We start from the raw sequence: 72,089 nt of genomic DNA on the forward strand, positions 1-72,089 counted from the left end.
CGAGGCTTGACTTTGTTGAGGGCTGGACTGGATACTTGGCTGATCTCTCCGAGAACCTACCCCAAAAATTCGAACCTCATGGATAAAATGAGTCGTTTTAAAATCCGAAGAGACAAAGAGTCTCGGAGGCTACGAATGACCCCATGAGACCTTCTAGAACCCCCCATAAAAGGTTGGCTCCATAGAGCCCCCTACGTCGAACCTATGAACCTGGGTTTCTTGAAATATTATGTTATATATGTTTTTTGTTGCTATGATTTTTTATTTTTTTTCTTTTTGTGTGTTTGCATGCATCATCTCTCATTTGCATCCTCATCATGTTTTATCCACAAAAAAATAGTAAATAAAAAAATATGTAATATAAATGTAAAAATATATTCTATTTGGTGAATGTGTAGGAAGGATGAGTACCAAGAAGACCATTGTTCATTTTTCCGTTTCCACTCCGGATATCAAGAAGCTGAAAATAATCAAGGAAAAATTACCATCAAGTGCTTTGGATAGGTTTGTAATCCGCTATGGGAACATTTTGGACTTGCTAAGGGTGAGAGTACAAGAAGAAGCAATTACCGCTTTGGTTCAATTTTATGACCCTCCGTTTAGGTGCTTCACTTTTCAGGACTTTCAGTTGGCTCCAACTTTGGAAGAGATAGATGCTACGTTGGGGTTCTCAAAAATTAAAAAAGAATTCTATACTGGTGTGGGTAAAGAAGTTGACTTTTCAGATTTGGCAAAAGCTTTGGGGTTATCTGTTACGGAATTGAAGACTAATTACAAAACTGATGGGGATGTGCAGGGGATCAAAAGATCTTACTTAGAAAATCAAGCTTTAATGTATGCTCAAAAGAAACAATGGGACATTTGTGGACATTTACTAGCTCTTTTGATTTTTGGAGTTGTTTTATTGCCAAAAAATGTTGATTATGTTGATCCCGCCGCTATTCATGCTTTCTCCTCCTTTAAGGTTTATGGAAAAGATCCTACGCCAACTATCCTCGCTAATATTTACTATGCTATTCATATGAAGTATGAAAAGAAGAAAGGAATGCTATTTTGTTGTGTCCACTGGCTATATTCTTGGTTGACTTCTCATCTCTACAAATCTAGTTGCTTTATCAAAGAGCTTGCTAGGAACGAGTGGTCTCAAAAGCTAAGGGCTCTTAAAGCGGATTCTATCCTATGGTATGCAAAGAAATTAAAATCTGATAGGATCATTTACAAATGTGGAGATTTCGACAATGTGCCATTAATGGGGACTCTTGGTTGTATTAAGTATAACCCCGTTTTAGCATTGCGTCAATTAGGACATTCTATGGATAGTGAACCTTCCGAACAACAAATAGAAGAATTGATCTTGCATGATAATGGGAAAGGTGCACCAAGAACATTGAAAAGAGTAATTCAAGCTTGGAGTCAGGTTCAAAGAAAATATTTTGGGCCAAAGAATGCAATTGCAAAAGCACCTTACACCGCATGGGTTCAAGAAAGAGTTGGGAAGATTTTGCTTCCTTTTGTTGTGGATCCCGCATACAAGCCTGATTCTCCTGATCTTGTTCCTCTATCCATCGAAGAGATAGAAGGGATCAAGGCTGCCCTAGAGGCGTCCCGAAAAGAAAAAGAGAAGTTAGAACTTGATTTGCATCAACTTACCAACGAAAGGAGCCAACTACGCTTCGACCTTAAGGATAAGAACCAAGAACTTCAAGCAATGAAGGAAGAGAATGATAGACAAAGGAGTAAAAGGAAGCGTGCAACTGAAGGGTATTTAAGTGCTAATTTTAATTTAGAGGCTCATGATGAGAGGTTGGAGCAAGCTAATGCGGAAATTGCAAGGTGGAGAAGGCGTTATGAGAAGGCTTCCCATGACAAAGCGGAATCCGAGAAAAATCTAGAAGCTGTAGTCTTTGAATTAACTGATAGAACTAAGGATCAAGAAGAGGAAATAAGGAACCTCAAATATGATCTTCAAGAAGCTCGCAATTCTGAACAACAAGAGCGCGCAAGGAGACTAGTCACGGAAGAAGCACTTTTACAGCGCACCAGTGAGTATAATAGAGCATATCAAGCCATGGTATCACTTCGGGAAGTGTTCATGAGAGAAAAAGAGATACACGAGGCAGCCTTGAACGAAAGAGACTATTGGAAAAGACCTACACAATTGTTTCTACGGCAAGTGAGCATGTGAGCATGGTTCCTAAGATGCTTGAAGACTATGAGAAATGTCGCGATGATTATGATAAGCTAGTCTTCTTGTGTAATGATTTAATTCAAGATATTCCAAAGAGTTTGGCAAAAGAAGAATCATCTCCTATCATCCTTCCCGAAGTAGTCAAAGAGTTCATGAAGCTTTGTAGAGATATGGTGGACAAGTTCCAAGAAGACATCCAAAGGCGTTCTTAGCTTTATGTTATTTCCTTGTTGCTTTTATTTCAAGTACTTTTAATTTAATTTATTTTGAGTATTTTAATTTCAGTTTCCCTTTCCTTTTTGTAAACCAACAATGAAGTGGTACTTCTTTTCAATTAATAAAGTGTGTTTATTTTCGCATTTACTTATTGTTCCTATAATATTCACCAAATAAATATATGCAAAAAAAAAAAAGAAAAAAGAAGAAAAAGAATAAAAAAAAGAATGTATATTTACTATAATAATGTGGATAAGACATGAACATAGCATAAGCATAGCATGCATATCATGCACATCATATTTATCTCTTCAAAAACATAAGAAAAACTATCTTCATCTCCAGTCACACCATTGCAACTCAACCGCTGATTCAGATAGGATCTCAAAAGAAAAAGGCAATGGAACAATTGGAACAGAATCAAGCCGCCCTTCGCGAGGAAATGACCCAGTTGAAAGGCACTGTGGAGGAACTCAAGGGAGGAATGACCCAAATGCTGAGCTTCATGAAAGATCTTAAGGACAAGCAAGATAAGGCTAAGGAGGTTCAGGATCAGTATGAGGAGATACCTCAGGATGGCAACCCATTGTTAGGGTATGTTCGAGGCCATGACCCTCACAAAACCAATGCTCATGCATCTAAAAGGGTCACTACGACCCATGAAGAGGGAGAGGCTTCTCGAGAAGGGTTTATTCCTACTGCTCAGAAAGAAGGGACGTCTCGCACAGTTCGCATTCCTGTCAGTAACCCCCTTAGGGATGAAGACTACTTGGACTTGCAATATGGGGACAATGAGGATACAAATCAGGTCCCTCAACCCAAGCTGACTCCCCCTAACTCTGGGGATGACTCTAAAGATAGCGGACAAATCAAGGCGCTGGAGGAAAGGTTAAAGGCTGTGGAGGGATATGATGCCTTCGATGTGGATACCTTCGAGATGAGTTTAGTCCCAGATCTGACTATTCCACACAAGTTCAAAGTTCCTAACTTTGAAAAATACAAGGGGCTCACATGTCCAAGGAATCACCTGCGCATGTATGTGCGGAAAATGGCTGCTTATGCTCATGATCAAAAACTAATGATTCATTTCTTCCAAGATAGTTTGAGTGGAGCATCGGTCGACTGGTACATGCAGTTAGAAAAGTCTCATATCCGAAGCTGGACCGACCTTGCTAACACATTCCTGAAGCAATATAAGTACAATTTGGACATGGCGCCCAATCGGATGCAACTCCAAAATTTGTCACAAAAGAAAGAGGAATCATTCAAAGAGTATGCACAGAGGTGGAGGGAAATGGCTTCCCGAGTTCAACCCCCCCTGTTGGAGAAAGAGCTGGTAGACATGTTCATGGCTACACTACAAGGGCCATATTACGATAAGATGGTTGGAAGCGTGTCATCAGGATTTTCAGACTTGGTAGTCATCGGTGAAAGGATTGAGAACGGAATCAAGAATGGGAAGATACAAGGGGCATCGTCTGGATCCTATCAGGCAAAGAGGCCTACCCCCAACTTCACAAAGAAGAAGGAAGGAGAGGCTAATGCGGTAGGGCATCAGGAGAACAGACCTCCCATGTCATATCCACCACAACAAAACCGGTTTCAGGGAGGACAGAGGAGATTCGATCCGCTACCTACTTCCAAGAAAGAAATTCTAAAATATTTAATAAATGAGTCCTTGGTAGAGGTTAGGCCACTCCCACCTCTTCCTTCAGGCAAGATCACACCCAACTACAAACCGAATGAAAGGTGTGAATTTCACGCCAATTCTCCTGGACATACCTTGGAGAAATGTTGGGCTTTTAGACACATAGTTCAAGATCCGATTGAGTCAGGGGCAATCGCCTTTGACAAACCCAATGTGAAAACAAATCCGATGCCACACCATGAAGGCGCAGTCAATGCAATAGAAGTTGTCAATGAGCAAGAGTTGGTTCAACAACGGAACTCCCCCATAGATGCACTTAAGAGGTATCTTCTTATAAAGGGGTTTATCCTAGAACATAACGAAGCTTTCAAAGACACCTTGCAAAGGCTCATGGATCAAGGATTGATCCAACTGGAGGAACACCCTGAGGAGGAATATGTGGCGATGGTGGAAAGAAACGAACCTTTAATGATACCTGCACAAGGGGCAAGGAAACCATTGATTATCCCATGCTCTAGACCACCAGTGATGATACCTACGCAAGAGCGTACCAAGATCATCCCAATCAGAGGACCATATCCTTTGGACAAGATGAAAGCGGTACCATGGGAATATGAGACCGATACTAATACTGCAGTATCAAGCATCGTTGGACCTGGAGGCATGACCCGTAGTGGGCGTATATTCAAAACTGCGCAAGTACAACCAACGTCTAGTGAAAACTTGACGCAATCTGGAGAACAAGTTGTCATGAGACCAAGTGACGAGGCTGAACCTAAAGATAAAGAAACTTCTAATAAGGATGTTGAGGAGTTTCTCGCTCTGATTAAGAAGAGTGATTATAGAGTGGTAGATCAGCTGCAACAGACACCATCTAAGATATCGCTCTTATCACTATTGATACACTCTGAGAAACATCGAGATGCTCTGATGAAGATCCTAAACGCTGCCCATGTAACTAAGGACATCATAGTCAATCAATTTGACGGAATGGTGGCCAATCTAACTGCTGGGGCATGCCTAGGTTTCAGTGACAATGAGCTACCCCTACAAGGAAAGTCACACAACAAAGCCTTGCATATCTCCATGCAATGTGGGAAAGCTCATCTAGCTAGAGTTTTGATCGACACAGGGTCATCTTTAAATGTAATGCCAAAAGCAACACTTGACAAGATAGCCTTAGAAGGACTGGTAGTCAGACCAAGTCGCCTGGTGGTAAAAGCTTTCGATGGATCACAAAGTCCGGTGTTGGGAGAAGTGGATCTGCCCGTTGTAATCGGTCCTCATACCTTCTGCATCAATTTCCAAGTGATGGAAATTGAGCCAGCTTATACCTGCCTACTAGGACGCCCTTGGATCCACGCAGCTGGGGCAGTCACCTCCACCCTCCATCAGAAATTAAAGTTTGTGAATGGGAACTCCATAGTGACTATCAATGGAGAAGAGGATATATTTGTCAGCAATCTAAACTCATACAGATATATTGAGGCTGGAGACGAAGCATTGGGTACCGCATTTCAAGCTCTAGAAATTGCGACCGCTGTCACACTACCAGTGGAGAAGATAAGAAGGGCGGTGACATCATAGAAGGATCTACAAGACACAGATACTAAAGGATGGGGCAAGCTACCAGAGGTGTCAGAGAAGAAAGACCGCTCAGGGTTAGGATACCAACCCACCAAGGTCACAAGCATTAAGAAAGAGGAACGACCATTTCCCCCAATAATGCAAACTTTTGTGACTGGCGGGTATGAACATGTAGCTATGGCGTCCAACCAGGATTCTCGAGAAGGGACGTCCAATTTCATTCGAGAAATCAGGCCAGGAGAACAGCTTCAGAATTTGACAAGCCTGGAGATACCGGAGATAGTTTTCATTTCAAAGTAATTTGCTTTTGTGTGTTTTATTTCCCTTTTTAATAAAGAAAAACAATAACGCTCATGCCTCGCCCGAAGCATAGAGCTAGTTTGTAAGGGCCCCATTTACTTTCAAGTTCGAAGTTTATTAATAAAATTGTCTTTGCATTTTGGTATTGAAAACATTGTCTTTTCTCGCATTTATTCCTTTTCCATTTCTGAAAATGACAAATAAATTTCTTGCACAAACAAAGCACGTTCACATCTGCATACTAAAAGAAAACAAAACATAAAACATGTGCAGATCACCTTCTGACACCACCGATAATAATACTGCTGAGACTCTATACAAACTCGAGGCTCTCGCTAATCAGGCTGAAGAAGGGGATGAGGAAGACGATGAACTTCCGGAAGAGTTGTCAAGGTTAGTGGATAAGGAATCCGAGAGCATGCTCCCTCCACAAGAAGCCATTGAAATCATAAACCTGGGAACGGATGAAGAACCCAAGAACATTAAGATTGGGGCAACGCTAGGTAAGGACGTAAAAGCAACGCTAATCAAGCTCCTCCACGAGTATGCAGAGATTTTTGCTTGGTCATACCGTGACATGCCGGGGTTGGATACAGACATCGTGGTACACAAGTTACCTCTCAAAGAAGGATGTGCGCCGGTCAGGCAAAAGCGCAGAAGGGTTCGACCAGATATGGATAGTAAGATTAGGGAAGAGGTGCTCAAACAGTTCGATGCCGGGTTTCTTGTTGTAGTTGACTACCCACCATGGATTGCAAACATAGTGCCAGTTCCTAAGAAAGACGGGAAGGTGCGCATGTGTGTAGACTACAGGGATCTAAATAAAGCAAGTCCAAAAGATGATTTCCCACTACCACATATAGATATCTTGGTGGATAATACAGCACAAGCTTCGGTGTTCTCCTTTATGGATGGGTTCTCCGGATATAATCAAATCAAGATGGCCCCTGAGGATATGGAAAAGACCACCTTCATGACATCTTGGGGCACCTTCTGCTACAAAGTGATGCCTTTTGGATTGAGAAATGCAGGGGCAACATATCAAAGAGCCATGGTCACACTATTCCATGATATGATTCACAAAGAGGTCGAAGTATATGTAGATGATATGATTGCCAAATCCGGCACAGAAGAAGAGCATATTACAAATCTACATAAGTTGTTCGAGCGCTTAAAGAAGTACAAGCTAAGGTTAAACCCGAACAAGTGTACGTTCGGTGTAAGGTCGGGAAAGCTGTTGGGATTCATTGTAAGCCAACGAGGTATAGAGGTTGACCCTGACAAAGTAAAAGCCATACAAGCGATGCCCGTTCTGAAGACAGAAAAAGAGGTGCGAGGTTTCCTGGGCCGATTGAATTACATCTCAAGGTTCATTTCACATCTAACAGCTACATGCGAGCCTATATTCAAACTACTCAGGAAGGATCAACCTATCAAGTGGAACGACGATTGTCAAGTAGCCTTCGAAACTATAAAGAACTACTTACAAGAACCACCGATACTTTTACCTCCCGTACCCGGAAGACCGCTGATCATGTACCTCACAGTACTTGAAAGATCTATGGGGTGTGTACTGGGGCAACAAGATGAAACAGGCAGGAAAGAACACGCTATCTACTACCTCAGTAAGAAATTCACGGATTGCGAATCTCGGTATTCACCATTGGAAAAGACATGTTGTGCCCTAGCATGGGCCTCCAAACGTCTAAGGCAATATATGCTGAATCATTCCACATGGTTAATATCGAGAATGGATCCTTTAAAATACGTGTTCGAAAAACAGGCGCTCACGGGTAGAATTGCAAGGTGGCAAATGTTGTTGTCCGAATACGACATACATTATGTAACTCAAAAAGCAATAAAAGGGAGTGTATTGGCAGAACATCTTGCTCACCAACCCCTCGAGGAATACCAATCTATGAAATTCGACTTCCCCGATGAGGATATTATGCTAGTAAGAGACTATGAAATACCAGGACCCGACGAGGGACCCGAACCGGGTTTGGTATGGAAACTCATGTTCGACGGTGCCTCAAATGCACTAGGACATGGCATAGGGGCAGTATTGACATCTCCCGATGACCGGCACTTACCCTTCACTGCAAGACTATGTTTCGACTGCACCAACAACATTGCAGAATATGAAGCATGCATATTGGGATTAGAAGCCGCAATCGACCTAAGGATCAAACTCCTTGATGTATACGGAGACTCAGCATTGGTAATCCATCAAGTCAACAAAGAATGGGACACTCGAGATGCAAAACTAATCCCATACCGAGACCTTATACTGGAGTTGACGGCTGAATTTGATACTATCACTTTTACTCATATCCCGAGGGAAGAAAATCAAATAGCCGACGCACTAGCAACGCTCTCCTCTATGTTCAAGGTGACCTGGCCAAACCATGAACCACGGATAACTGTTAGACACTTCGACGAACCTGCCTATTGCCTTGCGATTGAGGAGCAGTCCGACAACAAACCATGGTACCACGACATTAAAAAGTACCTGGAAAAACAAGAATACCCGGAGAATGCCTCAACAATTGATAAAAAGACACTGAGGAGACTTGCATCCAAGTTCTTCTTAAGCGGAAGCATCCTATACAAAAGGAACTATGATTCAGTGTTGCTGAGGTGTGTAGATAAAAACGAGGCCAAGGAGATTATCAGGGAGGTACATGAAGGAACCTTCGGAACTCATGCAAACGGACATTCAATGGCTAGAAAAATACTGCGAGCAGGGTATTACTGGTTAACAATGGAGGCCGACTGTTTCCAATATGCAAGGACATGCCACAAGTGCCAGATTTACGCTGACAAGGTACACGTACCTCCAAATCCGTTGAACGTTCTGAGTTCACCATGGCCATTTGCAATGTGGGGAATCGACATGATAGGGATGATAGAACCTAAAGCTTCGAATGGACACCGATTTATATTGGTTGCCATAGACTATTTCACCAAATGGGTCGAAGCTGCCTCTTACACCAACGTGACGAGACAAGTAGTCACTCGGTTTATCAAACATAATATCATATGTCGGTATGGGGTTCCAAGCAGGATTATCACCGATAATGGGTCGAATCTGAACAATAACATGATGAGGGAGCTGTGCGAGGAGTTCAAGATTGAACACCACAATTCTTCACCATACAGGCCTAAAATGAACGGCGCTGTCGAAGCTGCAAACAAAAATATCAAAAAGATGGTGAAAACATACAAGGATTGGCACGAAATGCTTCCCTTCGCCCTACACGGTTACAGAACCTCGGTGCGTACATCTACAGGGGCAACCCCTTTCTCCCTAGTCTACGGTATGGAAGCTGTCCTCCCAATCGAAGTGGAGATCCCGTCACTAAGAGTCATAGCTGACACAAAGTTAGAAGAATCGGAATGGGTAAAAACTCGTTTTGATCAGCTTAATCTCATTGAAGAAAAGCGACTGACAGCTTTGTGTCATGGACAACTCTATCAGAAGAGGATGAAAAAAGCGTTCGATAAGAAGGTCCGACCTCGAACCTACAAAGAAGGTGACATTGTCCTCAAGAAGATACTGTTACCTCGACTCGACGCCCGTGGAAAATGGACACCTAACTACGAAGGTCCATACATTGTAAAAACGGTGTTCTCAGGAGGGGCATTAGTCCTCACTACAATGGATGGGGATGAGCTACCGCACCCAATCAACTCAGACGCGGTCAAGAAGTACTATGCCTAGCAAAAGCAGGATTACCGGACATAAGCCGAAGGCAAACTACGAAGGATAGGGGGTCGTGCAATCATCTACTTCTGAAGTCGAAGGATTATTAGGGCCCTCGATAACAAAAAAAAAGAGCAACGGCAGTATTAATATCATTTCTATTTGTCATTTTCTTTCTTCGCATTTCTGTACACTCGCCAATTCAAGGCAATATCAATAAAATTCCCTTTTTTTGCATACTACGCTTCATTTCTAATTTCAGTACCATTTGCAAAGGATAATTTATTTTTATAAACTTTAACATGGATTTAACATGAGAAACTTGCAAACTTGCAACACAAAAGCAAAAAGACAAAATCTCTGGAAGGCTACACACACCTTGCACTGGTGTTACCCCAGGTTGATCCTTTCACAAAAAAAGGGGGGTCGGCAAGTCATTCGAATACGAACTGAGCCAGAGTTCACAAACAATTCAAAAGAGGTTAAACATAGGCAATGGGTGATAAGGAGATGAGTGATAAGGAGATAAGGTGTCGGGGTTATCATACATACATCATTACATACATTCATCAGTATACATACAACATATGCATACGTAAGCATTCACACATACGCATTATACAAACAACAGGGGCATGTGCATAACGCATAAGCATGATGCATACGCATTTACAAAACAAAATTCTACATAGGTAAATTTCGCGATAACGCTCGCGGATAACCCTATTGGTGGTACAGGTAAATTCTGCGATAACACTCGCAGATAACCCTGGTGACATAGGTAAATTTTGCGACAACACTCGCGGATAACCCTATTGGTGGTACAGGTAAATTCTGCGATAACACTCGCAGATAACCCTGGTAATATAGGTAAATTTCGCAACAACACTCGCGAATAACCCTATTGGTGGTACAGGTAAATTCTGCGATAACACTCGCAGATAACCCTGGTGACACAGGTAAATTCTGCGATGATATTCGCAGATAACCCTGTCGGTGCAGGTGAACTTGCTAGAATTATAGCAAGAAATCCTATTGGGGTCCACAAATTATGGAAACTTACTAGAACTATAGTAAGTGGGGGTTCACAAACTGCGGAGGCTTGCCGACCATAGCAAGCCAATTACACAACCAACAAAAAGTCCTCGCTATGTAAGACTCAGGCCTTAGCAGGACATTTCACTTCACTCATACTCAAACTCAAGGCAAATTTAAGGGTCTTCCAGTATTTAATAACTCTCCGATCTGAACGACGCGAGGTCCATACACTCTTGTCATTCGATCAAAGGTAATTAAATAGGGGCAGCTGTCATACCCCAAAATTTACCTTCCACACTTCTCTCATAACAAGGTTTTAAGAGCAAACTCCAAAACCTTGCTCACTCAAACGATCCAGATAATTCACAGTCAACTGATTCAAACTAGAGGGTCAATTACAATCAAAGCAATGATTCAAACCATGATCACTAGGCAAACATCAAGTGTAGGATGCATAATCATCATTTGATCAAGAATTGATCATGATTCCATTAATAGAAACTCAGAGATGAACAAATGCAAAAAGGTTCAAATTAGGGTTTCTTAGGAGAAAGTCAACCCAACTTTGACTGGGCATAACTTTCACATGGAACATCAAAAATTCCCCACTCAAATCCTATCTTGAAGAAAATTGGATTCTCTACAACTTTGTGTCTCACAAGCCAAGGCTAGAAATGCTTCATTTAGAAGATACAAAGCAAAAGATTACAGGTCATTTCCAAGCATCCTTCAAAAACAGTTTTTTTCCAAAGAGGATATGATCAAGATAAAAGCTTCAAATGAGAAATATGTTCCAAAGTGGCTTATAGAGGACCTCTTGAGGTTTCTAAAAAGTATTAGAACTCCCTCATAGCTTAAAAATTGAAGGAGATATGCTTGATCAAAGTCAGGTGATTTTGAGGGACCAAATGTGAAAAAGGAGGGTTCAAATTGAGGAATTTTGCAAATGGGCCTATGTTTTTTTTATGCAAACTTGGTCCACAAGCCATTAGCATGTCCAAAGTCATTTACCACGAAAATTAGCATTATATTTGAATTAATATGATTTTTATTTCATTTTAATGATTCAATTAAGATTAAAAATCAAATATTTTGTTAAAAATTATATTTGGTTGATTTCCAATCAGCATTAATACCAAAATATAATCCATTTTCGTGACAAAATGGTATGGAAAAGATTGACACAATATTTGGACCAAAATAGTAGCTTGGGATTCAAGAAACAAATCAAATATTCAAATATGGCAAGATTTGATTCAAAGACCAGGGGCATTATTTGTTAACCTAATTTTGTTCTCCTATAAGTACTAAACACGAGCCATAGGATTAGGGGAGGAAAAATTGAGAGAGAGGCACACTAGCGAGAACTCAAAAAAGTCACCAAGAACGTGAATTCGGTTTGGGATAATTCGTGGCTCTCAAGAGATTCTAAAGGTTGCAAAAGATTCCTGGGATTGTTCTGAAGCTGTGAGGATCGTTACTCTACTTCAACACCCCCAGAACTCTCTCCATTCAACTCAGGTATGTCGTTTTAAAAACTCGCTCGATCTGAATGTTTCACGCATTAGCATTAAAATTTGAATGCATATTTGAGTTTTCCTTGTCGTTCTGATCGTTTCTGAATTAATTGTTTGAAGTTTGGTTGCCTTACACATGTTTTGCCATTGATGCCGTTTTGAGCTTTTAGGGTTTCAGTTTAGGGGTTTTAATTAGGAACGAAATTAGAACTAATCAAGGGTATAGTTAGGTTCGTATGGTCTAAACAAGGGTAAAGGAAGGGTCGCGAACAATTTATGCTTGCACAGGTGCTATTCGCTATTTTTCAGGTAAGTTTGCTACGAATGAAATCGTAGCAAAATCGTAGCTAATTTTGCAGGGATTTTAAGATGGTGTTGGGGACGATGATGAGGTGTCTGCGTGCCACTGGGTAGTTTGAATTCGCGCGCCTATTTTTCTTTTGTTTTTCTTGCTTCATACCTTAGGTTACGGACGCGCGTTCTTAACGCATATGCATGCGTGGTGGAGTGGTTAGTGAACACGCTTGGGGAGTGGAGGGTCGCAGGTTCGAGCCCTCCCTCCTTCATTATTTTTCTGAAGAATTTTATTCCAGATCCAGTGCATGCGCCTATGTACAGAACTCCATACGCCTTCATGATCCAGCTTTTAATCCTACCATCCCCTAGATCTAACGCTCTGGAATTGTCACCCATACCATGAACCCTAGTAGCAGCCACGTATAATCACAACCTAATTAACTAATTTATTTAATTAATATAATTGATTTTTAATTGATTCTTTTACAATAAATCATGTATAATAATTATATTTTGTAAATAAAATATATATATGATATTATTATTAAAAATTATCATTTGTTACTCGTGCCGATTAAATCGATTAATCGCTATGGTTAACAATATTTTTTAATTAAAATATAATCAATTTCTATTATTTGGTTAAATGGTTGCAATTATTTTATTAATTGTGATGACTAATCGTCTCTTCCCTTCGACTTAATTTGTTATTCTTTTTAATCGAATCAATCGATTACGAGGGGTAACAATGCATCTAAAAAATTCTATAAAATTATTAAATAATAAAATAATAATAAAACACCTTAATTCATTATTAGTGATAATCGAATCAATCGATTTGAATTGGTAATGATGCAAACCCTTAATCTTTTAACTATGGTGATCAAACCTATTGATCATTGCGGTTAATTGTGCCAAATCAGGGTTGTACGCCCAAACCCTAAAATAATTCTAAAATCCATTCAAAACTATAAAAATCATCAAACTACGATAGGCCATTCAAAAAGCCTCTAAAAAACACATCTCTAATCAAATTCAATTCTAATGGCGTACAACCTTCCCCGAACTACGTAGACTCTGATCCTCCCTAAGGAGGTACGTAGGCACTTGGCAACAAGGCGAGTCCCCCTCTTCAAAATCTCAATCATGTCATTAAAATTCTGTTTGCCACATTTCTTTACAAACCCTGCCATGCAACCCTAATCTTTGAACATTAGCCTTTAGGAAAGGGCTGAGGGTGCCTAACACCTTCCCTCAGCCTGATTATAATAACTTACCCTCAATCTCTTATCTGCGTAGGGTTTCCTATTCGCCCTTCAGAATAGGTGGCGACTCGAAAGCTGAAATTTTTAGGCAGGTTGCTACATGTACCTCCTGTTGTTTATTATGCTAAACCCAAGTTCAATCAGAACTTGAGGAAAACTAACGAAAAAGGACCCAAGAAGTTGTGGGTACCTAAGGAGAAGATAATTTATGTTGCAGATATCCTTGGCAGCAAAGAAGACAAAGAAAAGCATGTCATGGTACCTGGACTCTGGGTGCTCGAGACACATGATGGGAAGAAGGTCTATGTTCCAAAACGTGGTGCTTAAATTTGCTGGAGAAGTTAAGTTTGGAGGAGATCAGAAGGGCAAGATAATTGGCTAAGGAACCATATGTTCTGGTAACTCTCCTTCTATAACTAATGTTCTTCTGGTAGATGGATTAACTCATAACTTGTTGTCCATAAGTCAATTAAGTGACAATGGTTATGACATAATCTTTAATCAAAAGTCTTGCAAGGCTGTAAGTCAGAAGGATGGCTCAATCCTATTTACAGGCAAGAGAAAGAATAACATTTATAAGACTGATCTTCAAGATCTTAAGAATCAGAAGGTAACTTGTCTTATGTCTGTTTCCGAAGAGAAATGGGCCTGGCTCAGAAGATTAGGACATGCTAGTTTGAGAAAGATTTCTCAGATTAACAAACTATATCTGGTCAGAGGACTCCCTAATCTTAAATACAAATCAAATGCTCTTTGCGAAGCATGTCAGAAGGGCAAGTTCTCCAAACCTGCATTCAAGTCTAAGAATGTTGTTTCTTCCTCTAGGCCGCTAGAACTTCTGCACATTGATCTGTTTGGCCCAGTCAAAACAACATCTGTCAGAGGGAAGAAATATGGATTAGTCATCGTAGATGATTATAGCCGCTGGACATGGGAAAAGTTCTTAAAACACAAGGATGAGTCTCATTTAGTGTTCTTTGAATTCTACACTCAGATTCAATCTGAGAAGGAGTGTAAAATCATAAAGGTCAGAAGTGATCATGGTGGTGAATTTGAGAACCGATTCTTTGAGGAGTTCTTCAAAGAAAATGGTATTGCCCATGATTTCTCTTGTCCTAGAACTCCACAGCAAAATGGAGTTGTAGAACGAAAGAATAGGACTCTACAAGAAATGGCCAGAACCATGATCAATGAAACCAATATGGCTAAGCATTTCTGGGCAGAAGCAATAAACACTGCATGCTATATTCAGAATAGAATCTCCATAAGACCTATTCTTAATAAGACTCCTTATGAATTGTGGAAGAACAGAAAGCCCAACATTTCATATTTTCATCCTTTTGGATGTGTTTGTTTCATTCTGAATACTAAAGATCATCTTGGTAAGTTTGATTCTAAGGCACATAAGTGTTTCCTTCTTGGATATTCTAAACGCTCTAAAGGCTACATAGTATACAATACTGAAACATTGGTTGTTGAAGAATCAATCAATATTAGATTTGATGATAAGCTTGGTCTTGAAAAGCCAAAGCAGTTTAAGAATTTTGTAGATTTAGATATTGATATATCAGAAGTTGAAGAACCAAGAAGCAAAGTTTCAGAAGCTGAAGATCTCAGAAGCAAAGGATCAGAAGATCAGGTTGCTGCATCTTTAGAGAATCTCAGAATTTCTGAAGAGCCAACAGTCAGAAGATCTTCTAGACTCACCTCTGCTCATTCAGAAGATGTCATTCTTGGAAAGAAGGATGATCCTATCAGAACAAGAGCATTCCTTAAGAACAATGCAGAATGTCAATTAGTTCTTGTCTCTTTGATCGAGCCAACTTCTGTTGATCAAGCTCTAGAAGATGCAGACTGGATAATTGCCATGCAAGAGGAACTAAATCAGTTTACAAGGAATGATGTATGGGATCTTGTTCCTAGACCAAAAGGATTTAACATCATTGGTACAAAGTGGGTCTTCAGAAACAAGCTAAGCGAAAAGGGAGAAGTGGTAAGAAACAAAGCCAGACTGGTGGCTCAGGGTTATAGTCAGCAAGAAGGTATTGACTATACAGAAACCTTTGCACCAGTGGCCAGGTTAGAATCTATTCGTCTATTAATTTCTTTTGACACTCAAAATAACATCACTCTATATCAGATGGATGTTAAGAGTGCCTTCTTAAATGGTTATATAGATGAAGAAGTCTATGTCCACCAACCTCCTGGTTTTGAGGACATTAAGTCTCCAGAACATGTTTTTAAACTAAAGAAGTCATTATACGGATTAAAGCAAGCTCCTAGAGCTTGGAATGAAAGATTAAGTTCTTTCCTTCTGGATAATGGTTTCACTAGAGGAAAAGTGGATACTACTCTCTTTTGTAAAACCTTTAAAAAGGATATTTTAATTTGTCAAATTTATGTTGATGATATTATCTTTGGAACAACTAATGCTACACTTGGAAAGGAGTTTGCTAAGTCTATGCAGGCCGAGTTTGAAATGAGCATGATGGGAGAACTCAAGTATTTTCTTGGGATCCATATCAATCAAACATCAGAAGGAACTTATGTTCACCAAACCAAGTATGTGAAAGAACTTCTGAAGAAGTTTAATCTTTCTGAAAGCAAAGAAGCAAAGACTCCTATGCATCCAACGTGTATCTTAGGTAAGGATGAGGTAAGTAAGAAGGTAGATCAGAAGTTATACAGAGGTATGATTGGATATCTTCTATATCTTACTGCTTCTAGACCTGATATTTTATTCAGTGTTTGTCTGTGTGCAAGATTCCAATCAGATCCTAGAGAATCTCACTTAACTGCTGTTAAGAGAATTCTGAGGTATCTGAAAGGTACTCTTAATGTTGGTTTAGTCTACAGAAGATCTAAAGAGTACAACTTAGTAGGTTATTGTGATGCTGATTACGCTGGAGATAGAATTGAAAGAAAGAGTACTTCTGGAAGTTGTCAATTCCTTGGAAGTCATCTGATCTCCTGGTATAGCAAGAAGCAAGCTACCATTCCCCTCTCTACAACAGAAGCAGAATATGTTGCTGCTGCTGGATGTAGTACACAGATGCTCTGGATGAAGAGTCAGCTAGAAGATTATCAGATATATGAGAGTAACATTCCTATTCTCTGCGATAATACTTTTGCTATTTGTCTATCTAAGAATCCTATCTTACATTCCAAAGCTAAACATATTGAGATCAAACATCATTTCATTAGGGACTGTGTTCAGAAGGGTGTTCTCTCTTTGAACTTTGTTGATACAGACCATCAATGGGCTGATATCTTTACAAAACTCCTTGCTGAAGATAGGTTTAAGTTCATTCTGAAGAATATCAGTATGGATTTATGCCCAGAATGAGAGGATGAGAAGTTCTGATGTATGGATTAGTTCTGAAATGATCTTGTTCTATTTTCTTATGAGAAGTTCTGATGATGATCAATTAGAAGTTCTGTTTCTGTCATCACCGACGTTTCATTATCTAAGTTGATTCAGAAGTTCTTTTAAAGCAAAACAGCTGTCACCAGCTTTCCAGATGCTGAACACGTGTTCACTCTATTTGGACAAGCATGCGTACAGTTGAGGAGACGCCGCCCTAGGTAACTGTGCAAATTACTTCAAATGTTACATTATCTCTCCTAACATCATTTCTCATTAAATGCAATTTTTTTTCAAACACACATTGCATTTCATTTCAAATCCGTCCCTATAAAAACTCATCCTCATTACAATTTATCTTTTTTACATTCTCTTTCTTCATACATTGTCTCTTCGTTTTCATCTCTCTCTTTTTCCCTCCTTGTTGCATAAACCCTAATTCTAACCGAATCTCAAAGTCTCTTCATGCTTTCATCTTCAAGTCTGGAACTTGAAATGTCTTCTGCACATTGTGTTCATCGCAAGTTTGGTTATTGTCCATTGAAGACCTGTTCTATTCCAGATGGAGAACTGGAAGTTTTAACTAAAACAATGGTGGACTTTGAAAGTCTTCTGGAACATGGTTTCAATGTCAAGGAGACGATGCTGGTTCAAGGATGGTCAAACTATTTTGAGAGACTGATTGGACCAGTTTATCCTCACTTGGTAATGGATTTTTGGAAGCATGCAACCGTTACTCCTACTGCTATCATCTCTTTTGTGTTAGGGCATGAAATTGTTATAACGAAGAAGTTGATAAGGAAACTATATAATCTTGATGATTCAGAAGGAATCACATGCGCTGAACTTGGTAGAGTTCCTTGGGAGAAAGTTGATGAAGAACTATCTGCCTTTAAAGCTTCACCAAATCAAACTACATTGCTGAAGCCATTCTACAGAGTTTGGGCTGAAATTATTTTGGGAACTTTCTATCATAGAAAGAGAGCTATCACTGCCAAGTATGTGAGTCAGGATCACAAGTATGCTCTCTTCTGCATTGGGAAAGGTATTAAAGTCTCTCTCTCTCAACTATTCTATTTCAACATCTAAAAACGAATATTGAAGAATCTAGAGATGAGGAACGCAAGAAGTTTCCTGAGTTCAAGAAGAACACTATTCCTCTTGCTAGAATGATCTCAGATATTCTAGTAGAGAATGATTTGATGAATGCTCTAAGAGATGTTGGCACACCAAAGTTCTTCACTGTCCTTCAAGGACATGTTCTAAATGCGATTGATCTTGAGAGGATGCTTCTGATTCCGGAGGTAACTTCTGCTCCAAGAATAGCTCCAGATATTCTGACCAGAAGATCTCCTGTTGAGAACTTCTCACAGTTGTTCAAAGAAGAGCTACACAAGTCTGTTAAGCGCTACTTGAAGACATGTGTTCTTGCTCAATCTTCTGTTGATCCTACATGGATCAGAGGACGAACTCTTCCATCGTTGGCTGAGTTAAAGAAGAAAGAACAGAAGAAGAAGGAAAAGAGATTAAAAAGAAAAGCTTCAGAAGCAGAATCAAAGGCAGCCAAGAAGCCAAAGCTATCCTATGATCCTGACAAGGTTAATTCCAAAGAGTATCGAGAGAAGCGCATTAGGGATTCTCTCCGTGCCTTGAAAGTTGCTAGTTCTTCTCAGAGTAAGCCTCCTCCTGCTGAACCTCATAACACCTTCACCATACCAAATACTCCCCAACCACCTCCTTCTACACAAGTTCTGAACCCTAATCCACTAAATATCATTTCCCCAACACCCTCTGATATTCCATCTTCCTTCACCTTTACCACAAAATCTACACCTTCTCTATCTCATCCCTTACCTTCCAGAAAATCCAAACCATACTGCCTTCTTTACCCTGACTACAAATTCACCTTCAATCCTCTTGAACCTCCCTCTCACATCTACCTTGAGTTGTTCAAACTTGAATTCACCAGAAGGTTGGAAATCTTGACAGATGCCTTCTATAACAACCTAGATGATGTTTCTACTCGAAACCTTTGGAGAAGCTTTCGACAGGATTTTCAGGTTGCAGCTATGGAAGTCCAGAGAAGATTCGTAGCTGAAGCACCTGGTTCTTCTGGATACTTCCTGGAAGTTGATGATGGCAGATATTATCACCCCATTAGAAGCTGGAGATCTCTTGATGAGAAGATGTATGTAGACGAGCTGGATGGTAACCCTTTGCAGAGAGATTGTGGTTTTCAAGCCTCATTATTCTGTGTTGACTGGAGACTTCCAGTGGTTGTTTGACTTTCTAAGGGAGAACCCTTCTGAGAAGTCCCTAAATATGGTCATTCCAGATGTCATACCCCAAAATTTGCCCATGCTATTTCTCTTGTTCAAATTCAAATCAAGGTACAATGTTCAAAGACACCCTCTCCTAAATAAAGTTCAAAGAATTAGGGTTTTGTTGTTCTGAGAAGAAGTCAATGGATCAAAAGCTCCAAGGCATCCCACATGGTTTATGATACCCCACATTACTTCCATGACAAGTTTCAGATCTCAATTCAAAAGATTGATCACTCAATTGTTCAGAAAGTCAACAGTCGACTGGGTTGACTTAAAAGTCAACTGTGGTCAAAGTACAGTCAAAACTCCTGATTTTTTGTCAACATCCTCATATTGAAGTATCATTCACCATTTGATCAAGAATTGATCATGGTTCATCAAGGAAAGATCAGAAATCAACAATTCCAAAAGTTTCTAAATTAGGGTTTTCATAGGAGAAAGTCAACTGAACTTTGACTAGCCATAACTCCCACATGGAACATCAGAAATTTTCCATCCAAAGCTCATTTTGAAGGAAATTTGATTCTCTACCATTTTGTGTCTCACAAGCCAAGGATTAAAATGCTTCATTTGAGAGATATGGATCAAAACATTATAGGTCCTTTTCAAAAGTCAACAAAAAGTCATCTTTTTCAAAAGGACACACAAAGAGAATGGAAAATTATTTTGACATGAGACCAAAAACACTGGTTAGAGGACTCTTCAAGGTTTCTAAAAAGACCTAGAACTCCTCTATACCTAAAAAATTGAGGGAGTAAGGCCTTGTCAAAGTTGGACAAATTTGAGAGGGAAAATGTGAAACAAAAGGCCTCAAATTGATTTCTTTTGCAAAGGAGCCCAAGTTTTTATGGCCCAATCTTGTTCCCCAAGTCAATAAGAGCCTCCAAACAATACCCCACAATAAGAGCCTCCAAACAATACCCCACAATTAAAAGAAAATGCAAAAGATTTGTTTTGAATTTATTTTCCAATCAATATCAATCTCCTAAATAACATATATTTCATGCAATTTCGTGCAAAATAAGATTGAGAAGAAAAGAGTGGAATTGGCCAAATTTGGAAATATTTATCAATCATATTTTTCAAGATTTGCAATTATGGATTCAATAAGATTTGGTAAGTTTTGGTTGCCCTAATCTCATCATATATAACTGCATATTCGTTCCAGATGGAGGGGGGATTTTTAGACAAGGATTGCAGGCCAGAGAACACGTTCCAAACTCTAACAAATTCAAGAAAAGCTTGAAGTCGGTTTGAGAATTTAAGGGAGAATCGAAAACTTCTGGACATCGAAACAGGTTCCTAGAGTGTTGGTGATTATCTCCCAATCAAAATCGAAGCCCAGTACCCCTGGAAGAGGCATCCACGAACTCACGGCTTGCCCAATATTTCTCAAACTCTCCTTATCGATTTAAGCGATTTAAAATGATTCTGAAGCATATATTCATGTTCATATGGTTGTTTGGATTGTGTTTGCATTGTTAATTACGAGTTTTAGTATAAGAATGATAATTCGCCATTGTTAGGGTTCATGTTTATGATTTTTAGTAGATAATTTCAGACCAAATTGATGGTCCCTTGTGGTCCGCAAGGTTATTGTGAATACAAGATTACACTCAAAGATGTTTTTGATTTATGGCAAACTCAAATGAGCATTCAAACAACAAGGAGGAATTTGATCACTCATGAAAGCACAAGGTGATCCACTATGCATATAAGTCGACTCAACACAAGCTGGACATGAAAAATGCAGAAAATCAGCAGTTAGGTCGACCTACTGTCAATCTAGGTCGACCTAAAATGAAGGAAAATCCATATACCTCTGCTAGGTCGACTCACAGTCCATTTAGGTCGACTCAAAATGAAGAAATCTTCATATCAGTCTGTTAGGTCGACCTACATAGCAACTAGGTCGACCTAATCTGAGAAAATGTTCCCAGAACGCATCAGAAGAGGATTCTGGTCGACCTACTCCTTCAACAGGTCGACCTAACTGGGAGCAAAATTCAGCAAGCTCTGTTAGGTCGACCTAAGCACTACAAGTGGTCGACCTAACTGATCAAGAAAGTCCAAAATTCAGTTATTCTTGATTCCAACTGTTATGCAATCATATATATTGTGCAAGGGTAATTATTCAAGCAACACCAACGACTGAAAGATACACAAACGCTTCTCATCTTCGTTCTTCATCATCTCCAACACAATTACACATAATCATTCTTGCGTTGCGGGTTAGTGATGAGTTCGATAACGTCCATGGAACGGAATTGAAGATTCCTAGTGGGTGAAGGTTTGTGGGGTTTGTTGGTGAATAAAATCTGCGGGTTTTGTCCTCCACGACGGGTGGTTCTTGGGGGTTTTTATCAAGAGGCGTTCATTGAGGATTCGGCTGAGTGTAACGATTGAGGAACGGGGAGTTCAAGGAATCAAGACACTGCAGAAGGGAATCAAAGTGAAGCTCTTGGATAACCTTGATCTGGCTCAAGATTAAGGGGGAAGAAGATTCAAAGGATCGACATAATTGGTTTATCGTTTATCGCTTTGTTATCTTCTTTGTATATACTGCTTTCAACATTAATGAAAGATTACCCAATTTCAATTTGGAATTGGGGGCAGACGTAGTCGTAGCGAGGACGATCGACGAACTGCCTAAACAAATATCGTGTTCTTGTCGCTTTTACTTTCTCTTTTACCTTCTGTTCATAATTGGTTATAAGTGCGAAATTGATCAACGATTCAAGTGTTAAAATTGTGAATTAAAGTTCTGCACAAACATCACAATTCACCACAACTTGAATCACTATCAATTTGAACCTATCACCAAGTGTTTGTGTTTTTGCTTAATCCAATCTTACTGCATTGCAAATCAAAGTTGTCAATCTAGAAGTTAATTGGATTTCAGTTGTTAAACGTATTGGTTAGCTATCATATTACTTCACCATCAATTCCACTTACTATTTGGTTTTGAAACACATACGACCTTTGCAATAGCGGTCCAGAATAGACGCAAGTCGATTCAGAACCGCTTTCGCTCAAGTCTGTAGAAAAATCTGTAAAAACTTAGTGAGATCTATTCACCCCCCCTCTAGATCTATAGGCCAGCGTCTAACAAGTGGCATCAAGAGCTCTGGTTTATTCCGTGCTACGTGAAACACTTATTGGAAAGATGGCTTCTGGACCTAAAGGGGCTCATAATAGAGCTCCAGTTTTCAACGGAGAAAACTACGGCTATTGGAAGGATTGTATGTGTGTCCATATCAATGCAATTGATAGGAACATCTGGACAGCTATTGTCAATGGTCCATTTCAGATCACTATGACAAATGCAGCTGGTGCAGTTGTTCCAAAACCAGAAGATACTTGGAATGCTGAAGATGAAAAGAAATATGCATACGATTGGAAAGCGAGAAACATTCTAATCTCAGCTCTAGGAGTTGATGAATACTATCGCGTTTCCCATTGTAGATCAGCTAAAGCTATGTGGGACACATTGCAAGTTGCCCACGAGGGAACGGATGATGTCAAACTAGCTAGGATCAATACGTTAACTCAAGAGTTCGAACTTTTCCACATGGAAGATGGTGAAACCATCGAAAGCATGCAGAAAAGATTCGTTCACCTGAAAAATCGATTAAATTCTCTTGATAGACCTGTTTCCAATGCAGTTGCTACTAACAAAATCTTAAGGTGTTTGAACAGGGAATGGCAGCCCAAAGTTACAGCAATTAAGGAAGCAAATGATCTCAACACTTTAGACATTACCACTCTCTTTGGTAAACTAGAGGAACATGAACAGCATCTTAAATGCCTTGACATGCATGAGAAGAGGACAAAGAAAGAAAAGAACATGGAGAAAGAGGTAGAGAAGAAGTCAATAGCTCTAAAAGCTTAGAGCTCCAAGACCTCAAAACGAGAGCCAAAGGATAGTGACACAAGTGATGACGAAGACTCCGATGATGAGGAAATGGGACTGTTTGTGCGAAGATACAACAAATATCTAAAGAAAAATGGAGCAAAACATTCCGACAAAGGATTGATCAACTATAGAAAGCAATCAAACATGTTCAAACAAGATGACGACAACAAAGGAAAGATCAAAGGTCTTTGCTTCAATTGTGGGAAAGCCGGTCACTACAAACCGGATTGTCCATACCTTAAGAAAGAAAAGGAGAAGAACCAAAGCAAAGGTCATAACAAATCTAAAAGAGCTTACATAGCATGGGAAAGTGATTCATCTAGTGAAAGCTCGTCAAGCGATGAAGAAGAATCAGCAAACCTATGTCTCATGGCTCATCAAAATAAGAAAAAGAAAGCTGTAAGTCATCTTAAACCTGAACTCGTAGATAAGGTATCTCATTCTCAACTAAAACTTGCTTTTGAAGAATTACATAGAGATGCAATTAAAGCTTTCAAACTTTTGGCCTCAAATAAGAAAATATTTTCATACCTTGAATCAAAAGTTGAGAAAACCGAAAGGGATATGGAAGCTTTAAAACAATCTATGCTAGACATTCAAAAGGACAAAGTTGAATTAGATCCTACATCATAGTTTGGTTGTGAGACATGTCACATTTGGCAAAAAGAAGTAAGAGATCTAAAAGCCAAGTTAGACAAGGCTCTACAACCAAAAGTGACTTTTGCGGTTGATCCAAACAAGTTCAAAAGATCGTATACTCCTTTATATAGTAAATACACTTTTGTACCAAAAGTATCAACTAGCAAAACTCCATATTCTCATCATATTACCTGTCATTATTGTTGCAAAAAGGGACATACCATTGAAAAATGCAAATTTAGGAGAATTTTGGTTCCTAAAGGAGTATTTCAATGGTTGCCTAAGTGCAACAAATTGTGTACTCACTACCAAGGACCCAATGAAAATTGGGGACCTCCCTCTTTAAATTAATCTTGCAGGAAAAGTGTCTTGACATTGCCGAAAGGTTGTGGTTCCTTGATAGCGGATGTTCAAGACACATGACTGGAGACCTATCTCTTTTCGTTGAGTTTCAAGCAAAGAAAAAGGGGTATGTCACCTATGGAGATAACAATCGTGGAGCCATACTTGGTAAAGGAAGTGTTGGTAACCCTTCTACCACTACTATAACTGATGTGCTGCTAGTAGAAGGTCTTAAACATAATCTTTTAAGTATAAGTCAATTGTGCGACAAATATTTTAAAGTAATGTTTACAAATTCTGGATGCACAATAGAACATACTAAGAAAAGAGACATTATGTTTAAGGGCTTAAGAGTAAACAACATCTACATGCTAAACTTGGATGAGGTATCTAAGTCTAGTACCAAATGTCTAGTTGCTCTAGGCGATGACTCATGGCTTTGGCATAGACGTCTCGCCCACATAAATTTTGACTTACTAAATAAAGTTGTCTCAAAAGATTTAGTAATCGGCTTACCCAAAATGAATTTTTCAAAAGATCATCTATGTGATGCTTGTCAAAAGGGAAAGCAAACAAAAATCTCTTTTAAATCAAAGAACGTGGTTTCAACATCACGCCCTCTTGAACTACTTCACATGGATCTCTTTGGCCCTTCAAGGACTAAAAGCATAGGTGGAAACACCTATGGTTTTGTCATTGTCGATGATTACTCGAGATTTTGTTGGACAATCTTTTTACCTAGTAAGGATCAAACTTTTTCAGCCTTTACACAATTTGCAAGATTATGTCAAAACAAAATGAACAACAAAATAGTTGCAATTCGAAGTGATCACGGTGGAGAATTTGAAAACATTTCTTTTGAAAAATACTGTGATAAACATGGAATTGAGCATAACTTTTCAGCTCCTAGAACACCTCAACAAAACGGAGTAGTTGAACGTAAAAATCGTGTTCTAGAGGAGCTGGCAAGAACAATGCTGAATGAGGGTAATCTACCAAAGTATTTCTGGGCTGACGCAATTAGTACAGCATGTTATGTTTTGAATAGGATAACAATACGTCCTATACTGAACAAAACTCCCTATGAATTACTAAAGGGTAGAAAACCAAATGTATCTCATCTCCATGTATTCGGTTGCAAGTGTTTTGTTTTGAACAATGGTAAGGATAATCTTGGCAAATTCGATGCTAAAGCTGATGAGGGCATATTCCTTGGTTACTCACAATCTAGCAAAGCATATCGAATATATAATAAGAGATTACTTATAGTAGAAGAGTCAGTACACGTTTCTTTTGATGAATCTTATGCAAAATATGTCGAGAAAGGTCTTTCATTTAATGGTGCAGGCCCATCCACTGAAGACATTGTCAAGGATAAGGAAGATGAGGATGAGAGTATTGTAAAGAAAGATGCTGAGAGAGAGAAAGATGAGTATCACAATGAAAATGAAAAAGAAAGCATCTCAAACAATGAAGAACTTCCCAAGGCCTGGACAAACGTGAAAGACCATCCAATTGACAATATAATAGGAGACATCTCAAGGGGCGTTACAACACGCTCAAAGATAAGTAACTTCTGCCATCATTTTGCTTTTGTTTCACAAGTTGAGCCGAAAAACGCTAAGGACGCATTACTTGATGAGCATTGGCTAATGGCCATGCAAGAAGAATTAAACCAATTTAAACGGAATGATGTTTGGGACTTAGTCCCTCATCCGGGAGATCATCAAGTAATAGGCACTAGATGGGTTTTTCGTAACAAACTTGATGAAAACGGTGTTATTACTAGAAACAAAGCTAGATTAGTTGCTCAAGGTTACAATCAAGAGGAAGGTATTGATTATGAAGAGACATACGCTCCTGTAGCACGTCTCGAAGCTATTCGCCTTTTACTTGCTTATGCTTGTTCTAAAGACTTCAAACTATTCCAAATGGATGTTAAGAGTGCCTTTCTAAATGGCTATATAAATGAAGAAGTCTATGTTGCTCAGCCACCCGGCTTTGAGAATTACATGTATCCAACTCATGTTTATAAGCTGAAACGTGCTCTATACGGTCTTAAACAAGCCCCTCGGGCTTGGTACGAACGGTTGAGCAAATTTCTCCTTAGTCAAGGGTACTCTAGGGGTAAAGTTGATACTACTCTCTTTATTAAAAGAAAAGATAAGGATATTCTCTTAGTCCAAATTTATGTAGATGATATTATATTTGGGTCCACTAATGCAAAACTTGTCAAAGACTTTTCTAAGCTTATGCAGAGTGAATTTGAGATGAGTCTCATGGGTGAGCTAAATTTCTTCCTTGGCCTACAAATCAAGCAACTCAGTCATGGAACGTTTGTGAATCAAACTAAATATTGTACGGAGCTGCTCAAAAGATTTGGAATGAGTGAAGCAAAGGAAATTGACACACCTATGGCAACAAATACAAATCTAGACAAAGATGAGAAAGGTAAAGAGGTTGACGTGAAATTATACCGAGGTATGATAGGTTCACTATTGTATCTTACTGCTTCAAGACCAGACATTATGTTTAGTGTGTGTATGTGTGCAAGATATCAATCTTGTCCAAAAGAATCTCACTTGAAAGCTGTCAAAAGAATTCTGCGATACTTACGTGGAACTACTACATATGGCCTATGGTATCCAAAAGGAAATGAGTGTCATTTGGTAGGATTCTCCGATTCAGATTTTGCTGGCTGCAAATCCGATAGAAAAAGCACTAGTGGAACGTGTCATCTATTCTCAAACTCATTAATAAGTTGGCATAGTAAGAAACAAGTATCGGTTGCATTATCCACTGCTGAGGCAGAATATGTAGCTGCTGGAAGCTGCTGTGCACAAATATTATGGCTCAAGCAACAACTTCTTGACTTTGGTATTAAGCTTGATCACATACCTATCATGTGCGACAACACAAGCGCCATAAACTTGAGTAAAAATCCTGTCTTACACTCACGTACCAAACATATTGAAATAAGGCATCACTTTCTACGAGATCATGTAGAGAAAGGAGACGTTACTTTTGAACATGTAGAAAGCAAGAAGCAACTAGCTGACATCTTCACCAAACCGCTAGCAACGGAGCAATATTTCAACATTCGTAGGGAATTAGGGATACTCGATATCTCTAATTTGGGCTAATTACGTTTGTTTTCTCTTAATATTATTTCTTTACTTTATGTATATATCTATTTGTCTTGCTAACAATTTTTTAGCATAAAGGTAGCTCATCATCAAGCCAGGCGTCATATTGAAAAAGCGGTAACGCAATTGGTGTTCACTTCCAAAAATATTATTGATACTATAACATGCTATCAATTAACACGCTTATAGTGACCTCATGCATAAAAACTGCTCCTGCTCACATATGTGTCTCATTCTACCATTAACTACCTTTTACCTACTATACTATACATGCTAGCATTATTATCTATGGTTCTCTTGTTACTCTTCTATTCTCCTGTTTTCTCTTTTTGATGTTGACAAAGGGGGAGATAGATGCTGAGCGTACGGGGGAGCTTTGTTGAGAGATTGCCTTGGTGAGAGATAGATGCCGGATGTACGGGGGAGCCTTTTGAGTCCTTGTCACTTACTACCAAAGCTTTTGAGTATTGGTTTGCCATCATCAAAAAGGGGGAGTTTGTGAATACAAGATTACACTCAAAGATGTTTTTGATTTATGGCAAACTCAAATGAGCATTCAAACAACAAGGAGGAATTTGATCACTCATGAAAGCACAAGGTGATCCACTATGCATATAAGTCGACTCAACACAAGCTGGACATGAAAAATGCAGAAAATCAGCAGTTAGGTCGACCTACTGTCAATCTAGGTCGACCTAAAATGAAGGAAAATCCATATACCTCTGCTAGGTCGACTCACAGTCCATTTAGGTCGACTCAAAATGAAGAAATCTTCATATCAGTCTGTTAGGTCGACCTACATAGCAACTAGGTCGACCTAATCTGAGAAAATGTTCCCAGAACGCATCAGAAGAGGATTCTGGTCGACCTACTCCTTCAACAGGTCGACCTAACTGGGAGCAAAATTCAGCAAGCTCTGTTAGGTCGACCTAAGCACTACAAGTGGTCGACCTAACTGATCAAGAAAGTCCAAAATTCAGTTATTCTTGATTCCAACTGTTATGCAATCATATATATTGTGCAAGGGTAATTATTCAAGCAACACCAACGACTGAAAGATACACAAACGCTTCTCATCTTCGTTCTTCATCATCTCCAACACAATTACACATAATCATTCTTGCGTTGCGGGTTAGTGATGAGTTCGATAACGTCCATGGAACGGAATTGAAGATTCCTAGTGGGTGAAGGTTTGTGGGGTTTGTTGGTGAATAAAATCTGCGGGTTTTGTCCTCCACGACGGGTGGTTCTTGGGGGTTTTTATCAAGAGGCGTTCATTGAGGATTCGGCTGAGTGTAACGATTGAGGAACGGGGAGTTCAAGGAATCAAGACACTGCAGAAGGGAATCAAAGTGAAGCTCTTGGATAACCTTGATCTGGCTCAAGATTAAGGGGGAAGAAGATTCAAAGGATCGACATAATTGGTTTATCGTTTATCGCTTTGTTATCTTCTTTGTATATACTGCTTTCAACATTAATGAAAGATTACCCAATTTCAATTTGGAATTGGGGGCAGACGTAGTCGTAGCGAGGACGATCGACGAACTGCCTAAACAAATATCGTGTTCTTGTCGCTTTTACTTTCTCTTTTACCTTCTGTTCATAATTGGTTATAAGTGCGAAATTGATCAACGATTCAAGTGTTAAAATTGTGAATTAAAGTTCTGCACAAACATCACAATTCACCACAACTTGAATCACTATCAATTTGAACCTATCACCAAGTGTTTGTGTTTTTGCTTAATCCAATCTTACTGCATTGCAAATCAAAGTTGTCAATCTAGAAGTTAATTGGATTTCAGTTGTTAAACGTATTGGTTAGCTATCATATTACTTCACCATCAATTCCACTTACTATTTGGTTTTGAAACACATACGACCTTTGCAATAGCGGTCCAGAATAGACGCAAGTCGATTCAGAACCGCTTTCGCTCAAGTCTGTAGAAAAATCTGTAAAAACTTAGTGAGATCTATTCACCCCCCCCTCTAGATCTATAGGCCAGCGTCTAACAGTTATGTTCAATTGATCTGGGCTTTTGTTCATGGTTTATGACGTTTGTAGCTCGAGTTAAGGATTTCACAGGTTTGGCTAGGGACGATATCGTAGCTAATTCCAGGCCAATCCATAGCAAAATATCCAGAAGAGAAAACATCAAATGAAGAAGAAGAAAGGGGCCTGGGCGTGCGTTTCAGGTTCAAATTTCCATATTAACTAGTTTTCACTTATATTAATGCTTGTTTCATTTTTTAGAAGCTAGCGAAAGTTGTCCCAGTGGAATAGCGCCCTAAGGTTTCACGAGTATGAAGGGGGGAGTTCGAATCCTGCTCCCGACAATTATTTTTTCTGATGAATATTGCTTACAAATCGTGTGCGTGTGGTCTCACGTACGCTCGATGTACTCTCGGTCTCATCACCATCAGATCACACCACTATCAGATCCAAGGATCCTGGGGACGCCTTCCTATGGTGCACCCTCTGAATGCGTACACACCAGATCCAGCGCCAGCTAAATCTCTTGTCCTTTTTATTTTTTCTTTTTTATTTATTTATTTAATCTAGTTTTTAACTATTTGTTTTTTTACTATGTTTAAATATACAATCCTTTTTTTATTTAATATTTGTATATATATTTATATATCATTTTCCAACAATAGCTTTTTTCTTAATAAACTTCTTTTTTCTCTCTAAAAAATCTTTTTTTTTCTTCTTTTATCAAATTTATTTTAATTATGTTAATTTTTCTTTTACTCAAATAATTTTGTAAAATCATAATTATTTTCTGTTAATTAATAAAATATTATGGGAATGCCATATATTTAATCGAAACTTGCTTTTCCATCGATTTAATTAATTAGGTTGAAAAACCAACAATTAATTAAATCGATCATTTATTTTTATTTTGCGCCCAAATCAGGGTTTGCGAGAATTTGTCATACACTGAAAAAAATAATTCTTTGTGCATTCTTTTCAGGGTTATTTTCAGATACCTCCCGATCACGTGCCACGCCTTTTACGAAGCTAAGTTCGGATTTTATTTTCCTTTAAATATTTATTTGCATTACAAAATTGATAATAGGGCTAAAACCTCGAAAATCAATGGACTCTTTTGCACTCACGTCTTTTATTTGCTTTGCCAATTTTTCAGGGTTAGCCAACCGCCAAAGCTCAATAGTCGGTAACCCTAAAACCCTGATTTACTTTTTATAATTATTACTTGTTTAGACCTATTGCACTATTGATCCGCTGGTTTCTTTTCCCCTTCCCCATATTAATTGATGTGGTTAGTAATTTTAGGGAGTGTAACTATGAACTGAATTAGAGTCATTTAATTATAAGATAATTTCTGAACTAATCACATGATTGTTGCACCCACGCACTCTTTTTTGGTAACCTCTCTTGTTGCCTGTTGCCTGTTGCCTTGTTGCCTTGTGTTTCTTGCAGAATAGCCATGTCCCTCGAATACGAGGATACCTCAGCCATGTTGCCTCGACTAATGCAAAGATCATAAGTCCCTAATGATGCTGCCTTCGATACACTAAATATGATCTCGTCCCTCGGAAGTTGCCTACGAAGGGCTGAGGTATCCTCTGGTTGCCTAACGAAGAAGGCTATTCTGATCCTTCCCTTTAGGCTACCTACCTCTCTATGGCATGGGACAGTCTTAAGGCGAACGATAACTCGATGACCCGTACGATAACTCGATGACCCGTTAACATCCAAACGAAAGACTTCCTGCCCTCTTATGGTATGGATAGACCCTTTCACCCTGAAAGGCTAAAGAACATTTTTCATCTAACCAGGTAATTGCCCCTAATTGCTTTGCTCTGGTTTAAAATTCTTTTTCTACACTTTTTTTCATAAACCTTCAATAAGGCTACGCTCATTTACGAGCTAAAGTCCGTATTCTCTTCTTCTACATTTCTAAACCTTTGGTTTTCAAAAAGAGCAAAGCAATTAAGAGCCCATGGAAAACCATGGATGCAATGGGTGCCTTACACCTTCCCTTTGCATAAATTACCCCCCGAACCTTGTTTCTTTAAAAAAGGGTTTTTTCTGTTCTTTTAGCCTTTCTGATGTTTTGGATAAAATAAAAGTCGGTGGCGACTCTTGCTATCCGCACATTTCAAATAAAGTCAGTTCACCGTATTACACCAGAAGTTGTCTATCCTCCGGAAGTTGATGCTCTCACTCCTCCAAGGAATCTAGCTGCCATTCTTCAAGCCCTTGAGAATGGAGATTCTGATCTTCCTGCTCCTGTGTATGAAGAAGATGCTTCTAGGGAAGAAGCTGATGCTGAGATACATCCTATGGATGCTGCTGTTGAGAATGTTGTTCCACTGAACAGAAGTTGTGAAGCTTCTTCTGGAGAAACCTCTCTTCTGGTGAAGACTTTAGAGGTTATTCAAAAGAATCAAGCTGATCTAGCTTCTCGCCTGGACAAGCAAGAAGATACCAACAATGAGTTTCGCTCATTTATACAGAAGCAGACTTAAAGCAACAATGAGATTCATGGCCTTCTAGCTAAGATAGTTTCTAAACTAGGCTAGTCGTAGTCGTTTGGTCTTAGATGTCTCCTTTTTCTTGCATCTGTTTTGTGCATCTGTATTCTCATCCCTTGTATCTTCTGATTAATTCTGATGAATGAAATCTTTTATCTTCTCTCATATTGTTTGTTTTTCATCTGAATCTTTTATGTTTTTTGATGTTATGACAAAAAGGGGGAGAGAATGTGATAATTGATCTGATTTACTATATCTGTTACTGGGAGTAAGTCTCCACATTTCTAACAGAATTTGCAAGTTCTATGTCTTTGAGTGTTTTGCAAGATTGAAGACATTCTAAAAAGCTCAACATGAGAAGCAAAGACATGGGGAAAAGCAATTCTATATAGAAACAAGCTCATGGAAATTGAAGCAAGCTGAGTGCTGTGAAGCTTCAAGATCAGAAGCAAGAAGGAAGAATGTTATGATATTCTTGTGATAGAATATGCTTTAACACATTCTTACTCCTTATATGTTCTGATACATTTTTTATGTGCTCTGAAACATATTTTATGTTCTGATTCATTCATGCCTTGACTCTTGTTGTCTAGTTTGTTTCTGAAACATTTCAGGATGTAGAGATGATCTGATGACGCTCTGGTACATTCAAGAATGTTCTGATACAATCAAGCATGCAATGATTCTAGAAGAAATTCAAGCTCTAAAGCTGTCCTATGGAAGCAAGAAGCAGAAGCTCTGAATGTTCTGAAGTTCTAAGCTTATGTGAACGTCTCAACTGAAATGGAAAATACTCAGGGAAGTCATCTATTTATAAATTTCTTCCAGTATTTATTTCAGGGGGAGACATATTCACACTCTATGTTTATATGCTTATGCTATAACTATGTATTTGTCTTTAGCCATCTGATATTCTGATTGCAAATTCATATCAATTATATATGTTTTTGTCATCATCAAAAAGAGGGAGATTGTTAGAACAAGATTTGTTCTGATCAATATTCTTAGTTTTGATGATAACAATGTATATGAATTTTGTATGAGTTAATGTGGTACTCTAATCCTATGCAATTTCCATTTCAGGAATCACATAAAGAGTATGCACAAAATCAGCGCAAGAAGCACTGACTCAGAAGGTTCAGCATGCAACATCAGAACATGCTCTGGCAAGACATCAGAAGATGGTCAAGCAGAATCAGAACATGGTCTATTGAAGCATCAGAAGAACTTGAGATCAGAAGCAGAAGCACTGAAGTTCTCATGGTATCACGCTAGAAGCACTTCAAGGTCAGAAGACAAGAAGATGCTCTGCACCAAGCTGTTTGACTCTGATGAAATTCAAACGTTGTTCATACAAACATCAGATCAGAAGCAAGTACAGGATAGCAGGCTACGCTGATTGACAAAAGGAACGTTAGAAGCTATTAACGGCAAAGTCAGTAGACGCAGCAAAAGCAAGGCTCGAGGTAGTTGACAAAAGAGTGAAACATTAAATGCAATGTTGTACGGATCACGCAACGCATTAAATGCTCCCAACGGTCATCTTCTCAAACGCCTAAATAGAAGTTCTGATGAGAAGCTGAATACAACACTTTGCGCAAACATACAGAAACACTGTCAAATTCAAAAAAAACTCTCAAACTTCATCTTCAACCTCACTTCATTACTGTTGTAATATCTTAGTGAGATTAAGCTTAAACTTAAGAGAAATATCACAGTTGTGATTATAGCTTTATAAGAAGCATTGTATAACTCTTGTAAGAATTTGTTTACATTCATTTGTAAAGAACTAGAGGAGATCAAGTTGTGATCGGATTCTCTAGAAAGTCTTAGAGTTTATCTAAGCAGTGTGTTCCTAGAGTGATCAGGTTGTGATCAGAATACTCTAGAAGACTTAGAGGTTATCTAAGTGGTAAACCATTGTAATCTTGTGTGATTAGTGGATTAAATCCTCAGGTGAGGTAAATCACTCCAAGGGGGTGGACTGGAGTAGTTTAGTTAACAACGAACAAGGATAAAAATCATTGTGCAAATTGTTTTTATCTTAAGAGTTTTAAAACTACACTTATTCAAACCCCCCCTTTCTAAGTGTTTTTCTATCCTTCAATATTCGTATCACATCAAAACAAGAATTGTGTGCAAATAAGTTGGATTTTGATTTTAGGGTTTCATCTATTTTTCTGATTTCTTCTAATTTAGTGTTTGTTGTTTCACATTTGGTTGTGTTGGCTCACGTGAAAGGGGGAAGATGCGTAGAAAATTGAATCGTATCAAAATTTCTTTTGTGAAAAAAATGAATGTCTTTCTGTGGCTTCGGAGGAGTTGGAAAAGGGTATACAAAACCAAAGATGTGAGTTTACGGATCTCATGTGATAGTTATTGACAAAGAAGTGAGTTTTCTTGTCGGTGTTATTTATGTGTTATTGATTTAACTTTATTTCATATCTTATGGATTTGTTTTTTTTTTTCTTTATCATGTGTTTGTTTGTATTTTGTTTTTGTTTGTACTTTTTTTCCAATTTTTCTATGTCGGTGTTATTTAAGTGTTATTGATATATCTTCGTTTCATGCTTCATGGTTCTATTTCATATGGTTATCATGTCTTTGTTTGTATTCATCCATTGTTATTATTGTTTTCAATCCCCTCCTTCAAACATGTTATCTGATTATTTTTTATATGTTTTCTTTTGAACCATGATTATTGTTCTAATATTATTTGAAATGGAAATAGGTTGTGAGTGAATGTGAAAAACTTCCACTGGCTCTAAAAGTGATCGGAGCTTCGGCGAGAGATAAAAGCCAAATGCTTTGGGAAAATGTTAAAAACAAGTTATCTCAAGGCCAACATATTGGAAAATCTCATGAAATCAACCTAATCGAAAGAATGGCAATAAGTATAAACTACTTAAGAGAAGAGATCAAGGAATGTTTCTTGGATCTTTGTTCATTCCCTGAGACTAAAAAAATCCCTCTAGATGTTCTCATCAATATGTGGGTTGAAATCATTGATATTAACGAGAAAGATGCTTTTGCTATTGTTGTTGAGCTCTCTAACAAAAATCATCTCACTTTGGTGAAAGAAGCATTGTACGCTATTGAAACCATTCTTAAAATATTTTTGTATTGTTAATTTGCAATGAGGAATGAAATGTATTATAAACATATTTTGGTTACTTGATCAATCAGTACTGGTGGCATGTATAGCAGTTGCTTTAAGATCTCAGTTACTCAACATGATGTACCTAGAGACCTCGTGCTTCATTTGAGTAACTGTGAGACCATTAATGAACGTCGATGATTAGTTATGCCAAAACGAGAGAACAGACTCCCCAAAACGAGAGAACATCATAAGATTTTGAAATAGCTGGTCTTAATAACATGTCTTTGTTTGCAAGTTTAGTCATTATATGGTTGTGTGTTGAAGTTTGTTGTTATACTGTTTTGTTGTTTTGTCTTTTTACTGGGTACTTTTGTTAAGTTTTGTCCTACTGTTAAGCTGTTGTCCTACTGTTAAATGTACAAATTATCAATCCCTGGTGCATTTTTATTATTGCAATATTAATAGGACAAAGGCTTTGAAGATGCAAAACTCATAATTGAATCCATAAAGGTGAGAGCGCAAAGGATCTAATTTGGAAAGTGATCCTTGGCCTAGCATTTCGGACAACACAAAGGATCTAACTCGGAAAATGCTTGATCAACATCCAAGAACAAGGCTTGCAGCACATGAAGTACTTCGTACGTCTCTCAAACTTTACTTTAAGGAATTAGGTTAATTGAGTTTACCGCATCAGTATTTAAATTAGTTTTAACATCGGTAAGATTTTTGCAAGGTTATGTCAGTAAAGTGTATTTCTATGTCAGGACACCCGTGGATTGTTGACGACAACATCGCACCTGATAAACCAATTAACTATGTAGTTTAATCACGTCCGAAGCAATTCTCTGCTATGAATAAACTGAAAAATATTGCCTTGTGCGTAAGGTTTATGTATCCGTTTCTGCTATGGCTAGAATTCTTTGAGATGATACAATCGACATTAAGTGAATAAGTTTTTTCTACTGGTATTAAGTTGTGTTTCTTCCTGTTACTTCCTCCATTTTAAATTAGTTTAAAGACAAGGTTTGCACAGGTTTAGTTTTAGTAACTGGAAATTGCACATGTTCAGTTTTAAAGGAACTTGAAATATTATTTTTGTTGCTCAAGCAAATAACACCATGGTCGGAAAACATGTGTGAATAAATTTCAAAGAATTTTCTTTAGTTTCTTTTATTAAAGTTGTGCATTTTTGTGTGATTGTTGCTATGCTAAGTTTTCTAATAAATTAACGTATTTCAACAAGACACTATTGAGGAAATAGAAAAAGCAACAAAACACTTGAATATTATTCCGATGCAGCTCAAGGATGGTCATAATTTCAGCAAGAGGTATGCAAATTATTGAATTGAATTACAGATTATTTAAATGAATCAATTAATTAATATTTGACATTTGATTCATGTAGATTAAAGTTCTGAGTAGCATAAGACATCTAAACATGGTTGTTCTCCTTGGAGCGTGTCCGAAGTTCGATTGCATAAAATATGAGAACATGAGTAATGGAAACTCAGAATAATCTACAAGACCAGACTATGTGGCCAAGATTAGTGAGGTAGGGTTGGCAAGGCATGTCCCTCCTTCAGTTGCATACATGGTGACACAATATCAAATGACAACGCTTGTTGGAATTTTCTGTTACATTGATATGGAGTACCAACATAAATGAATGTTTGAAGTACAATCTGATATTTACTCACTTGGTATATTTCTTTCATTGTTTTAAACAACAATCCTATGTTGACACCATTTGTTACACCGTATACACTGTTCACCGTATTATACGGTGAACAGGGTTTTTTTTTTAAATAAAGTAATAATTTTTTAATTTTTTTTTTAAAAACAAAAAATAATTAATTTAAAACACAAATATATGATTGTATCATTAACCAACTTCACAATTGAATTAACCATAAAAATGTACGTTATTAACCAACTATTTTACTTATAATTTATTAACCAATTTCACTACTTCATTAATCAATAAAATACATGCTATTAACCATCAACACTAATTTATAAATATATTAACCAACTTTTATACTCCATTAACCAACTTTATTTTACTATTTAATATATTTTATGTTTGAGAATTAATTAACCAGTTTAAGAACATTATTAACCAATTTTATACATAGTATTAACCAAAGTTAATTTATCACGTAAGATTATCTTTTTAAATGAGAATATATATATTAATCAAACTCTAAATTGTATTAACCAAGTTATAACACTCAATTAACAAACTTGTATCTCTCAGTCAAGACATTAATAACCAAACTATGAACTATATTAACCGACTTATAAAACTCAATTAACCAACTTTTATTGTCCAGTTAAGACTACTTTTTATTGTCAAGATAATCTATTAACCAAACTGCAAACTGTATTAACCAAATTTTTACACCATAGTAACCAAATTTGATTTGAAGAGAGAAAAAATAATATAAAGAAAAAGTTAAAATTATGTATCACTATTCACCGTACTTAAGAACAGTGACATACGGTGTAGTGTAGGAATTGAGTGTCAAAATATCATTTCTTTTTTTAAAATATTGTCCTGTGGAAAATAATGTATAATCATTTATGTATATCTTTATTTTGCAAGTACCTCCGATAGGGAATCTTTAACATTTCTATGCAATGCAGGATTGGATTGCTAGCATTTATCTTGACATTAGTAAATAATCCTCAAGTCGCTCTTGTGGTCTGGGCACTTGTTTCTGTTCTATATCAGGAAGAGTGCAAGAAGGCATTAAATTTACTAAGAAACATGCAAAAATGTATGTTAATTTTGCACCTGAAATAAAGAGATCCAATACATGAAAATCAGATTAAGAAATTGCTGAAATAGTCACTAAATTGGCATCTTTGGTAATTGACTCCATTCATGAGCTGGTTTATATTAACCTTCTTTCTCAATCTCTTTCTAGATATCCATTTGTTTCGCGCTCTCATGTGGTAAGTAAATCTATTGTGCTGCATACATAACATTTGAATAGTATGGTTAATTGACTACACAATAGTTGCCACACTATTAAGTTATGTTCTAATTGTTTGGGTTATTCTTCAAATATGCCACATTCAGGTTTGTGTGATATTTTTTCTGGTTATCCGTTGGTAACTATCTAGAGTTTGAGCTTTGAAAATAATGTATCTCTACTGTCATGTATTCAAAAGGTGAAATGGATATGTAGGTAGCTTCCAAGCACCAATTCCATAAAATCTACCTCTTTTTTACTTTACAAGTAGCACCTACAAGCTCACCGAGCCAAAATAAACAAATGAATTATAATTTTTTAAATCAGTAGAAATCGAACTCGGTGAAATGGAGAACCACTGATGGATCTTATGTTACACCTTTTTCTTATCAATCAAGACAATGGCACCAACTCTTACGCAATGATAAGCATTTGGAGGGATTGGACAGCCTGTTTTAGAAATCCAGTTAACTAAAATTACACAGCTTGGCTCAACATAGTGATACCAGAAACCTTCCAGCAAGATAGAAAAATACAGCATATGAGAACTTAATATATAAGTGACTTTTATAAGCTTTTTAATATATTTATTTAGGTGCTTATGTAATAAGACAAGTCTAGATAAGTTATCTATAATATAAGAAAGTTTACTGATCTGGAAAATACATTATTGCCCCTTTGCTTCTACAATCTGCCACGTGGACAGGTTCTTTGCCTTCCTTTTTCGTTCTCTGCTTTTCTAATTTTCTAAAACCTATTTCTACCTTTTTCTAAAACATATCAACACACGTGAACTCAACAAATCCAACAACTACCTTTTTCCAAATATTTGAACTATCTTTCTTGGAAACAGAGATATGACTTTTCTCCTACTCAGACTCTAAAGTCTTTTCATTTCCTTTCACTCATCTAAAGGGTTTTTGCGTTTCCGAAAGACATATGATTTCGGCGTAGTGAAAATCGTTGCTCGGTGGATCTGCTTCTCCTCTTTCTGCTTTTTAGGTATGTTCTTCTTTTTGGATTAACAAGTTTGATTATTTACATTACTTTTTGTCAGAGATATTGAGATTTGAAGCATATTGTGTTGTTGCAGATGAAACAACAAGAAGACAAGTTCTCATGGTCTTTAACGATAGTGTCAAGAATGATTTTGTCAAGGATGATTGTGTCCATATCTATTTCTCTTCTTCAAATATATTGATTTTTGTAAATCTATGATTTATTTTCTTATCCAATCTGTACTCATTTCCTCTTTTGCATCCCAGATTCAAATTTATAGTATATTTTTTCTTTTTCAATTTGTAGTCATTTCCTTTTCTGAAACCTATTTTTTTTAGGTATCATTAAGCAAAACAAAACGATGAGAACTCCGGAAACAAAAACACGGGTAAGCATTCAAACTTGATTTTCGTTTCTGATTCGTACATCCTTTTACTTATAAGATTCTTCTACGATTTTTGCAAGTTGATGTTGTTCTTGGATGTGGTTGAATCTGTTGCAGATCGAAGGAGATAATGGCTGTATGATGGCTGTATGATTCATTATCTGAAGGAAGTGGTACTTTCCCTATTTCATTCCTTCTGTAAATCATAAAAGATCGAAATTCATGAATAGAACATCATGTCATTGCCTTGTATTATCTGGCTTTTGATCTTCACCTAATGCTCCCCATAGGAAATTATTCCTGCAAAGGAAAAATCTTGAAGTTCATGATTCCAACTCAAGCGATAGGAACTTTTTAGAACATGAATTGGTAAATGAGAAAAGGATGCTTAAATTATTCTCATGGAGACCAGTTGTGCTTTTTTTTTTGTTCTAGGCTTTGTCGTGGTCGTCCTACGTTTTAATCCTACCATTGCAGATCACAAGTGTTGGAATAAATCTGAGTCAATTACCGAGGAACGACCTCTCTTACGAACACATCCTATCCCGTATCAGATGTTGCAGGTGAAACTGCAACATCCATGGCATCAACGTCTTTGGTTTTCAAAAAGATGAATCCTACATATTCAATGGACAAGTAAGCATATTGCTATTTTCATTTGGAATAATTTTTATGCGAATTTCTAATGACAACGTTGAACAGGTTCATGGCTGTGAAAGATCAACCCGAGTATATAACTACACATTGGATCCATGCGGTCCTGTTCATATCACGGTTGGTGGCGGTAGTAACTGGGAAAACATAACCATTACTCACGCGGATTAACCAGGAAATTGTAAAGGATTCTGCTTTTTTATTAGCTGTCTACCTCTGTGTAGTTTCTCAGTTTTTTTATATGGTCTACTATTCTTGATAGTGTTTAATAGAGACATAAAGTTGTTGTTGTTACTATACAAAAGCAAATAAAAGCAGTGTTTGTAAAAAACAAAGTTTGGACTGTTTAAGATGCTACTTTTGTTTGAGATAAGTGCTTCTTTGATTATTAAGCATATGCATCTGCATGCTTATTCTTGAATTTTTCTTTTTTGTAGCATCTGTTGAAGCTTGCAGAAGGAATATTCAATTCAATGACAAGGAGATAATTTCAATAGTGGAGTCTCATCTCTCGCGTCTATATGCTAGAAAACCCTAAAGAATTCGACGTTGAAAGGGGATGGTTGCTACTAATATTCAACTTTTATTCACCTTTTCATCAATGATGTCAATCGCAGAAGATCTTTAGCCGAAGATCTGTAATTGGTGATTTATAACGCAACATAAAGTTTTATGAAAAGGTGACATTCCAATCTGTTTCAATCTTCTATTGTAGTCATACCGATTGTGTTCTTTTATTCTGATTCTAATAAACAGAAGACATCTTAATCTGCTTTCATACCATCGGTCTTGCAAGTATTGCAACATTATTCAATTATAATTTCTTCTTATTGTTACCATGTCCCAATTTTATTGCATTAATCTGTTTTATATCGTTCGTTGTAGATTAAGGAAAGCATTGACTAAGCAGATGATGTTTTATTACTTGTGGAATCTGTGAAAAGATTAATATAAACCAAAAACAATGTTACTTTGAACCAGAAAGCAGTGGATCAGCAGTCGCAGTAAACACCGCTGTCGGTCTTGTCAGTTGCGAGGACATCTTAGACATAGCCAGAAACCAACGCGTGAGCATCTCCGAAATCAAAGTTGGTGGAAACCACGTGATTACCGAGTCGATTGGGTCATAAGTTGTAGTACATCCTGTTGAACCTGATGTGCCAATGAAGGATCCTGGTTTGGTTATAGACAAGAATGACATAACCATTGGAGAGGCGCTGGAAGCTTCTGCTTTAACTCCAGCTGGTGATTTGCTATTTATTTGTCTATTCATTGAATGTTGTTTAATGACTTAAAACCATTCATTGCCTTTCTACCTTATCACATGTAATAATTGTGGCCATGCTTCTGACTGATAAAAGCTGCTTGGGTGCTTAGCCATGACTTTTCAATAAAATTCATTTTAAAAGTTTGAGGTTAAAAGTGTTAATATTGGTATGATGTCCACTTATTTAAGTTTATTATCAGTATGCTTTCTGTTTCAATATTAATAATACATAGGTTCCATTTTTATGTTTGAGATTGAGATTTTCTTTACATGCTCAACCAAGCTAGGTTCGACTTGAATGGATAGAATTGAAAGCTGAAAATAATCATGTGACTCGTCTGCTTGTCCGAGAAGTTTTAGAGAGCCTTGTGTTGAGATTGGTTCATCATATTGGTTATGTTAATTTTTTTCTCATTCATGGGGAGTATCATTCCATCTATAAGTATTGCACTTAACTCTGAATATTCTGTCTTTTTATGCTAAGAATTTAAATCATGTTAGGTTAATTTCTCAATTAGATAATAAACAAAATGTATCAGAATAAAATAATATTGAACATTTCAAAGGACAAAATAAAATGTTGTCAACCTTATTTCTATTATTTTCATAGTTGATGATATTAAACAGGTAGGGTGATATCATTACTCGCACGTATATTCTTCTGAATACCAGTAGGACAAGTTTTGTATTTAATCCCATCAGACTCAAAAACACACTCTTATCTCCAAAATATAAATTATCAAAATGCTGTCCAAAATTGGTAGTTGTTAAAATATGTTTTAATAAGAAAATATAAATTTTATTGGATGTCATCATATCATGTTGATTTTATAACTTCAAACACTACTATTTTATAGTTTCATTGTATAATAGGATTGGACTACTTTAATAAAATCTCTTTTTAATACTATTAATTTATTTAAAATATAAAATATCAAATATATATATATATATATATATATATATATATATATATATATATATATATATATATATATATAATAAATGAAGTAGGAGAGAGAAAAAAAAGATTCACTCATAATCTCCACCATTTATTTTAAAATCCAATAGTCTGGATTCATTCTCATATTCTCATATAGATATGTCATTCTCATATGATATGCCCTATATATATATATATATATATATATATATATATATATATATATATATATATATATATATATATATATATATATATATATATATATATATATATATATATATATATATATATGTCTTGTCCAAATTAATTATATTAATGTGTCATAAAGTCTAATAAAAGTAAATGTTTGATTTAATTGTTGCAGCCTATTACAAAGTATCACAAGTTTCTTCTTTTGTGTTGAGTATTCAAATTGTTGTCTTTTGTTGTGCTACATTCACACACCTATTCTATTCTCTATGTTCAATGCATTAGAATTACCTATCAAATTAATTTTTTATATTTTAGAATTGTAAAAAGTTTTTCAATAAGTTTAAAATTATAAAAATAACTAATAATGTTTTAATATTTTCTAATTTGTTTGAATTCTCCATTTTTTTTCTTTCAATAATATTTTAATATTTTTTAATTTGTTTGAATTCTCATGATAAATTGGTGACAATTCCGTAGTCTACGGGTACCAGACATTTTTCTATACATTTAATTATTTTTTTTCACGGGTACCAGACATTTTTCTATACATTTAATTATTATTTTTTTACCAATATCAAACATTTTTCTATTAAAAAAATGTACCTCTGAAACAAATGTGCATCCCGTACGAGAACCCGTGCGAATGCACGGGTTTGTTACTAGTTCTATTTATAAAACCATAATTGTTATTTTAAAGAACTACATATCCATATTGTGAAGACACATAAATATTATGACATGTCCATAATTTTTTTTATATTCATAGCTTACATGCAGTCACTGCTTCCCACTCAGTATTCACACCCTTCAATCATTCATATCAACAACTTACATTTTTTGATTTCATGACTGAAAACTAACAAGCTAAAAACTTATAGGTTCATATATTTTATTGTAATGTAAGGAATTTTTTATTTTAAGCAAAATGTTTTATAGCTTATTATAACTTAAGCTTTTAAAAATGTAGAAGACTCCAGACATTGTCCAAATTCAAACTTTCTATTACAGTTTCATCCTTGCTGTTCCAATTTTATTAAATATTTAGTTGAATTTCAGTAAAAGAAAAAGTGCTAGACCTTGGCATTGGAATGTTGGGTTATAGAAATTACAACGACATTAGTACTTTAACTAGAAACAAAACACAGGTGAACTATGTCAAAAAATATGTTACTTATGTTTCATTCTTTATTTAACTAATTTTAATAAAATGGAGGAAGCAAAACTTTTTCTAATATATGCCTTTTCCTTTTTTTTTTCTGATGAAAATATCTCATTCACCAAATTTATCTATAACACTTTACTCTACAGTATTTTTAATTTCTTTTTTTCCCCTAATTTCTAAAAATATTTTTGTGATAATTCAATGAACCAAACCAGAACATGGGTAACACACCAGTACCGTGTCAACGCATAGATAATTAAGTCTAAATCACTGCAAACAAATGGATAACACACCAGTACCGTGTGAACAACGGATAATCAGACTAAAATCTATGTGAATGCACATGTTATCAGAACAAAATTTGTGTGTAGGCATGGGTAACACACCAGTACCGTGTGAACTTACGGATAACCATGAAAAAATTCGTGTGAACACACGGGTAATACACTAATACTGTGTAAACGTTGTTGGTGCACAATGAATAAAGATGATGACAAAGAGAATAACGGCGCAAGATTTAATGAGAGAGAATAAAGTTGTTGATCTTTAATAAATGATAGCTACTACAAGGCTATTTATACAAAAGAAAATTCTTGCCACGTAGGCCCTAACAGACTAAACTTAATTAGTGAACAAGTTTAAGGTACAAACAGTACAGTACTACAAAATACTAAAGTACCATTACTACTAAACAGGTAAGCTAATGGGACCCAGAAGATAACATCTTTTGGTAAACAACATCTTCTGAGTAACCATCAGAACTTCTGATGCTCATCTTCTGAATATTGAATTACTCTTCAATACCATCCCTTAATTCATATTCTTCAATCAAAGCTAACAACGCCAATTCCATCCCTCAAGAGCAGAAATTGGTCCGTCTTGATTGCCTTCGACAGAACATCTGCCATCTGCTTCTGGGTGCTACAGTGCACAACTTCTAATGTTCCATTCTGGACTTGGCTTCTCAAGAAATGATACTTAGTCTCAATATGCTTGCTTCTTCCGTGTAACACCGGATTCTTGGCAAGATTGATTGCAGACTTGTTATCGATCATCAGCTTCAGAGGCTTCTTCACTTTAATCTTCAGATCTTCTAATAAGTTCAGAAGCCACACAGCTTGATATGCAGCTACAGCGCTTGCGATGTACTCAGCTTCATAGGTTGATAGAGCAACAACAGGTTGCTTCTTGGAACTCCAAGAAATAGGACCTCCCAGAAACATGAACAAATATCCAGAAGTACTCCTTCTATCAACTCTGTCTCCACACCAATCAGAATCAGAATAACTCAGTAACTCTGATTCTTCCTTTCTCCCAGAAGGAAACAATATGCCATACTTCAGAGTTCCCTTGACATATCTCAAGACTCTGACAGCAGCTTGGTAATGGGACCACTTAGGTTTACTTATGAACCTACTAACCAATCCAACTGCATAGCATATATCAGGTCTGGTATTACATAAATACCTTAGAGAACCAACCAGCTATTTGAATACCGTAGCATCAACATCTTCACCTTCAGAATTAGAGTCCAACTTCTGACTCGTTTCTGACGGTGTAACAGCAGCTTTGCAATTCTCCAGCTTGAATTTCTTCAGAAGTTCTAACTCATACTTCAGCTGATGTAGAATGATACCATCTTCTGAGTACATAATCTCCATCCCTAGAAAATATGACATTTTCCCAAGGTCTGTAATCTCAAACTCATTCATCAACACCTTCTTGAACTTCATCAGATCTTCTGGACAACTCCCTGTAAGAAATATGTCATCAACATACAGACACAACAGAATCATATTGCTTCCAGAATGTTGCACATAGACTCCATATTCCATCTCACACTTCTGGAACCCTTGCTTCTTGAAAAATGAATCAATTTTCAAATTCCAAGCTCTGGGTGCTTGCTTCAATCCATACAGAGCTTTATGTAATTTGTACACCATCCCTTCCTGATTCTTTTTACAAAGCCAGGGGGTTGTAACACATATACCTCCTCTTGTAATGGACCGTTAATAAATGCAGACTTTACATCCAAATGCATCAAGGACCAACCTCTGTATGCACATGTACTGTGGTACCCCACCAATAACATCACTTTGCTTCTATCATCCAGCTTCTTCCTTCTAGCTACTGGAACGTGTTTGTAACACACAGAACCAAAAACCTTCAGATGACTAACACTTTGCTTCTCTTCAGTAACCTCATGCTCAATTCCATTATCATCACAGAACTTCTGGAATTCTGTAGAGTTATACTCACCTCCACCATCCGTTCTGAGAATCTTTATCTTCTGACCACTCTGCTTCTCAGCCTTCACCTTGAACTTCTGGAATTCTGTGAATGTTAACACCCCTTTTATACCCCAAATTAAATAAGCATATAATCAGAGAATAAGCATGCATATAATTCAAAAGGGCGTCACATCGACGTTTTCAAAAACTAAAAGCTTTTAAAAACCGACAGCATTTATCTACAATATACGATACACCTGGTCATTTCAAATAACACTTAAACATTTAAATACAATTCACACAGAATATGCATTCACAGCGGAAAATATTAAAATACTCATGTATCTCGTAAAATGATTCATGTCCCATACCATGATCATATCTCAATAATCGTCTCAACATAAAATAAATCATAATCAGAAAATTTGGCTTGAAAGCCTCTCAAACAACAAGTAGCCAAATAACAAGTTCTCAAGTAATAAACATAATACATAACCAAGTAGAAACATGAGTTCAACACGACTAGTCTACCCAGTGTTACATGACCAGAGCATCGACTCACTACCTAATCTCCAACAAACACGGAAGAAAACTCTGGCTAGATCGCGCACGAGCTACTAAACTCCAGAACCTGCATGTCGCCAAACGAGGGCAACATTAAAACAGAAGGGTGAGAATACGAACCATTATGAAGAAAGTATAATGAGATACAATGGTTAAATCAACAATTATAGGAATGCATTACACTTGCCTAATCATGAAATTAATACTAATCATAATTCACATATATTAAGCATACACCAAGTATAAGAGTATAATATCTCAATACTATATTCTCAATTATACACATAGCCATAATTATCACATATTCTCGCATTTAACCAATTACGTATTCAAACATCACCCCTTCTCAATTATCAACTAATACAATTATCACTATAACACTAAGTGTACATAATCAATTACCAAACTCATACACATAGCATCACAACATCAATGCACATAATCAATTGTTCACTCGTACACTTATCACAACAACATAATGCACATAATCAATTATCACATTCATGCACACATCATAACAACATAATGCACATAATCAACTATCACATAACTCTAATGTGACTCAATGAAACATGTGACACTATGCATGTGGTACCAATGTGAAATTCTGAGTTTCACCGGCCTCTGATTCATAACTCAAGAATCTAAGCCACACTTCCGATCCGGACAAGACCAAAGTCCACCAATTGTAAACATATAGTTTACGGCTCCCGATTCATTCTAGAATCCAAGCTCGCTTGTGTTTCAAAGCAAATCCACCTGTGTTTCAAGGCACACTATGATATGAATGTATGTACAATGTCATAAACATATGCAATTAAGATCGTCTCTACCATCTTAACTTTCCGCATATCACAATAATTCAACCCTATGAATTATCCACCAATTGTACACAACATTCAAAACACATACATCATTCACATACAAGAGGTCAATTAATCAATTACGATTCACACAATCCAATTAACACTAGTAACCACACTATCTCATGTTAATTCTCATTTTGCCAATTATACATGAACACACACTTTCAACATCAAACAATTAATCATTAGAATTAATATTAACCAACTACTCACAGAGAATCAATATTAGCACAACATCATTGGCATGGAAATATATATTTCTCAACATACATATTCAAGACAAAACACAATTACGGACAAATCCTCAAAATACCGTAATTTACCGACAAACCGAATAATTGATCCAACTTCAAGTATATTCCAATCAATTAAACTCATTGCAATTAATTTAACTATTAATTTAATCAACCAATTAATAATCACACTATATTAATTTAATTCACTTCTATTTCTACTCCATTTCCAATTTCTAGCATTCTATTGCTCAAGAACATTTTTATTGAAAAGAATATCGCGCTAGCTTTCTAACGCCTCGAACGGAAACTCAAACGGAGTTATGATTTAAAAGGTATGAATTGTTAAAGTTCCAATGAAAAAGCAAACACCGACATTATTCACTGACAACTCTAAACATGTCAGAATTACTCAAAACAAACAAAAGTATGACTCTTAGTAATTCAAAACAACTCTAACAACTTTATTGTCAACTCTAACAACTCTATTGACAACTTTAATAACTCTATTCACAACTCTCAACTCTAACAACTTTATTCAAATTAAAAATAATTTAAATTAGCTTATTAATCTAATTATTTACCTCTAATTCCAAAACTCCTAAAATTATTACAAATAATATTAATTTCAATTCCATTATATTATATTCCTAAAAAGTGTCAATTTCCATCACAAAACCAATATTTATTTATAAAGAATATTTAAATTAAAACCCAATTCGGTCGATACGTAAAATATCACAATTTCAACAAAATAACGTCATCACGTTAATGTACTAATTAAACTTAGTTACCACGTAAATTTTCATCAAATTCCGGATAACTAATTATACCGCTTAATTCGCTATTTCGATCAAACGGGACTATTTTACATTATATTACTTCTTATCTACTGTTTTTTATTATTCCCTTCGTTTCATTTCCATTCAATTTCCAAGTGGGATGCATAGTAACTAAAGGTATTCATATTTCTATATTACAAAGTCAACCAAATCATGTATAATAGAATAAGTTAGTATTTTAATACATATATGAAATTGCTATGCCCCTCGGTACAGAGACATACATGCCTCTCGGTACACTCTTCTTCTATGTGCCGCTAGTTACAACACACAAGCCTAAAAAGAAAGAGCTGCCGGTAGTCCATATTTTCTTTCGTTTCTCATCAATTCCAACAGGCACAAATTTGTAACAGTTTCAAATTTACTTCTATACAGTGCCCTATTTCTTATCATTAAATCAATTTCTCATTTCCATTAATCCTAGTTTATGAACTCAGTTCCATAGCAAAGCACGATACAATATCAAGAACACAATTTCATGGATTAACCAAAAACAAAACCTAATCATGTTAATCTACCCATTGACCCATTATACTAGCCCACAATGATAGGGATTCTCCCCCTTACCTCTTCAATGTGCTTCAAACCCTAACTTTCTCCCTTGTTGTTCTTCCCCTAGCTTTTTCTCCTTTCTCCTCTCTTAGTCTCCTTTCTCCTCTTCTTTTGCAAATGAACAAAGTTATGATACCTCTACTCTTCCAACCCTTACTATATTATTCATATTGGGCTTAATCCATATAATTCCACTTCCTAACTAATTAGGCCCAATTGATGAAATAAAGTAGTCAAATAAATAATTATGCTCCAACAAATAATATTATTACCCTTAATATTATTTTCCAATTAATCCAATTAAATCCGACTTTATCTCCAATAAGTAAAATCCAATAATAATATTATTTCTAATATTATTTCTCTACATACTCCACTTTATTAATTCTTCGATTAATCGAATAAATTCTAACTTCACTTAATAATTTGAACACGTTTCTCAATAACACCGACGATCCAATTAATTATCAAACTTCGTCCAAATTAAGTAAATAAATCCTTATTTCATTTAATTAGCCAAATAATAAAATTTGGGCTGTTACAGTGAACACCTCAGTCTTAAACTTGATAAGTGTTACCCACGTCATTCTTGTGAATTCATCCACAAAAGACACAAAATACCTATTTCCTCCAAGTGAAGGTTCTGGAAATGGTCCACACACATCAGAGTGCACTACTCCCAGAGCATGCTTTGCTCTTGGAGCAACTTCTGATACAAATGGCAATATGGGTTGCTTGCCTTTCATACATACCTCACATGACTTCTCAGGCTTCACAATCTTTGGAATGCCATGTAAAATGCTTCTTAGAACTTAGATGTCCCAGACTTCTATAGTTCAGATGCCCCAACCTCTTATGCCACAGCTTACTATCACCTTCTGATCCTTCAGCACTCAGACACTCTGTTTCAGCTGTTTCTACATTCACTTTGAATGTTCTGTTGCTTCCCTGTTCAGATTGCATAATCAACTTCTGATTGGAATCATACAAATTCAAGAGATTGTTCTTCATAACAATTGAGAAACCTTTCTCAATGAGCTGACCTACACTCATCAGATTGCTTTTGATTCTAGGAACATACCAAACATCTTTGATCAGAACAGTCCTTCCATTCTTCACTTTGACTTTGACATTTCCCATACCTTCTGCATACAGGTACTTGTCATCAGCACATATGATCTTTGTCCTCCTTTCAAAGTCAAAGTCTATCAGCCATTGTTTGTTTCCAGTCAAGTGATTTGAACACCCAGTGTCCATATACCACCATTCTGACGAATGTCTTTCGTCAGACTCTGAAGCCATCAATAGCATAGGTTCGTCATCAGAATCACCTCTAGCTATAGTTGCTTATTCTGATTTCCTTCCTTTGTTTGCCAAACAGTCTCTAGCAAAATGGCCAAACTGTTTGCAACAGTAACATTGAACTTTCTTCTTATCCTTTCCCTTCTGATATTTCTTCTCATCAGAAGTTGAGGCTTCCTTCTGGAATCTATCACCACGTCTATGCTTCTGGTCCTTCTTGACAAAAGAAGCCTTCAGAGCTTGCTCAACTTCTCTCTCAGAAGTTCTCTCAGTCAGGCGCAATTCTTGTGCTTCTAATCTGCTTTGCAACTCTTCTATTCTCATGGTTTCCATATCTTTAGAATGTTCAATAGATACAACAATATAATCAAATTGAGGAGTAAGAGACCTTAATATCTTCTCTATGATTACTTGTTCAGAAAGAGTTTCTCCACAAGCCTTCATCTCATTAGTGATCACAATCACTCTAGAGATATACTCATAAACTTTCTCATTGTTCTTCATGTTGAGATTTTCATATTGCTTTCTCAGGGATTGAAGCTTCACCTTCTTTACTGATACGTCACCACCGTAACACCTGACCAGTATATCCCATGCCTCCTTAGACGTCATAGCATCAGAAATCTTCTCAAACACATTCACATCAACACACTGATGGATGAAGAACAACGCCTTTTTATCTCTCTTGTTCGTTTCCCTCTGCGCTTCTCTTTGTTCTTCCGTTGCATCCGCTGCAACCGGAACATATCCTCTAGTGACAAGATCTAAAACATCTTGAGCACCAAATAATACACGCATTTGAATCATCCATCTATTCCAGTTTTTACCATCAAGAACTGGAAGTTTGGTATTCAAGTTGCTTCCACTCATCTTTAAACTTGTGCAGAAAAAATAAGATTTCACTCACACTCACACAGTGTTTCCCAACCCACAAACAACCAAGAAAAAATGTGATTCAACACAACTTTGTTTCCCAGAAACAAAATTAATCACGCAATCACACAAACTCATGTTCACTCGTGTTTCCCTGTGTTTGGAACCGGAGCTCTAGATACCAATTGTTGGTGCACAATGAATAAAGATGATGACAAAGAGAATAACGGCGTAAGATTTAATGAGAGAGAATAAAGTTGTTGATCTTTAATAAATGATAGCTACTACAAGGCTATTTATACAAAAGAAAATTCTTGCCACGTAGGCCCTGACAGACTAAACTTAGTGAACAAGTTTAAGGTACAAACAGTACAGTACTACAAAATACTAAAGTACCCTTACTACTAAACAGCTAAGCTAATGGGACCCAAAAGATAACATCTTCTGGTCAACAACATCTTCTGAGTAACCATCAGAAGATCAGCCCACATCAGAACTTCTGATGCTCATCTTCTGAATATTGAATTACTCTTCAATAAACGTAAGAATAACCATGACATAATTCGTGTGAACGCACGGATTATAACATATTTTGTACAATTAAAGAAATTAAACGTAAATATATTTTAAATAAAGTATGGATCCAAATACGAGAAAAATGTGTTATTTTTTTAATTATTTATGTATCTAATATTTTTATTTTAAAATTACTTTTAATTTAAATTATAATAATTTTCTAATATTTTATATGGATAATTTAAATTTATATTATTGATGTGTTTTTTTTTTTAAATTAAAAAATTGATACAATTTTTTATTTATTTTAAAGGATAGGTCTTTCTTTTAAAAATAATAAATTATTTTGGTCAAAATATTTTTCCTTTCTTATTAATATTTTAATTATATTTTGAAAACAAGAGTGTGCGTACCACAACAGTGCACAGATAACACACCAGTGTCGTGTCAACGCGCGGATTATCATACCAATATTCGTGCGAACACACGTGTTTTAATTTTTTTTTTTACAATTAAAAATAAATAAGTGTAAAACTTATGAGTCATACTACTAAGTTTTTATTTTTTTTAATATTTTAAACTATGGTCCAAATTTTAATAAATATAATATTAACTTAATTCTTTGAGAAAAGGGGTGATGCACTGAAAGTGTAAAATAGTTTTACACTGTCAACCAATCACAACTATGTATCCAATTCCATCACACTTTTATCTTTAAATTTTTTTAATGATATGACAAATTGGTTGTTTTCTATTAGATGACAGTGTAAAATTGTTTTTCACTGTCAGTGCATATCCATTAAACCCTAATTGTTTTATATATTTTTTTATAGATTTTTATGTAAAATTATGTTTCTACTCATTTTCAAATAATTTTAATTTTGAATATTTATTTGTCTCATTTATTAAATTTTATAAATCATCTTATTATTACAACTCTCCCAATCATAAAAAAACTTTTTTTTTTTCTATTTTTCACAATTATTTTTTTTATAAATTACGTATTTAATAATTTTTCTTAACAATAAAAGTTTTTCAAAACTTATACAATTATTTTGCAGTCTAATTTTTTTTCTTTTTTTAATAATATTTTAATATTTTCTAATTTATTTGAATTCTCATGACAAATTGGTGATATATCAGCGGTCCACAACAGAACGCGTGCGGACACACGAGTTTTCTTCTAGTTACCAATATAGTAGTAGTATATATAGTTGGATAGAATGAGTAACATACTGATACTGTAGAACCAGTTTCTATTGTTTCTAAGATTACTACTATACGTGTATAATGTTGGTGATTTTAGTATCATCAATGTATTTTGGTAGTAATGTGATTTACTGTAGGGCGATGCAATTATGCGTTAAGCTTGAAACGAGTTAGGGTAGTCTGGAGTGCACGCTCGTAGAGCTAAACGTGCAATTGAATACGAATAATAGAAATGGGGTTCCAAGGGGCGGAGCCCCTGGCGGGGTACGGGGCAGCGCCCTGCCCGGGTCCAAGGGGCCGCGCCCCGTTCGAAAAATTCGTTTGAATAGTTGCACCCTTTCCCAACCGACATAACCGTTTTACCGAACAGGTGTGTCGTTTCCCAACCAACATAACTGTTTTTACCGAACAGGTGTGTCATTTCGGTTTCTATTGTTGATCTCCTATATAAGGAGTCATTTGGCCTCGGTTTCGGATACGAAAAAGATACTTCCTCTACATTCTGATTTGTTCTCTATTGTCAGAAACAGATTGTTCTTCGAGAATTATCCCCGCAAAGATTTCGTGAACCCAGACAAGAATAGGGTCGAAATACTTTGTTCGGAAAGTGAACGAACACGATTCTTGAAGATATCCAGGATTATCATACCATTTATCTAACATATAATGGTAATAATAGTATATAGTATTATTAAATATAATTAATTTTTAGGAGTTTTGAGATAGATATAACTATTTGGGTTAATTGACTAATTTAAAATAATTTCAATTCTGTTAGAGTTGCTAATATAGTTGTTAGAGTTGATAATAGAGTTGTAAATAATGTTGTTAGATTTGTCAATATAGTTGTTAGAGTTGTCTTGAATTATTAAGAGTCATACTTTTATTTGTTTTGCGTAATTCTGACATTTTTAGAGATGTCAGTGTATAATGTTGGTGCTTGCTTTTTCGTTGAAACTTTAACAATTCATATCTTTTAAACCATAACTCCGTTTGAGTCACCGTTCGAAACGTTAGAAAGCTAGCGCGATATTTTTTCAATAAAAATGATCTTGTTGAAAATAAGTGATTTAATAATGACGTGATTACGTAAATGACTTGTAATTGTGTGTATATGTATATTGAGAATTGATGTTGGAAGTGAATACATTGTTTGGCATTGTTTATTATGTGTTATTGTGATGTGTTGAATTGATTAATGCTATAAGATGCATTGTTGATGAAGATGACATGATATATGTATGTATGTGCAATTGGTGGGATAATTCAAATGTGTTGAATTATGTGATATGCTTGTATAATTAAGATTGAGAGATAGTCTTAATTGCATATGGTTGTTGTAATTGCACATGCATCATTTGTTGTGTCAAGAGGCATGTTCGCTAGTTCAAAGAGGGGACTAGTGACTTATCCCAAGCTCAGAGAGGGGGTTTGAAGCTCAGAGAGGTGGCTTATAGATTTAGAGAGTGGATCTGATTCCAAGAGAATCAAATATTGAGTTGGTACCACATGCATTTGCATTCGAGTCACATATGTCAAAGTGGAATTATTGAAATTGTTGTACAATATGTGATATTGATGTGAATGTTACATTTGTAGTATTTGTGATTAACTATCATTTGAATTGTGGAATTGTGGATGTTTACTTGTGAATATCGTGGCTACTTGAGTGGTAACTTGTTGATGAAGCTCTTGAAGCACGAAAATAATTATGTTATGCATGTATACTATTGCTTATACATTATCTTATGATTTCGATTATCATGTGAATTGTCACCCTTCTGTTGGAATGACGTTTTATACGATATCGCTCAAGTACTGAAGATTAGAGTTTCTTTGAGCAGGAGAGTAGCTGTAGAAGGGCTACTTACTTTTATTTCGTCCTTTGGGTTTTGAGTCGTGCTCTGGTCATGTAACACTGGGGAAACGTTTGATTCATGTTTTGAGAGATACAGTTGTATACTCTATTTATTTTGTTAATTGGATTTGAATTTTATGGTGAAGTGGCTTTTACGCCTAGTTGATTTAATGAATGAAGTTTATTTGAGACTTGAATATTATGAGGTTATTCAAAAATAAAGTGATTCCGCTGCGACATGCTTATGTGATATGATATGAAAAGCATGAATTTAATTTAGTGTTATTGAGCATGACAGGTGTATATGTGGTTTTCGAATATATGCGACACTCTTGAATTAATATGCATGATATCTTAATCTGATTTATGTTATATTTTTCGCGGGATTTAGAAGGGTGTTACAGCCGCTGTGGTGTTTGTTTAGAAAGTTTGGAGACATTATCTTTTTGGCTCTAGTTTTGAAGTGTTTAGTGATCACAAAATTTTGGAGTACTTGTTTGATCAGAAAGAGTTGAACATGAGGCAGAGAAGGTGGTTGGAATTATTGAAAGATTATTATTTTGATTTGAGTTACCATCCGGGTAAAGCAAATGTGGTAGCTGATGCATTGAGTAGAAAGTCTTTGCATATATCGATAGTGATGGTGCATGAATTGGAATTAGTTGAACACTTCCGAGATATGAGTTTGGTGTGTGAATCAACTTTTGATAGTGCGAAATTGGGAATGTTGAAGTTGACAAGTGGAATTCATGAAGAAATTCGAGGAGGACAAAAATCCGACTTGAAGTTGGTTAAGTAATTAACATTGATCAACCAAGGTAAAAGAGGTGAATTCTGACTTGATAAGAAGAGATTAGGAAATAGAGTATGTATTCCAGATGTTCCAAAACTTAAGACGAGTATTCTTAAAAAAGGGCATAGAAGTGGTTTAAGTATTCATCCAGGTGCTACTAAGATGTATCAAGACTTAAAGAGATTACTTTGGTGGCCGGGTATGAAGAAAGATGTTGCCGAGTTTGTTTATGCTTGCTTAACTTGTTAGAAGTCGAAGGTTGAACATCAGAAGCCTTATGGATTAATGCAACTGTTGAACATTCCAGAATGGAAGTGGGATAGCATTTCCATGGATTTTCTGACGGGTTTGTCGAAGACTGCTAAGGTCAATGATTATATTTGGGTGATTGTGGATAAGTTGACTAAGTTGGCTCATTTATTATCAATGAAGATTAACCATCCTATTTCTAAGTTGGTTGAGGAGTGCATTGAGGAGATTGTAAAGTTGCACATAATACCTTTGAGTATTTTGTCTGATAGAGATCCAAGGTTTACATCGAGGTTTTGTAAGAGTTTGCAAGATGCTTTGGGTACTACGATGAGGTTGAGTTTGGCATATCATCCGTAGACGGATGGTCAAACCGAAAGAAATATTCCATAATTAGAGGATTTGTTGAGGGCTTGTGTGTTAGACCAAGAAGGAGCTTAGGATATCCATTTTCCATTGATTGAATTTACCTGCAAAGATAGTTTTCATGCGAGTATCGGTATGGTGTCGTGTGAAGCGTTGTACGGTAGGAGGTGTAGAACTCTATTGTGTTTGTATGAATCAAGCGAGAGTGCAGTGCTCAGACCTGAGATTGTGCAAGAGACGAATGAAAAGATAAGGATAATCCGTGAGAGGATGAAATCTTCTCAGAGTCTTCAAAAGAGTTATCATGATAAGAGGAGGAAAGAAGTTGAGTTCTAGATGGACGATCATGTGTTTTTGAGAGTTACTCCGGTAACCAGTGTTGGTAGAGCTTTGGAGTCGAGAAAGCTTGCGTCACGTTTTACTGGTCTGTATCATATTTCAAAGAGGATAGGTGAGGTGGCTTATCGGATTGTGTTGCCGATGTCGCTTGTGAATCTTCATGATGTGTTTCATGTATCTCAATCGAGGAGATATGTTATGGATCCTTCGCATGTGATTCAAATGGATGTGTAATACGGTGGGAGAACTGACTTTTTGAAATGTTGCGATTAGCAAGAGGCGCCACTGACTTTTATTTTATCCAATATATGGAAAAGCTAAAAGAACAGAAAAAACCTTTTTAAAAGACTTTGAGTTCGGGGGGTAAGTTATACAAAGGGAAGGTGTAAGCACCCTTTGTATCCATGGTTATCCATTGGCTCTTAATTTCTTATCTCACTTTTGTTTTCAAAATGTTTGAAGTGTCGTGTGTGAATAAGAAAAGATTTTTTGAAGAAGAACTTTAACTTGTAAGTAAGCGTAGTCTTTTTGAATTTGATTTTGAAAAGAAGTGGGAAAAGATTTTGATTTGAATTTGAAAAAGAGCAAGCAATTAAAAAGAAATTACCTTTTAGTTTTAAAAAAAGTGTTCTTTTAGACTTTGATGGGAAAGGGCTATCCTTACCATAAAGAGGGCAGGTAGTCCTTTCATTGGATGTTGAAGGGTCATCGAGATTATCGTTCACCACAAGACTGTTCCTGCCATAAAGAGGGCAGGTAGTCTAAGGGAAGGATATAATAGTCATTTAATCTTTAGGCAACAGGAGAGGATACCTTAGCAATGGGGACAATCATCGTTTATAAGGCAACATCGAGGGACAAGATATTTGATAATGAACTGAGAGTAATATTTGTTTTGCTTAGGTATCCTCGGAATCGAGGGACTTGACTATTTTGACATTGAAGGCAACAGGCAATAGAGAGGAATTACCCTAAAGGTGTGTGGGTGCACAATCAAGTGATTCAGTTCAGATATTTTATCTTGTAAACAAGTGATCTAATTCTTTTTAATAAGGCTCGCACTCCCTAGGATTACTAACCACAAAAGAAAAATAAACAGAGTTAAAAAGTCCTACGCTATTACAACAAACGCCTGTAGGCAGGAAAATAAAGGCGGAAAATAAAAGGCAAAAACATAAACCTGAGCTATTACAAAAACCTTTTGCAAACCTATACACATTTTCTAGAATTTTAACTGACTGGAAATAAATGAACAGATAAAAATTAAAGACATGCGACATACACAGAATATGAGATGAGAAGAGAAATCACGGACGAAAATATAGTTAATGGCTAAAAAATTAAGAATTAACTTAAGAAAATCAATAAAGAAATAAATAAATAAAACCTGGATGCTAAAATCAGACGTGGTCGAATCTTGAAGGTCCACCATGTGACTGCAGGCTCTGAAGCGTTGGATTAATCCATACATGCATAGGCTATGAATGTCTGCAAAATAATCCAATGCTCACGATGGTAGTACCTCGCAAAATTCAACAAAGTGTTAGTACGGATATGATAAATAATGTATGAATGACTGATAAAAATTGTTACCAACAAATATTAGTTGCAATTAATAAATAGGAACACTGGCGATTAGAACGGACCGTTATTAGTGCATTATTAAATTAACTAAATAAAGTGTTTAAATTAAATAAAATATTTACAACTTTTAGGCCAGGTGCATAACTAAAGAGATAGTGTCAATAAAAATGAGGCCCAATGCTTTAAGTCCAAGAATTAAACCAACAAAGATTATAATTAACTAAAAGATACGTTGATAAACAAACTGAACAGCAAGAGGAGTATCACTTGATTCTTGGATGTTTCATTATCCTTCAAAATATTCCTTGGCTAATCAGCTCGTGACACTTGGCATTGGTAGATAATTATTATTAAAGAAACACAAGAAAAATACAAAGGGAGAGTAATTAAAAACAAAAAGACAAAAAAAGTGAGAGGATTCAATCCATCTTCCTTCCTCTCGTAAGATCCATCCTCCTCACTCTCGTGGGATTCTCTCTCTTTTTCACGTTAAAATTTTCCTCCCCTGTTCTCTCAACTCAAACCTCCCTTCATCTTTCACGATTCAATGAAACAAATAACCACAAATTGGCACGGATAGGGCGCAAGAACAAACATCAAACATACAGCAAAAGCAATCAAATCACATAGATACAAATGAGTAAATAGCATTTGACAATACCGAATCGGAGTTGAAGGATGCGTCGAGTCCGTTGTTGGAAGGGAGTTGTTCGCCGGATCCAAAGGAGGTCGCCGCTGCTGTGCTTGAACGGAGATGTTGTGGAGGTCGGTGTTCGAAACAATCACGGCGAAGGTTCGTGCGTGATTGCGGCGCGTCGGAGGTGGAGCTTTTGCGATTGAAACAAATTAGTAGCCATGAATTGAAGCTGAATTTTGTCGTGGATTTCTGAGCGTCGTGATGGGGATGCTTCTGCTTGTGTTCTTCTTCTCTTTTCCTGAAAAAAATAAATACAAAGTAATCATCAGATTGTACCCAAGTTTCAATTTCTGATCATGTTATTGTTTCGATACTGTTGCTGCAGGTTGTTGTTTTGTGAAGTTCATGTAGATTGGAGGAGCGATCGATGTTTTCCAGATTCTGATCTGTGGCGACGAGTTCATGGTTGCGTGAATAGGGGCTTCGAGATTTGTGTTGTTTGCTGAATTGTTGGTGTAAATCATGGCTGAGATTGTTGTTTGTTGATGTTGCATTGTGAAGCGATTCAGCTTTGACTCTACTTTACGTCTGATTGTTCTGATTTGATGGTTGGGCTGCTATTGTTGATGTTGAGGCTGCCGGAGTTCAAACTGTTACTGAGACGTCATTCGCGGATGCTGCGTTTTTTTTTCTGTTCTTCTCTGACTCATGATAATTTCCTTGAATCAAATGTTAATGAAATCAACAAGAATAAGAAGATTATGACAATAGTAGAATAGTACAATGTTACCAGTGGTATAATTGAACATGTAAAAATTATAAGGAAAACTTGTGGAATGTGATGTACTAAGTGAATGAAAGGTGGTTTATAAGAATCGGTGGAATTTCTATACAGATGAAAGTGGTCTGTATGTATGTGAGTAGGTTAGGATTTATAAGGGTTAGTTTCGTGAGAGAGTCTGGAGACCCAACAGGGTTCACTGTTAGTCCCTATTTATACTAAAAGAATTAGGTCAAAATAAAAAGGAATAATAATCAGCTTAATAACTAATATAATCAACAATTTAAATCAAATTTGATTTGATTATAATTTTTGATATATTTAGTCAATTACAAAGATGTTTTCCTAAAGTAACAAAACTATAATAAAGAGGCAAAATATTACAAATAAAAACAAATATTTTGAATCTTTTTTATTTTTATGATTTTTTATTATTTTTTTTGAATAAAAATGAAAAATGTGAAAAAACTATTTTATTACCTTTTTTTAAAAAAAAAAACCTAATTAATAAAATACGAAAATTAATTAAAAATAAAAAGAATAATTTTTGTGATTTTAAGGAGAGGTAATTTAAAACGGAAATTAAGTTAGTGACAAATAAAAAAAACTGTCAGTAGTGGGACTCGAACACGGGACCACGCGCTAATGTACCTTTCACGCTCAATTTCTTACCAACTGTGCGAATTCATTTATTCGAAATAAAATGGCGTTTGTAAATATATCAAGGCAAATTTTGGGGTATGACAGCTGCCCCTGTTCAATCTTCTTAAACCTGAAGATGTAGATTGACATGTGGGCCTATCGAAATCTAAAGGTGGAAGAGGATTGAACACTAGAATACCCAGAAATTTGCCCTTGCTGAGGTAGGGACTTTTGTCGGAGACGGGCCTAAAGATGCCTTCTGACAGAATATTATCGGGGATGGGCTTAAGGATGCCATCCAGTTGTTGACAGAGAGTTATCGGGATGGGCTTAGAGATGCCACCAGGATATTGAGAGACTTGATTGAGGTGGGCTTAAAGATGCCATCCAGCTTGATAGACTTGAGAGTCAAAATACGTCGTACGTTAGACTGTATCTGAAGGATTTACTTAGGATGAGTCGTACGTTAGACTGAATCCACTGTATTGATAAGTGTCAAAGTAAGCCGTACGTCAGGCTATACTTTTTAGGACGAGTCATACGCTAGACTAGGTCCAGTTTGCATTGTTAAATGTCTGGATAAGCCATACGTTAGGCTGTAGGATGGGTCGTACGTTAGACCGGATCCAATTTGCATTGATAAGTAACAAAATGAGTCATACGTTAGACCGGATCCAATTTGCATTGATAAATGTCTCGATAAGTAAGTCGTACGTTAGGCTGTACTTTAGGACAAGTCATACGTTACACTAGGTCCGATTGCATCGATAGATGTCTGGAAAGCTGTACGTTAGGCTCTAGGATAGGTCGTACGTTAGGCCAGGTCCCCTATGTTGATAGTTTTCAGAATACACCGTACGTCAGGTTGTATCATAGGATGAGTCGTACGCTAGACTGAATCCTTTGTATTGAGAAGTACCAGAGTGGGCCGTATGTTAGGCTGCATCTGAGCTTAGTATGTTGAGAAGTGTCTGTTGGAGATGGGCTTAAAGATGCCATCAACAGAAAATATGAAGTGGGCTTAAAGATGCCACCTAACTTGTTAGATTGATTTGAATGTCGATCGTCTCAGTACCTTTTGTAGTAACTGATTTATATCTTAAGAAAATGATCGTCTCTACCGTTGTGAGGATAGATTTAGATCTTGGATCTTCGATCGTCTCAATACCGTGTATAGTAACTGATTTAGATCTTAGAATGTCGATCGTCTCAGCACCTTGTGGGGTAACTAGTTTAGATCTTGTAATGTCGATCGTCTCAGCACCTTGTGGGGTAACCGATTTAGATCTTGTAATGTCGATCGTCTCAGCTCCTTGTGGGGTAACCAATTTAGATCTTAAGAAGATGATTATCTCTGAACTATCTCTGGAGAATATCCGGAACTAAGTATCAGAACTAAGTCTCTGTCTTGATTATCTCTGAACTATCTTTGGAAGATATCCAAAATTAAGCATCAGAACTAAATCTCTGTCTTGATTATCTCTGAACTATCTTTGGAAGATATCCAAAATTAAGTGTCAGAATTAAATCTTTGTCTTGAATGAGTGTTAGAATTAAATTGTTGACTCGATTATCTCTGCATTATATCTAGAAGATAATGTTCACTTGATTTGTAGGAATAGACTGAAAAAAGCAACATTAATTTTATGCAATGTCATGATGTATGTATTGTAATGTTTATTTTTTGAAATGAATGAGAGTGTTATGCATATGTCATGAGGCGTATGTATGTTATGTGAATGAAAAATTTTGTTTAATGATGATAGTAGATTGTAGTAGCGTCTAGCGGGGAAAATAAATCCCTGACTGTTGTGGAGAATACAGAGTAGAGGTCTTCCTTTTTAGTAGGAACTCCCGCTCTATGCCCGAGGATGCTCAGCTGGGGGCTTTTTTTATTTCTGCTTGGGGATGAGAGCCATTTGAATGATTGATCCTTGATGCACTCTGACAGGGGATAAGAGAGATGAATAACCTTGTTCGGAGAACCGGTAGTGTCGAAGATGTAAACTCCGTTGAGGAATTAAGTCTCTGTTGGGACAAGAATATTTGAAGATATCTTCTTGAGAAATAATCTGTGGGGATATACTCCTGTGAAACCTTTATGGAGATTATTCGAAGATAGCTTCTTGAGGACTATTTGTGGATGCCTTGAACATTGCCCCCAGTGATTATAATAACTGCCATTCCTGGGCTTGTGTTGATTTGGACACACCAATGAGTATTGATCAAAGTGTTGAACATGCCTTGCATAGCTTTGCCCCAGCTAGTAGGGAACTTGAAGAGATTCGCCTCGTGATGACCTTATCTAATGTGTATTATGGGTGACATGCCCCTAGTAATTGTAGACTTAGACAATGCCCCTTGTTGATTGGGAAGTAGCTGCAGATCTACTTGGGATGTATGCCCTTGACTGTTTGGCATCCTTGAGAGATTCTCGGAATCTTGACTTGATTGCCCCAGATTGATTAGCATTCTTTCAGAGATTCTCGGAATCTTGACTTGATTGCCCCGGATCGATTGGATAAGCCATGCTGTGCCCCTTGTATACGTAGGAGATATTTCTTCTGAAGTGACTTTGTATGTCAGGATAACTTTTGGTCATTAGTTGTACCCTGTGCAAATTCTTCCTGATGCTAACATTTGAAATTATGTAGCAGAATAGGTTTAATAATGAAATCATGAGATGCAATGCATATGACTGTCTTGATTTTTTGAAAAACATTAAAACAGGAGATATAAAAGCGTGATGTTTATAGAAACATGATGTTTGTAAAACCGAGATATCAACTCAGCATTTATGGCAAACCTTAAGGAGTCAGGATACCATTTTTGGTGACAGTATGCTTTCGAACTAACCATTCTTCAGTTAGGACTTTCAAGGGTTGTAATGTGGCTTGGTTCACGGTTTAAGAAACAAAAGATAATGGCTCAAAGTTTATTTGTACCCATCCCAATCTTCATGATGTTCTTCAGTCCTATGCTCAGCTAACTGTGCGTTCGTGCTCCAAAAGACTCTAGAATTGTAACATTGACATTGGTGACGATTCAAAAACCTGAAGTTTGTTTAAAAGGCATTCATCTATCTCTTTTTTCTTGGAATATTTCTTGTCGAGGATTCATAGTGACCTCTTTTGACTTTGGTTATCCCTAACTTTTTCCTGAACTGTTTATTTTGAGATTACAGTCAGCGGGATGTCTCAATTTTACCTAGGTCTCCTTCATAAGTTTTGACTTAACATTTTTCTTTTGATGGATATTGACTGCCTGATTTAATGATTACAGGAACTCGTCACTTAATTGTGTAAAAGAAACACAGGCATAATTGAGTCAACTGAGTAACTACCCTGCCCCAGGTTATGATTAAGGGTTTTAAACTGTAAAAGAAAGAAAACTCCTACGCCTTAGGCTCAAAGGGGTTGACTAGGGATGAACATCCTTATATCTCCACTGTTTAGGAATTGAAACAATGCCTGTACATCGTGTGGACCTCCGATTTTTAATTCCCGGGCCATACCTCTGTTCTGTAGAGATACGTGAACTGACTCTTTTTTATCGCTTAATGCTTTCGCATTTTTGAAAATTCACAGAGTCGCCACCGACCTTTTATTTTATCCAATTAAGGAAAGGTTTATAAAAGAAACAGAAAAAAGACCTTTAAGAAATTCTGGGTAAGGGGGTAGGTTATACAAAGGGAAGGTGTTAGCATCCTTTGTATCCATGGTTATCCATGGGCTCTTAAGTTTGCTTAGCTCACTTGTTTTTCGATCACTTTTCAATTGCTCTGAAATTGCTCATATGTGGTTTCAAATACCTTTGTAATTTGAATTTTGTAATGATCCGTGTGTGGATGTATACAAAATGCTTGTTTATCTTTCGAAAGATGTTTTGAAAAGATCGTTAACTTTGTAATAATCCGTGTTTGGATGTATACAAAGTATTGTCTTTTTTGAAAGTTTTGTTTTGAAAAACAACAGTGTATGAGAATTTTGTTTGTTTTGATTTGAGCAAGCAAACTGGGAGGTCTACCTTGAGTTGTAAGGTCTTTATCCTATTTCCTTTAAAAATCTATCCTTTCACCGGATATAAACGCAAGGTTCGATTTTGTACTCAAAATAGTAGAATTTTGACTTTGATTTTGAAAAGAATGAGAAGGGATTACCTTAAGAGATGCAAGTGTGATTGTGTTTGTATTCAGATATTTTATCTTTGAAGTTAGTGATCTAACGGTTCAATTTTATCTTTGACATACACGCAGTTTATATTTGCTGGAAATTAAAATGCGGAAATCTAAAGTGCGGAAAGTAAATCTACGCTATTACATCGATTGTGCAGGAAATGTAAACTAGCCTATTTACATGAATTTGACATCCTATACATTTATCTAGGAATTTAAATTGCAAGGAAAATAAAAGGCCTGTTTTTGGATTTTTATGATTGATTTTAATTATAATTAATGCATGATTAATTAAATTAAAATGAAGAAAAAGATGAAAATAGATTTAAACCTAGAAATTAAGTTTAAAATATGTACAAAATATTTGTTAATTAATTTTAAACAAAACTAATTTTTTTGGAATTTTTGGAATTGATTTAAGTTAATTAAAACATAATCATGTAAATAATTATACAAATAATTAAAACTTAAAAAGAAAATTATTCAAAATATGTACAAAATTAGTTTATAATATATAAACAATATTTTATATAAAGAACAAATTTTTTTATGATTTTTTGATTGGTTAGAATAATTAAAAAGCAAATATATAAATATATACTAATTAATTATGCAAAATATTGAAATTTTAAAGAAAAATAAAATATTTTTATTTCAGAAAATAATATATTATTTTAGAAGTCTAAAAATATTTTTTGTGTATTTTTGGATTTTTAAAACTATTTTTAATTAATTTAACAAAGAAATTAAAATAAAATAGAAAATAAAATAGAAAATAAAATAGAAAATAAAAGGATACTGATCCTGTGTGGTTTGATTGAGGGAGTATGATGTGCACGCGCGTTCTGAAGCGTTGGATGAGCTGTTAAGCAAGATCAGGTGGTCCAGAAATTGAGGCACGTGGTATACGTTACACCTGCAAAACACTGGATTAGTGGAAAGTTTAAAAAAGTACGCGCGCTGCTGAACCAATAGGAGGAAGACACGTCTTCGTCTTCAACCTTCAGACAAGGCCTTTAACAGCGCTTTTGTAAAAAAGCGCTATAGTAAGTGAGCCCTAATTCTGCAAAATAACGAATAGGGGTAAACAAGCAAATAAATTTGGCGCGATGGTACCATTCAACTCGTTTTGTCCATACGAATCTAATGGTACTATTTAGAACCTCTAATTTTGCCTAATTTGGAAAGCCCTAATTTTGAAGCTATGAACCCTAAAATGGTAGTTTCGTTTATACGTGTTCAAACTTCAATTAAGTTTCCAGAAATGATCTACACCTCAAACCAAACTTAATAGTATGTCTACATCTTGTTAAGCATGTGTGAATAACCAGATACGAATTGATTTTAGTTTGAACAAATTTGGACCTGTATAGCTCGATTCAGTGAGCTTCAAGGCTTGTAACTGATTGGGATAGTTTCAGTGATGTTCAAGGAAGGTGTCTGAATGCTTAGTTTGTATTGAAATGGACTAAAATTACAAATTCGAATTTGAATTTTCTTTGAAACTTTTCAAGTGATTACAAGTGTGTATGAGCTAAGCTTTGCTTCTGAACTTGCCCCCTTTTGTTACTGAACTATGATAGCTTATTTATAAGCATTGAGTGCTTAGAATTGAAGCTAATATGCAACTAGTTGCCTTTGTTGAAATCTTGCATTTTTTAATATTAAAAAAGCTTTGAATTCTTGACCAAGTCCCCTTGCCTTCAATGCACCTGCCTTGCTCTTCAATTCTCTGCAGAAAGGTAGAGATTCCTTGGGTGAGTCATGCTTGGAAGTTAAGCTACCATTTATCCATCCATTTTTTTTTAATTTAATCTTAAAATAAGACAAAATTATGCCAAAAATGGATAAAAAAAGGTGTGGGCTTAGTCTTGGTCGTGGGAGGCCCATATCATCATGGAAATGATGTTTGAATGCTGAAAACTTGGCCCCATTTGGAAAAAATACATTTTTGAGCAATGTTGATTTCATGCATTTTCCCAAAATTTAGCCAACTTCAACAAGGTGTAAATCCTTCAATTTTTGTCATATGAAGGAGATCTTGCACTTTTTAGAAACCTCAAAGAGTCCTCTAACCAATGTCTTTGGTCTCATGTCAAAATGATTTTTGATGCTCCTTGTGTGTCCTTTTGAAAAAAGTGTCTTTTTGTTGACTTTGAAAATGACCTGTAATGTCTTTGATCATATTTTTCAAATGGTGAATCCAATGACCATGGGATCAATGGAATTTGAAAGATAATTGAATTTCCTTCAAGATGAGCTTTGGTTTGAATTTTTTGGATGAAGGATGAGAGAGTTATGATCAGTCAAAGTTGAGTTGACTTTTCAGGCAAAAACTCTAATTTTGAATCTTAGAGTTTTGTTGATTTTTGATCTTTCCTTGATGAATTATGATCATCCAATGATCAAATGATGAATCCTTTGACAAAATATGGACTTTGACAAAAAAATTCATTTTTGTCTGTCTGTTGACTTTTTTGGTCAAACGGGTCGTCTGTTGACTGTTTGAGCTGCTGACGGTGCGTCTGAGTGAATTGAAGTTTGAAAATTTGTATGATGGTACTTTGAGATATATGGATGTGTATGAAATCCATTTGAGCTCTCAAAAACTTGTTGCTCCTGTAAAAACAAGAAAAACCCTGATTAGGGACTGTTTGTGTAGGAGACAGTTAAACGTACCTGATTTTCGTGCAGTGTTGAGTCTCTGCTAATCGCGTGATATTCAGAAGACTTCTAGCACAAAAGATCTTGGAATTTTGAATTGTGAAAGATTGATTTGATTGATGGTACAAAACACTGAGAATTGTACTGCCAGCAGTTTGGCTGTCGACTGACTGTCCAGGTATTGATGTAGCAGTTAGAGTGAAAAATCAACAGTCAAAGTTAATTTTCTTTTTTGTTTTTGTTTTATGTTTTATGTGAAAAATGAAAGTTTATTTACATGACCTGTTAAAAACATAGACATAATAAATAACTAATATTTACGGTATGCGGGCAAAATTACCGATAATAACCCTGAAAATCATTTAATGCACAGAAATAGGAATATTTGACTGGCAGAAAACACACAAAATATTATCTTAGTAATTAAGCAATATTATGACAAGTAATACAACATTTAATACTGACAGTACAAATATTACATGCTATATTGAACAGTACGACGAATAAACGGTACATTTAAGAAATAAGAAATACGGCAAATTTTAAGAATGACGGTTAATGACCCATGCTATGAACAATAACATGTAGATGATTGGGAGTGCAACCATTGCAGGTCCACACTCTTCAGGACTATGCAGGCAGAAGAAAGTCATGATCACCGTAGCAATGGTGATGACTGTAAGAAACAGTGTCTCTATCCACTTTGCCATTCTTGTCAGGGAAGAAGAAAGGATGGATTATGAAGTGGAAATTTGAGATATGAATTAGAATTTGATGTGAGATTTTATAGAAGAAAATGGGAGGTATTTATAGAATGGAAAGAAGGATAGAGACGTTGGGGAATGATGTGATTCCGTACAAAAGGAAAATTTGAGTGAAAGTAAGATTTGAAAGAAAGTGGAGATAGTGTTGGGAAAAAGAGAGATTTGATTTTTGAAAAAGAGATTTGAAAAGATTTTTGAAAATAATGGAATATAGTACAAAAATTAGTGGGAAACAAAAGATAATAATAATCTACTTGTTACCAGTTCAGTCTGAGTTTCCTGATTCTGCGCCTGCAAAAAGATTTAACTCTGCACCAATTGTGTCAGTACTATTTATCTGTAAATAAATAAATAGCATGTGTGAATTAATAAACAGTATTTGGCGTTTGCGTAAGAATAAATTCAACTGCAAGCCAAATTACTGTATAAGAAAAATTCTAAAAACTAAGTATTTCATATGTCAGGATATTTGTTGAAATAGAAATCCATGATTATATGAGACTCTTAATTTTCAGATTGGAGTTTTCTTGAAAAAAGATGCGGGCAAATTTTGGGGTATAACAGTTGCCCCTATTCAATCTTCTTAAACCTGAAGAGATTGTCTGGAATCTGAAGGTAGAAGATGATTGAATATTTAGATGCCCTGAAAATTTGCACTTACCTTGATTAGAAGAGATGTTGGAAGTTGCATTTGAATGTCGTCTGCGAAGTGTTGTTGGAAGATTGAAACATTTCCTGAGATGGGCTTTCAGATGCCACCTGGTGAATGGGTTGATGGTTTGTTCATCAGAATGAATCCATTGATTATATCTTGATGAAGGATTTGAAAGTCTTTGTGTTGACTGTTTCGGAACCGTCCAAGGTTACCGCCTTAAGTCTTGGAGGATGATTGCTACGGAACTTGTCCAAAGTTTTTTTCTGCTTTAGATTTTGAAAGTTGATCATTGTGGAACCGTTTGAGGTATCAGCTTTAGATCTTTGATGTTAGATCATTCTTGAACCGTCTGAGGTATCGACTTTAGATCTGCAATGTTAGATCATTCTGGAACCGTCTGAGGTACCAACTTTAGATCTGTGATGCTAGATCATTCTGGAACCGTCTGAGGTATCGCTTTAGATCTGCAATGTTAGATCGTTTTGGAACCGTCTGAGGTATCGCTTTAGATCTGTGATGCTAGATCGTTCTGGAACCGTCTGAGGTATCGCTTTGATCTGCAATGTTAGATCGTTCTGGAACCGTCTGAGGTATCGCTTTAGATCTGCAATGTTAGATCGTTCTGGAACCGTCTGAGGTATCGCTTTAGATCTGTGATGCTAGATCGTTCTGGAACCGTCTGAGGTATCGCTTTAGATCTGCAATGTTAGATCGTTCTGGAACCGTCTGAGGTATCGCTTTAGATCTTGCAATGCCTGTTTTTTTGAGTTGGTTAATGATCAGAATGAATCTTCGGCTTGATTATATCTGAGAGAACCGTTCATGGAATTCAGGTGAACACTGCATGTGATTGAGAACATCTTTGTTGAAGATATCCGTCTACCTGAAAAATCAAGTTAGTGATATGCAATGTTTATGATGCATGTAAATGTGAGATATTCCCGGAGAAATATGCATGTGATGTTGTGTATGAATATGCGTATGAATATGCGCATGATGCATGATGTATGATGTATGAATATGATGTATGAATGTGATGTATGAATGTGAGATGTATGAATACGAATATGAATATGTAATGGTGAATGTGATGTATGAATACGAATATGATGCGTGTCAAGCTTCTAGTTGGAAAAATAAATTCCCACTAGTCATCTGGACATGAATGTATTGTGATCGTTGATGATCTTTTGTCTTGTTTGAGTACCCTCGGCTGGGGAAATTCTTTGAGAACCATGGTATTCTGTTGAAGGATCTTTGAATACCTCTTGAGAATGAAAGGTAGCTGGAAGCTCTGATGCCCTTTCAAATGGGAATGAGGAAGATGCATAATCCTCCGATGCACTATCTGACCAAGTCCGGGTGCGGGGATCACACCTTCTGAAGATAGTAATCTGGAACAACCCTGCTGGGGGATAAGACTTCTTTTGAAGAGAAAATCTTTTTGAGGAATTTGCTGAGAAATGCACTCCTCTTGGGGATTTTCTTCTGATGGAATGATGTCTAGATAATTGGGACATTTCCTGAATGCTATTCCTGTTTTTCCTGGTAAACATCAATCATATTCAAATGCACATGTTCATCCAAAATTATCATTGGGACGCTTACGTATTTAAACAGAAAAAGTGAAAATGGTGATTTTTGAGCCTAAGCTGCATTGATTTTTGAAAAAGAGCCATGATAGGCTGGTTAGCACAGGGAGACAACAATCCTAGAAGTAGGAAACTGTCAGAAAGTTTTGGAAAATATTTATGAAGATAAATAGCTATGTGAAAATGATCCAGTCAAGTTTCAACTCTGCTATTGCCAATCTGTCTTCGAGCATCTCATCCCTCACTTGTTGGAAGAAAGTGATTGGACTGATCGGTGTCTTTGAGGTGTTGAATCTTGATGGTGAGTAGGCAGCTGAACGGAACACAGTTGTATGCTTCATTCCCTAACTTTTGCCTAGGCTGCCCTTTCAGGTTTTCAGCCTACCGGGATAGTATTTGTTTAGTCTCTAATTTTTGCCTGGACCGCCCTTTCGGGTTTTCAATCCACCGAGACGCTCATTTTTTGCCTAAGTTGCCCTTTCAGGTTTTCAACTTAACGAGCTGTTTTTTTTCTTTTTAAGAGAAGTATTTTTTGACTATGTCAGCATTCACAGGGTGTGGGAAATCCTCGCCATCCATGGTGGTAAGCAACATGGCTCCGCCGGAGAATATTTTCTTGATTATGAATGGTCCCTCGTAGGTGGGAGTCCATTTGCCTCTGGGATCACCTTGTGGTAAGATGATGCGTTTGACAACCAAGCCACCAGTTTGGTATGCTTGAATTTTGACTTTTTTGTTGAAGGCTTTGATCATACGCTTTTGGTATAGCTGACCATGACAAATAGCTGCGAGCCTTTTCTCATCAATCAAGTTTATCTGGTCCAACCGTGTTTGAATCCAATCGTCTTCGTCTAGATTGGCTTCTTTCATAATCCTTAGGGAAGGAATCTGAATTTCAATTGGAAGAACTGCCTCCATACCATAGACTAAGGAGAATGGAGTTGCCCCTGTTGAGGTACGCGCAGATGTGCGATAACCATGAAGGGCAAAAGGCAACATCTCATGCCAGTCTTTGTAGGTTACTGTCATTTTTTGTATGATTTTCTTGATGTTCTTGTTGGCAGCTTCCACCGCACCGTTCATCTTTGGTCGATATGGAGAGGAATTATGATGTTTGATCTTGAACTGTGTGCAAAGTTCAGTAATCATTCTGTTGTTTAGATTTGTGCCATTGTCCGTGATAATCCGTTCAGGGATGCCGTACCGACAAATGAGATTGTATTTGATGAACCGGGCCACCACATTCTTGGTAACAGAAGCAAATGAAGCTGCTTCTACCCACTTTGTGAAGTAGTCAATAGCGACCAGGATAAAGCGATGTCCGTTGGAGGCAGTAGGTTTGATTTCTCCAATCATATCAATACCCCACATTGCAAAAGGCCAAGGAGCCGTCAGGACGCTTAATGGAACTGGAGGTACATGTACTTTGTCAGCGTATATCTGGCATTTGTGACATGTTCGGGAGTGATGATGGCAGTCTGTTTCCATGGTAGACCAGTAATAACCTGCTCTCAGGATCTTTTTAGCCATTGTATGCCCACTGGAATGAGTACCGAAGGTACCATTGTGTATTTCTTCCATGATTTGTTCCGCTTCCTTCTTGTTTACACAGCGAAGTAAAGTCGAGTCATGGTTGCGTTTGTATAGGGTTCCATTGCTTAGAAAGAATTTGGCAGCAAATCTCCTTAGAAACTTTCTGTCATTAATGGATGCCCCTTCAGGGTACTCCTGAGCTTCGAGATATCTTTTTACTTCATTGAACCATGGTTTTTCCTCGGTTCCTTCGGTATTGATCTCATTGCAATAGGATGGTTCATCTTGCCTGTAAATGGTGATCATAGGCGCCTCGTTGTCCCACCTGACTTTGAACATGTATGACATGGTAGCTAAAGCATCAGCTAGTTGATTTTCCTCGCGTGGGATGTGTTCGAAAGTGATTTCTTCGAAGTAAAGAATCAAACTCAGCACATATTCTTTGTAAGGAATTAGATTTGGGTGCTTCGTGTCCCATTCCCCTTTGACTTGGTAGATTACCAAGGCCGAGTCTCCGCAGACTTCCAGGAATTTTGATTCTTAGATCGATTGCAGCTTTGAGACCCAGAATACATGCTTCGTATTCGGCTATAT

At 36.5% G+C, this 72,089-nt stretch overlaps 1 long non-coding RNA gene across 2 annotated transcripts; it reads left to right on the top strand.

Moving 5' to 3' along the window:
- The first annotated feature begins 38,958 nt into the window (after positions 1-38,958).
- LOC131646173 (uncharacterized) lies at positions 38,959-41,519 on the top strand. 2 transcript variants are annotated; one of them, XR_009297325.1, is made up of 8 exons: positions 38,959-39,073; positions 39,165-39,277; positions 39,409-39,458; positions 39,573-39,628; positions 39,933-40,091; positions 40,158-40,290; positions 40,547-40,789; positions 40,995-41,519. It is a non-coding gene; the product is annotated as an uncharacterized LOC131646173 (long non-coding RNA). The 2 variants fall into 2 exon arrangements; XR_009297324.1 differs by having other exon boundaries at positions 39,165-39,458.
- Positions 41,520-72,089: the final 30,570 nt, after the last annotated feature.

This window comes from Vicia villosa, linkage group LG2, assembly GCF_029867415.1.
Source record: "Vicia villosa cultivar HV-30 ecotype Madison, WI linkage group LG2, Vvil1.0, whole genome shotgun sequence".
Lineage (NCBI taxonomy): Eukaryota > Viridiplantae > Streptophyta > Magnoliopsida > Fabales > Fabaceae > Vicia > Vicia villosa.